The 72,089-nt window shown below is 39.8% G+C and overlaps 1 protein-coding gene and 1 non-coding gene across 2 annotated transcripts; one reads left to right on the top strand and one right to left on the bottom strand.

The window, feature by feature from the left end:
* The first annotated feature begins 18,699 nt into the window (after window positions 1-18,699).
* TRNAS-GGA lies at window positions 18,700-18,772 on the top strand. Its single transcript has one exon. It is a non-coding gene; the product is annotated as a tRNA-Ser (tRNA).
* Window positions 18,773-20,490: 1,718 nt separating this feature from the next.
* On the bottom strand, window positions 20,491-66,935 carry PRRC1 (proline rich coiled-coil 1). Its single transcript, XM_040241756.1, has 9 exons — window positions 66,756-66,935; window positions 56,764-56,884; window positions 55,286-55,675; window positions 52,635-52,795; window positions 49,759-49,861; window positions 47,412-47,575; window positions 39,524-39,627; window positions 34,077-34,179; window positions 20,491-23,900 (listed from the first exon to the last, which is right to left on the bottom strand). Exons 2-9 carry the CDS (start codon window positions 56,864-56,866, stop codon window positions 23,691-23,693), a joined length of 1,338 nt encoding a protein of 445 aa, XP_040097690.1. The 5' UTR covers window positions 56,867-56,884; window positions 66,756-66,935; the 3' UTR covers window positions 20,491-23,690.
* Between the last annotated feature and the right edge of the window lie 5,154 nt (window positions 66,936-72,089).

Raw genomic sequence — 72,089 nt, 5'->3', positions numbered from 1 at the left:
CCTCTGGGAAGAACGTGTGGTGTAAGCAGCCTTGACAGAAGAAGCCTGTCTGTCCTTCCGAATAACATTCTCTGACTTTCCCCAGCCTTCCGTTCCTCTGCCCGTACCTTGCCTCACCCTCAGTCAGCTTTCCCTGGCTCAGCGCCTGCAAACCCACGTGCTCCATCTTACAAGGGGTGGAGCCAAGCGTGGAAGGAAGGATCTCTGATCCTCTGTAATTTTCCAGAGAAATACCTACTATTCCTTCCGATTAGACATCTATGGAATGAGACAGTTACTCACATGGAAACAGGTTGTGTTTATTTAAAGGATTATGTGGAATCATGAGAGGTGAATGGACAGTGTCCCTTGTAGGCACCCACGTTCACCTTGCCTCCCCTGCCTGCACTCGGCCGTGCCCCTGCACACCTTCCTGAGCTACCTCCCTGCAGATGAGGTCTGAGACCACTTCTCAGACTCTCTTTGGCAAAGGGGAGAGACTGGTCTGCAGCCTTTCCCAGGGGTTTCCTTCACTCTTCTCCAAACGTTTTTCCATTCCGTGAATTCTTTCTTTTACTGCCACTTCATCAGACTTTCTCTCTAGAAGGAATGAGATTAACCTTCAAATATTCTTTGGGCCAAATAAATGTTAAAATGAAGAACTTTTCCCATTTCTCACAGTGGCATCTAAGCTGTACCTGGAGAAGTTCAGTTTCTCCTGGGTTGCATCGGAGCCTCGAGTTTGACAAGTGTGGTCCCTTGACCTCCTAATGATAACAACCCACACCTGTTGAGCTCTTTGCTTCCTTAATCTCCACAAAAAGTAGGAGGAAGAGACTATTTATTCTTCATCTTATGACACAGACACAGAGAGGGTGAGCAGAGTGCCAGCCGTGACTGTCTGATTGAAAATCCCAACCTTTCCCCAAGCAGCTTTTCGCTTGTGTCAAGGGTGCCCTGGAGGATGGGCCCACACCTTTGATGAGACCACCAATGCATCCGCCATATGCTCCAGGAGCCTTGTTTCCGGTGAAGATGATGGCAGCAATAATCGCCCTGCTTATACAGAACTTGCTCTCTGTGCTCTTCTGTGTATTAGTTCATTCCACAGGGAGGAGGCTGAGGTTCAAAGTCATGTGGTTGAAGCACAGGGGCTTTGTGCAAATGAAAAGAACTTTCTTGTCCTCAGTTAAGAACATTTCTTTCATTTTCCCAGATCTCATGTGGTAGGTGAGTTTAGGAGCCTCTCAGAAAGAAGGTAAAGCATGTTGTGTCCTAAGTATGTTGGCCATGGAACCCTTGGAATGGCCAGAAGCACAGGGCTGGATACCTGGGAGATGCTGGTCTTGGTGACCTGATTTTAATTATATTTCCAGGGCATGCATATAAATTCACTGATCAGGATTTTTTTTTTTTAAATTCTAGAATGAAGCAGTACATCTGCACACATGGTGTAGCTGAGGATACCTGAAGAGTGATGACAGGGCTGAGAGAGTCGGAAGGAGGTGAAGGTGGGGATGCACACAGGTAAGTGATTTAAGCTCTTGCAGCCTTGGGTTTCTCATGTACAAAATGGTTGTGATGCCTTTGTTGAAATGTCATAAGGGTCAGCGCAGAGAATGCCATTGGTACGGAGTATGTATGTGGTCAATGGTGGTTATTTATTCTCCTGTGACATCTTATAATGAGCACTGTCATCTTGGGTAAGTTTTTAAAATAAGTGTAAGCCCCATTTCTTCTTCTATAAGGCTGAAACAAATGTCATTAAGACTGAACAGGTATAAAGCCTAGCCCGGAACCAGGTACTCAGTGGCTTCTCAGTATATGACCGAACTTGACCTCCAGCCAGCCCTGCCTTCACACAGGGTGACCCCCCACAACCCACTTGCCTCAGTCCTGGAGAATATGTGGATTTCCCAAGGGCATGGATGCCTCTCGGTTCTTCACCTTTTTTCTACATTCTACTTGGTCTAATTCCTTTATCCTGGGTTCATTAAGCTCATCCATCAAGCCTCACAGTCTGGTGAGGATCTGGTGGTTTAATTTCCATTTTTAGAGCGCACAGCACAAAGCACGCTGTGATTGAAGCTCCTGCCCGACAGCACTCAGAAAATGCACGGCAACTGCTGTCACAGGGCCCCTAATGCGCTTGCGCCCACAGCCTGAGTTTCGTGACCTCTCACCAGGTGCCAATTATAGCTGACCTGATACTGGGTCTGCCTGGGGTAGGCAGAGTCCCTGTAATTCTACCCAGTACAGAGTACCTGTCAGCACACCACAAAATCAAATAGCTCCGTGGTGAATACTCACTTTCCCTTTTTTTGTTGTTTGAAGCACAAGATTATGGATTAGGAAACACACAGCAGATAAGGGAGGATCAGCCCAGTTTTGCTTGTACAAACATCAGCCAGGTCTTGGCACAGGGGGTCGGGCTCCTAAGCAAAGCAGTGGACACTGGACAGTTGGCACGTTCTTTGTGGTTCTGTTTCTGTGCACCATGCAGGGTTACAGCGTCTGCGCAGTTTGTCTTAATTTTCAACAGAACTTAACAAGTAGGTCTTATGGAAAAACTATATGCTTCAGGGTATAATTTTATCTTGCAGTTATACTGTCTGGGGTGGCCAATCCGCCCATACCAACCATTTCACCCCTTTGCAGAATCAAAAATTCAATCCTGTGCAAAGTTCATATCAGGTTTTACACACAAACCAACACGTGATAAGAGCTAGAAAAGTGGCAGCAAAGATGATGCAGTCATGTAACTGTGTCTCCAACTCACTAGATCGATTACAGAATCAAAGTTAGCGTGTTTGTTTTACTCAGTAGCAGAAATGGAGTTAATAAGGATGAAGTAGTGGGGAAGTTACCTTATTGCAATCCATATCGGTGAGATTTTGCTATATTTGAAGTTTATGGGTGGGCATGTCTAGACATTTTATGTTCAACTGGTGCCCTCTAGTGACGGGGGAGCAGCCTCTGGCTATGTGTTGTCTCATTTGAAAGTCAAAGAATTCCACTCTTGGTAAGGTATCCTTAGCCAGATTTACAGGGAAGAGAGAAAGGAGAAGCTAGGAAGCAAGGTGCTTGGGAGGCAAGTCCAGCAGCCATCTGTGGTTCACAAAATAGGGGTCTTACATGCCTGGAGATAACACGTTTCTTTCACAGGTGAGAACATTCTTTAATCAGGTATCTCTGAGAACTTCCCTAATATGGGACCTGAGTTTTTCCAGACTGCCTCAGATAATTCTGGTATGATCCAAAAATTACACAATTCCTCTTGGCTCTGAAATTGTGGAATAATGAAGGCAGAACACAAATATTCCACAGTCCATAGCCAGAACGGAACATGGACCTCTCGTGCACTGAAATCCTTTAGAACCAGTGAGGCCCATAAATACATCCTACATATGTATCCACTGTCAGAAGCCCTTCTTGCAGTCACAACAGATTCTTGGCCTGGAAAACCATCTTCAGGGATGGTACTGACATAATCTGGAGGCAGACGACACTTTTTCTGAGCTGGCATTATCACCCAGCTGTGAGACATCTTGCTTTCATCTGTCCTGGACACCACTGCCTTAATCCAGGTCCTGATCTATTCCCATTGAAACTGTTTTTATATCTTCCAGGTTGGTTTCTCTCTCCCTTGCTAATTAATACATATTTTACACTGCTACTAGCTGTTTCTGTAAAAATATACATATATATATATGTATGTATTATACACATGTATATTTATGATCTGGTGGTCTTATGGGAAAATACAATAACATAAAACGACCACAGCCCACTTCTCCAGCCCCTTCTTCCATTTCCCCTGCCACAGGACATGCTGTCCTTCACTCTACACACCGCATGCTCATGTTCTTGCTTTGCCCTCTATGTAGAATATTCTACTCCCTGGCCATCCATCCTTACCTGTAAGTGTCATCTCCCCTAGGAAGCCTCCCCCAAATCTGCTTTGACAGAAGTGCCGCTCCTGGAGTCTTGGTATCATTATTTATGCCTTTGTCTCTACTTTGACCTCCCCTGGAACAAAACTCGAGGCTTATTCTTTTATTTCATTTAAAAAAATATATTTTATTCTCTTTTATACTATACAGGAAAATTTGCTAAAACTAGAGTGATAACCTAAATGCATGTTTATATTTTTATTGGGGTGTAATTGACAAATAGCACTAGTTTCCAATACATAACATAATGACTGGGTATTTGTATATCTTGCAAAGTAATCAAAATTAAGTCTAGTTAAATCTCTGTGAACATTTTTCACATATACAAGCACATGGTTATATAATATATGTATTGGGTTGGCCAAGAGTTTTGTTCAGGTTTTTCCTTAACACCTTACAGAAAAACCCAAACAAATTTTTTTGCCAACCCAGTATGTTACATATATATAAGTATACAATTAAGAACTACAGCAATCTGCTGTACATTATATTCTCAAGGCTCATTTTATAGCAGAAAGTTTGTACATTTTGATAACCTTGACCCATTTCATCCACTTCCCCACCTACCAATCTGTTTTCTGTATCTATGAATTCTTTTTTCTAAAGATTCCACATATAAGTGAAATTATATGGTACTTGTCTTTCTCTGACTTATCACTTGGCATAATCAGGAGGATTTATTTCATATGCCCCCATAGTTGCCTGGCATATAGCAGCATGCACACAAGACAGATCCAATTTTATAAAACTTTGAAAGTCAGCTTCATTTTATCTATATCTCACCAGTTACAATGAAAAGAACATGAAATTCAGCCCTGACAGGACAGGGTTTAAGTCTTCCTGCCACCTCTTACTAGCTGTGTGGCCTTAGGCAAGTAATGAGCCTTACTTACAGGATGGAGATAATTGTGCCTTCCATGCAAGTGAATGCTAAATTAGGTAATGCGTGTGCGCTTAGGAGACCTGGAAATAGGCACTCATTGGACGAAACTTAATCTGTTACACAATATACATGTGTATATGATTACGTGGATTTGTTCTTCCTGCAACAACAGCCGAAACTCAGAAAATCTACTTAATTGTCTCTCTGATTTCATACTGAACATTTCTATTCTTTCCACCGTGAGTCCATGCACATTTTCACTCGAACTTGAATTTGGCATAGACTGTCTTTTTTTTTTTTTTTTAATATATACTAATGGAAGCTTGTTCAAGGGGACGTTATTACTTCATGGAAATATTTATCTACTGTTCCTTAGTTTCACACTAAGAAGCAGGGAAAGATATGTTTTTACTTCTAGGCAGTTTAATCATTTTTTCTCTCACCTCCTATATATCCAGTAGGGCCAAGTCAGCTGAAAAAACAAAATCATATAAGCAAACCTCTACTTCATCATCTTGATTCAGAAACTCCTGCTGGCAACACACATTTCACATACCCAAAGTGGGGTGCTCTGAAAGAGACAGACAGACTCCAGGTCCCTAATTTACTGCCCTCTTTTTCATAGCATCAGATTCCTAAAACCTTGCCTGGGTGGCTGGCTGTCTCACTGTCAGGAGGCTGAAGAAAGGACTGGGGGGTGTGCAGGAAGGAGACATTAATGCCAGGTACTAATGCCAGGTTCCTGCTGACAAGAACACTTGACGACACCCTTTTAAAGCATTAGACAGAGGCAAAGAAACCGGGGAAAAACACCCAGCCTGCCAAAAAGCCATTACGCAAACCTCAAAGTGTGGTACTGAGGTTTGCTTTATAAGTACTCTTTCTATGACAAGCCCGGCTAATTGGTGCTTCAGCTTCAAAAGTATTTCAGGTTGTTTTTTTTTTTTTTATGTTACAGAAGAGATTTCAGAATCTAATTAGGTATGTTTGTTAGACACACTTGATTTTTTTTTCTCCCTTTTGTTTCCATATTAAATAAAGAAGTGAAAATTTAAAAAAATTGGAGGAAGAGTTTTAGGCTAATGCATTAGGCCCTAATTTTTCACAAAGTGTTGGGATTTATCCTGGATACGGCAACTCTGCAAAGGCGGGAAAGAAAGAATCTCATCTTGACACTATTTGGAGGAAAGCGTGGATGAAACAGCCCAATAAAAGAGGATAGGTGATCTAAGTGAGAGATAACTGAACGTAACTCTGATCTCAATATCTATAATATACATGTAGCATCCCGTGCTGCTCTAGCAAAAACCAGCTCTTGAGATCAGTTGGTACAAACCCACACCTTGGGGGCCCACCAGTCACACACCAGTCACAGAACTCTCCCCATTTAAAACATCTCAGGGGAATTGACATGTAGATTTGTACAGTTAGATTCCAACAGGTCACAACTGGGAGCCCAAAGACTGGGTTTCAATCCTTTGTCATAAATTCTTTGGTCAGGGTTTTAAGAACTGGGCAAATTTGTATAAAAGTCCTGACATCTGGATCCTTTTGCGGGGGAAAAGTCAAATCTTGGCACACCAAGGCCCATAGTCCCCCAGGGCAGCAATTGTCTGAAGCTGAGAACTCCTGTCCCTGATGCATGGGTTATGCGTTTGCCAGGGCAGCCCCTTCAAATTTCCCACCTCTGTTGCCTCCCTGAGCGCTCCTGGCATTTGACTTTGCCTGAGACAGTTTTTTAAGTGCTTCTCAATATAGTGGTGATTCATGTCTCACAGTTCTTTGGGCTCGAAGTTCAAGGGGCCAGCAGGGTATGCTGTCTTCTGAAGCCTCTCTCCTCGGCTTGGAAATGGCTTTCTTCACGCTGAGTCTTCACATGGTCTTTTCTCCACTGACCTGTATCCTAGTCCCTTCTTTTAGGTCACCAGTCATACTGGCTTAGGATCCACCCTACAGGTCCAGTCTTACCGTAGTTACCTTTACAGATCTTATTTCCAAGTTTCTCAGCTTCTAAAATACCGGGTTTAGGAATTCAACGTAAGAATTTTGGAAGGGCACAATTAATTCAGCCCATAAAATTTCTAAAGATAACAAAGCAAATAACAAGTTTAGTTTATTCTGCTACAATCCACATTTCAGTAGCAATTAGCTTAAACAAAAATGGTAACTGGGTAGATATTGTCTGTGTAAACTAGAAGTCGTATCGGTTTGTCTAACTTATCGATAGCAACCAAATGCAAAATCACAAATACAGATGAGAACAGCAATCTCTGGAGTATACCACACTGGTTTCCAGTTCAGCAAATGTTTTTCTCTTCGGCTTGAATGAGCCCCCTGCTCTGCCTTGGAAGAGCTCATTGTAACATTCTCCCTGACCATTCTGAGTTTTGTTCTTTATCCGAACTCAGCCTCCTCAACTCTTCATTAGCCCTCTCCCTGTCCATAAAGCTATCTCCACCATTTTTAAAATTAGGATAAAATTGACATATATATAAAATATATAATTGACACTAAAATAAACATTACATTGTTTCAAGTGTACAACATAATGATATAGAACTTGTGTATACTGTGAAATGATTACCACAATAAGTCTAGTTAATATACATCACCACACAGTTAAATTTTTTCTTAGAGAACAAAAAAATCTGTTCTCTGAGTAATTTTAGCACGTGCAATATAGTGTTAAGAACTAAGTCATATGACTAAGAACACTGTCATCATGCTACATATTACCTACATAATAAAGGTGCCCATTACTCGCCTATTTAATAACTGTAAGTTTTAATTTTTGAATGTTCAGTTCAGTTCAGTCGCTCAGTCATGTCCGACTCTTTGCGACCCCATGAATCAATCGCAGCACACCAGGCCTCCCTGTCCATCACCAACTCCCGAAGTTCACTCAGAGTCGTGTCCATCGAGTCAGTGATGCCATCCAGCCATCTCATCCTCATTATCATCTGCTTACCACATTCCAACACTGGAAACCACTAATAGGTTCTCTACAAGTTTGATTTTCTTAGCATTTTTCTTTTAATCATATTCCACACGTAAATGAGATCTCAATATATTTGTCTTTCTCTGTATTTGTCTTCCACTTAGCATAATACCCTCAAGGTCCATTCATGTTGTTGTAAGAGAAAATATTTCATTTTTATGACTGAATAATACTCCATTATGTATATATACCACTTCTTCTTAATCAGTGAGGCCTTAGTTTACTTTACTTTACTTACTTTACTTCTTGGCAATTGTAAATAATTAGGCAAAGAATATGAAGGTGCAGATAACTTTTTAAGTAAGTGTTTTTGTTTCGTTTGGATAAATGCCCAGAAGTAGAACTGAGGGATCCATGAAATAGTTCAATTTTAAATTTTGGGGGGAACCGCCATACTGTTTGCCACAATGGCTACAGAAATTTGCATTCTTATCTACAGGAGACAAGTGTTCCCTTCTCTCCATGTCCTTGCCAACACTTGATAATTATTTTCCAGTTGTATTGAGGTATCATTAACATACAACACTGTACACATTTAAGGTATAAACCATTACAATGGTTTGACTTATCTGTATTGTGAAATGAACACTACGTTTAGTTAGCACCCCTCATATCACTAAGAAAATAATAAAAAGAGGAAGCCAGAGAGAAAAAAAAAAAACAGCTCCTTTTGTTTCTTTTTTTTTTTTTAACTCTTTAGGATATACTTTCTTAACCTTTATCATACATTAGTGTTAGTTATAGTCACCCCCCTGTACATTTTTTCCCTAGTACATATATCTTACAAGTAGAAGTTTGTCCCTTTTGACACTTGATTGAATTCCTCCTTCCCCCCATGCCCTGTCTTTGGTAACCACAAATCTGATCTCTATGTCTATGAAAAGTTTGGTGGTTACTATTGTTGTGGTGGTGATGGTGGTTTTGCAGCTCCATATATGGTATTTGTCTTTTTCTGACTTTTATTATTTAGCTTAATGCCTTCAAGCTCCATCCATGTTGTTGTAAATGCCAAGATTTTCCTTCTTTTTAAATGGAATAATATTCCATTGCATATATGCATCACGTCTTCTTTATCCATTCATCCAGCAGTGGATGCTTAGATACTTCCATGTTTTGGCTATTATAAATAATACTGCTATGAACATGGTGAGTGAGTAAAGTTACTCAGTCGTGTCCGACTCTTTGCGACCCTGTGGGCTGTAGCCTACCAGGCTCTTCCATCCATGGGATTTTCCAGGCAAGTGTACTGGAGTGGGTTGCCATTGCCTTCTCCAGGGGATCTTCCCGACCCAGGGATCACACCTGGGTCTCCCACATTACAGCAGACGCTTTACCCTCTAAGCCACCAGAGGGTATGTGAACATGCTTCAGTTCAGTTCAGTTCAGTCGCTCAGTCGTGTCCGACTCTTTGCAACCCCATGAATCACAGCACGCCAGACCTCCCTGTCCATCACCAGCTCCTGGATACACTCAGACTCACGTCCATCGAGTCCGTGATGCCATCCAGCCATCTCATCCTGGGTCGTCCCCTTCTCCTCCTGCCCCCAATCCCTCCCAGCATCAGAGTCTTTTCCAATAAGTCAACTCTTCGCATGAGGTGAACATGGTAGTCCTGCTATAAATGGCATCATTTTCTTCTTTTTCAGATAGTCATCATTAATGCGTGGGTGCATTACTGATTTTTGTATGTTAATTTTTTGTCCTGCAACTTTATTCATGTGGATGATTAGATCAAGATTTTTTTTGGATTTTCCATATATAAAATGTCATCTGCAAATAGAGACAGTTGTCCTCCTTCTTTTTCAGTCCTGAGGACTTTTATTTCTTCCTGTAGCCTGTATTATTTGGTAGGACTTCCAATACTATGTTAAATACAAATGCTGAGGGAGCATCCTTTTCTTGTTCCTGATTTTAAAGGAAAGCTTTCAATCTTTCACCACTGAGTATCATGTTACATGTGGACTTGTTATGACCTTTATGTTGAGGTCTGTTCCTTCTATATTTAATTTGTTCAGTCTTTACCTTGAGCAGATGTTGAATTTCATCAGTTTTTTAGATGTTCATATGTTCCTCCAACCCTACCATTCTATCAATGACATATATCACGTTGATTTTTGTGTATGCTGAATCATCCTTGCATCCCAGGGATAAATCACAATGGATCAAGGTGAATGATCCTTTTAATGTGCTGCCAAATTCAGTTAGCTAGTATTTAAGTAAGCATCTTTGTGTCTGTATTCATCAGGGATATCAGCCTGTACATTTCTGGTAGCATCCTTTTCTTGCTTTGGTGTCAGGGTAACAGAGTCTCACAACATGAATTGGTAGTGTTCCTTCTAAGAATTTTTGAAACAATTTGAGAATTGGGACTGAGTCTTCTTTAAATGTTAGCTAACATTCACCCATGAGGACATCTGGTCCTGGGTTTTTCTTCACTGGGAGGTTTTCAGGTGCTTGATTCAGCCTCCTTACAGGTCTTTACCAATGTTCTGCTCTTTCTGATTCCATCGTGGTATGCTGTATGTGTCTATGAACTTCTCCTCTTTAAGACTGCCAGCTTGTTGGCATATAGTGGCTGTTACAATCCTTTTATTTTTGTGGTATCAATTATGATGCCTCATTTCTCACTTATAATTTCATTGATTTGGATCCTCTTTTTCTTGTTTAGTCTAGCTAATGGCTTATTAATTTTACTTATCTTTTCAATGATCCAGCTCTTAGATTTATCTTTTCTATTGTTTTCTTGTTCTCTTATTCTTATTATTTCACTTATTTCTGCCCTAATCTTTTCTTATTTCCTACCTTGTACCAATTTTGGATTCAGTTTGTACTACTTTTTATAGTTCCTTAATGCATTAAGTTAGGTTGGTTTTTTTAAATAACTTTTGTGTTTAAAGTAGGCATATATTGCTATGGACTTTTCAATTAGAACTGCTTTTGCTTTATCTCAGTTTTGGTATGTTGTGTTTCTATTTCCATTGTCTCTAGGAATTTCTTTATATCTCCTTTAATTTCTTCTTTGATCCACTGGTTGCTCGGAAGAGTCTTCATATCCATGCATTTATGAATTTTCCCATTTTTCTCCAGCTATTGATCTCTAGTTTCATGCTATGGTGGTCAGAGAGGATACCTCACCCTTCTTGAGTTTGCTAAGGCTTGTTTTGTGGCCTAACACATGAGGTAGCCTAAAAAATGGCTCATGAGCACTTGAGAAGAATGTGTAAACTGATGGTGTCAGATAGAATGTTCTATACACGTCTCTTAGATTTCTTTGGTCTCTAGTGTTGTTCAAATCCTTTGTTTATGAATTCTCTGTCTGAATGACCTAAATATTGTTGAGAATGGGGTATTAATGTTCCATTTATGATTTTTAATTGGCATATAGTTAATTTATAATGTGTGTTAGTTTCTGCTGCACAGCAAAGTGATTCAGTTCAGGTCAGTTCAGTCACTCAGTCGTGTCCGACTCTTTGCGACCCCATGAATCGCACCACGCCAGGCCTCCTTGTCCATCACCAACTCCCGGAGTTCACTCAGACTTACATCGAGTCAGTGATGCCATCCAGCCATCTCATCCTCTGTCGTCCCCTTTTCCTCCTGCCCCCAATCCCTCGCAGCATCAGGGTCTTTTGCAATGAGTCAACTCTTCGCATGAGGTGGCCAAAGTACTGGAGTTTCAGCTTTAGCATCAGTCCTTCCAAAGAAATCCCAGGGCTGATCTCCTTCAGAATGGACTGGCTGGATCTCCTTGCAGTCCAAGGGACTCTCAAGAGTCCTCTCCAACACCACAGTTCAAAAGCATCAATTCTTCGGCACTCAGCCTTCTTCACAGTCCAACTCTCACATCCATACATGACTGCTGGAAAAACCATAGCCTTGACTAGATGGACCTTAGTTGGCAAAGTAATGTCTCTGCTTTTGAATATGCTCTCTAGGTTGGTCATAACCTTTCTTCCAAGGAGTAACTGTCTTTTAATTTCATGGCTGCAATTACCATCTGCAGTGATTTTGGAGCGCCCCCCCCAAAAGTCTGACACTGTTTCCACTGTTTCCCCATCTATTTCCCATGAAGTGATGGGACCAGATGCCATGATCGTAGTTTTCTGAATGTTGAGCTTTAAGCCAACTTTTTCACTCTCCTCTTTCACTTTCATCAAGAGGCTTTTTAGTTCCTCTTCACTTTCTGCCATAAGGGTGGTATCATCTGCATATCTGAGGTTATTGATATTTCTCCCAGCAATCTTGATTCCACCCTGTGCTTCTTCCAGTCCAGCGTTTCTCATGATGTACTCTGCACAGAAGTAAAATAAGCAGGGTGACAATATACAGCCTTGACGTACTCCTTTTCCTATTTGGAACCAGTCTGTTGTTCCATGTCCAGTTCTAACGGTTGCTTCCTGACCTGCATACAAATTTCTCAAGAGGCAGGTCAGGCGGTCTGGTATTCCCATCTCTTTCAGAATTTTCCACAGTTTATTGTGATCCACACAGTCAAAGGCTTTGGCATAGTCAATAAAGCAGAAATAGATGTTTTTCTGGAACTCTCTTGCTTTTTCCATGATCCAGTGGGTGTTGGCAATTTGATCTCTGGTTCCTCTGCCTTTTATAAAACCAGCTTGAACATCAGGAAGTTCATGGTTCATATATTGCTGAAGCCTGGCTTGGAGAATTGTGAGCATGACTTTACTAGCATGTGAGATGAGTGCAATTGTGTGGTAGTTTAAGCATTCTTTGGCATTGCCTTTCTTTGGGATTGGAATGAAAACTGACCTTTTCCAGTCCTGTGGCCACTGCTGAGTTTTCCAAATTTGCTGGCATATTGAGTGATTCAATGGTGCATATGTATGCATTCTTTTTACATATTTTTCCATTTTGGTTTGTCACAGGACATTGAATGCAGCTCCCTGTTCCTTACAGGAGGACCTTGTTGTCTATCCATTCTGTGTACAATAGCTGCATCTACTAACCTCAAATTCCCATTCCATCTTTCCTCCCCTACTCGGTTCATCACAGATCTGTTCTCTGTGTCTGTGAGTTTGTTTCTGTTTTGTAGATAGGCTCATTTGTGGCATCATTTAGAATCCACGTGTAAGTGATGTCATATGGTGTTTGTCTTCTTTGACTTACTTCACTTAGTATGATCATCACTAAGTCCATCCTTGTTGCTGCAAATGTTATTTCAGGCTTTTAAATTGCTGCATAGTATTCCATTGTATATATGCACCACAGTTTCTTTAAAATAAATTTTTTTTTTTTTTTGGCTGTGCTGGGTCTTCATTGCTGCATGGCTTTTCTCTAGCTGCGGTGAGCAGCAGCTACTCTTTAGCTGAGGTGTGCAGGCTTCTCATTTTGGTGGCTACTCTTGTTGTGGAGCAAGGGCTCTAGGCACATGGACCTCAGCAGTTGTGATATGTGGGCTCAGTAGTTGCAATTCCCAGGCTTAGAGCACAGGTTCAGCAGTCATGGGGCCTGTGCCTAGTTGTTTCAAGGCATGTGGAATGTTCCCAGATCAGGGATTGAACCTGTGTCTCCTGCATTAGCAGATGGATTCTTTACCACTGAGCCACCAGGGAAACCCAGTGCTACAACTTCTTTATCCGTTCGTCTGTCAAATCAAATGGACATGCAGGTTGTTCCCATGTCTTGGGTACTCTGAGCCAGGCTGCAATGAACATGAGGGTGCAGATAGCTTTTCAAGTTATTGTTGTTATTTACTTTGGATAAATGCCCAGAAGTAGAACTGAGGGATCCATGCAACAGTTCTATTTTTAACTTTGGGGGGAACCTCCATACTGTTTAATAGCAATTTGCATTCCCATCAACAGTACACAAGTATTCCCTTCTCTCCACATCCTTGCCAACACTTGTTAATTTTTTTCCCAGTTTTATTGAGGTGTAATTGGCATACACCACTGTATACATCTAAGATATAAACCATTACAATGGTTTGACTTACTGTGAAATGAACCCTGCAGTAAGTTTACTAAGCATCCCTCATCTCACCAACGAAACATTAAAAAGAGGAAGCCAAAAAGAAAAAAAAAAATTTTTTTTAATGATAGCTCTTTAGGATGTACTTTCTTTACAACTTTTATATATATCATACTGCAGTATTAAGTACAGTCACTCTCTTATACAATATCCCTAGTACATATTTATAACTAGAAGTTTGTCCCTTTTGATCATCTTGATTCAGCTGTCCCTTCCCCCAACCCCCTGTCTTTGGTAACCGCAGATCTGATCTCTTTGTCTATGAGGAGTTTGTGGTTGCTATTATTGTGGTGGTGGTTGTTTTGTGGTTCCACATACAGGCGACATGGTTTAGTATTTGTCTTTCTGTGGCCTGTATTGTTTAGCCTGATGCCCTCAAGGTCCATCCATGTTGTTGTAAATGGCAGGATTCTCCTTCTTTTTAAATGGAATAATATTCTATTTCCTATATGCATCACATCTTCTATCATTCATGCATCAGGGATACTTAGGTAGTCCCACGTTTTGGCTATTATAAATAATGTTGCGAGGAATACGAGGGTACAGATAACTTTTTGAGTTAGTGTTTTCTTTCTTTCTTTTTTCATTTGGATAAATACCCAGAGTGGAACAGGTAGATCATGAAGTATTCTATTTTTAATTTTGGGAGGAAACTCCATACTGCTGTCTGGTGGCCATGTGTGTGTCTTATTTGGAAAAATGTCTACTTAGGTCTTTTGCCTGTTTTGTTTATGGTTTCCTTTGCTGTACAGAAGCTTATAAGTTTGACTAGCTCCCTTTTTTTTCCCCTACTCCCTTGGGAGACTGACCTAAGAACTGTTACAGTTGTTACAATGTCAGTTGTTACAATTGACATAAATTGTTACAATCTATGTCGGAGAGTGTTTTACCTATTTTTTTTCCTAGAGATTTATGGTTTCATCTTATATTTGAATCTAAATGACTTTGATTTAATCTTTGGGTATGGTCTTAGAGTGTGTTCTGTCTTCACTGATTTTCATGGGGCTCTCCAGCTTTTCCAGCACCATTTGTTGAAGAGATTGTCTTTTTCACATTGTCTATTCTTGCTACATTGGTCAAAGACAGATTCTAGGTGTTTGTGTTTATTTCAGGGCTCTCTATTCTGTTCCATTAATCCACATGCCTGTTTTTGTGCCAACACCATGCTAGTTTCCCTGGTGGTTCAGACGGTAAAGCATCTGCTTACAATGCAGGAGACCCGGGTTCAATCCCTGGGTCGGGAAGATCCTCTGGAGAAGGAAATGGCAACCCACTCCAGTACTGTTGCCTGGAAAATCCCACGGATGGAGAAGTGCGGTAGGCTACAGTCCATGGGGTCACAAAGAGTCGGACACGACTGAGTGACTTCACTTCACTTCACTTCACATGCTAGTTTGACTTCGCAGTATTTTCTGAAGTCTAGGAGCCTTTTGCCTTCCGCTTTGACTTTTTCCTTCTGTATTGCTTTGGCATTTGAGTCTTTCATGGTTCTATATAAACTGGGGGGTTGCTATTTGTTCTAGTTCTATGAGTAAGTGCCATGGGTAATTTAATTGAAATCACATTAAATCTGTACATTGCTTTGGGGACTAGGGCCATTTTGTAAGAACACTAATCCTTCCAACCCATGAGAACAGGATGTATTTCCATTATTATTACGTTGCTATTTATTTCTTCTTTTAACTCTGTTAGCAGTCTCTGTCTTAAAAAAAAAAATCTTATAGGCAACAAATCATTGGATCTTATTTTTTAATGCACTCATTTAATGCCTTTTGATCAGAGAATTTAATCCATGTATGTTTGAAGTCATTGTTGATAGGTAAGGACTTACTTATTGTCATTTCCTTAATTTTTTATGGCTGTGTGTAGAATCATTCCTGGTTTCTTATCCTGCTGACTTCATTTTGGTTTTTTTTTGGTATCTATATGCTTGATCTCTTTATCATGTGGTTTTGTGTAATTACTGTAGGTTTCTCCCTTTTGGTTACAGTGAGACTTACAAAAAATATTTTAAAATTATAACACCTTATTTGAAACTGATAACTTTCAATAGCATTCCTAAACTCGACCCCTTCTCCTTCCCTGCACACTTTAGATTACTGATGTTACCAATAACACCATTATTAGTGTTATTTTATTAATAATAAAATATTATTAACAGCCATTAATATTTTATTTTATATAAATAACAAATTATTATAGTAATCATTATTTGAGTTATGGTTACTCTATTTTTTAAACTTTTATACTAGAATTTAAGTGCATTAAGCACCACCTTTTCCACATTACAAAATCTAACTCTGACAATATACTTACCATTACCAGTTAGTTTTACACTACCTCCTTATATTTTTTAAACATATTAATTGGCATCTATACTTCCATCCACAGAACTCCCTTTAGCATTTCTTGTAAGCAGGTCTAATGGTGATGAACTCCTTCCACTTATGTTTATTTGGGAAAGTCTTTTACCTTCTTCATTTCTGAAAAACAGTTTTATCAGATAAAGAATTCTAGGTTGACCAAGTTTTTTATTTCAGTATTTTGAACATAACATCCCATTCTGTCTTGGCCTGAGATTTTTCTGTTGAGAAATCTGCCTGTAACCTTATGGGGATTCCCGTGTATGTAACGTCTCTCTCACTTACTGTTCTCAAAATTTCCTTCAACTTCTAACAATTTAATGATAATGTGCCACAGTCGAGCCCTATTCAGGTTCAGCCTCTTTGGGGTCCTTTGTGGCTCACGGATTTGGATGTCCATTTCTCTCCCCAGGTTTGGGAAGTTTTCAACCACTGCAACTTTAAATGTAATTCCTGTCCTTTATCTTTTCCTTCTGAAATCGTCATAATGCAGATATTGTTTCTTTTGATGGCATCCCATAATTCCTGAAGGTTTTTTCATTCCGTTTCCTCCCTCTGACTCAATAATTTCAGATTTCCATTTTTTTTGAACTTCTCATTTGTTCAAGCTTTGTTTTCCTAACTTGGTTGTCATTGTGTTTCTACAGTTCACTGAACTTCTTCGAGGATTATTCGTAATTATTTGTCTGACGGTTCATAATCTCCATTTCTTTAAGGTTACCATTTAGATATGTATGTTTCCTTTGGTGGTATTACATTTACCTCCATTTATGTGATCCTTGATTCCTTACATTGGAATCTGTGCCTTTGAGTAAGCCGTCTTCTTTTCCAGAATTTACAGGTCCACACTGGCAGAGAAAGTTAATCACTGGTCAGCTCAGTTTGAGTGTCTGGCCATGTCTGCTGGTAACATCCTTGGGCAGGTGGTACTTGCTATCAAGGTATATTTTGGGGTGAAGTCACTGCCAAGCTGTGAGGCTCAGAATGAGGGTGCCACTGGCTGAAAACAGCTGGATAAAACTGCTGATTTGATATTCTGCCCAAGTGAGGCTACAGGATGGGCTCTGCAGCTATCTGGATTCTTTGCTCAGGTTTACTAGGCAGTCAGGGTAGGATATATACTCAGCAAAGGTGGAGCAATGAGTTAGCTTCCTTGCTATGGCAGGACAGCAGAACAGACCCCAGGGCCTGTACAGCTTGTTTTCTGGAAACCCAAATCAAGCAAGACTAAATGAATTCCCTGGTCAGGTGGGGCCAGTGGCTTTGCTTACAGATGGGGAAAACCATGGGCTGTGTTCTGTGTGTCAAGTTCCACTGTAAGCAGGGCTGTTGGATGGACTACACAGCCTCCTGTGTGTTCTAGTTAGGGTCCCTTTGAGTAGGCTGATGGTTGTATCTAGGAATTGGCGGTGCTTCAAATTTGTGTCCCTGTCGGGACACAGTGGGAGACCAAACCTCAAGGCCAGTAAGGCTCTTAGTTTGTGATCATGACTCAGGCCGTCCTGTGTCCAAAATCCTCTGGCTGAAGAGAACCACTTGGCTTGCTCTACACTCTAAGCTCTGCCTGCCAATCCTCTGCTCAGGTATTGCTGGGCTGTGCAGTTTCTAGGCATTCATGCCAGCCGTTCTGGTCAGGCAGGCCTTGTCTCCTGGCCTGTGGCTAAACCCCTTTGTCTGGACTGGGGCAGAGCAAGTTCCACAACTGTTTAGGCTTTTCATGTGAGGACCTAAATTGCACTTGCGGCTCCCTGGTCAGATTGCTCCACTGACTTGGTTCTGTAGATAAGCAAAGCTGCTCTTAGCACTTGAGTACTATAGGTATGAACTCCCATCTCCCAAGATCCAAGATCTGGTTCTTGCTTCTCTCTTCTCCATCACAATCAGATTCCCAGTGGGTCACGCCCTTAAGATTCTCCTGCACCCTCCAGTGGAGACCAGAGTAGCAGCTTCCGCAAAACCACCACGATACTGGGTGTCACTCCTAGGCATTTTCCCTACCACCGGCTCACAGCATGGTGCTGTTCCAGCCTAGGAGAGGAGCGGTGCAGTTGCTGTGTAGCCGTTCCTTTTTACCATCTAATGTGGTGTTTTGGTCTCTGTGGCACTGGGAAATGCTCAAGCCTCATCTCCACGACTTGGGATTCTCTTAATGGTAGCTTGTCCATGAATAATTCTTAGCTGGTCTTCTTGTGAGAGGAGGCAAAGTCAAGAACAACCTGTGCCGCCATCTTGGTGACATGGCTCTCTGAAATATCTTAGCACCTGTAAGTCTTTTTATAATGTTTAATAATATATGTGGTCATTATCTTTCTTGAAAACTAGTTTAACAATGACATTTCTGGCATTTATCCTAAAAATGACACTCAAAGGTAAACCTAGTTTACGGTTTCCTAATTTGGGGAGTTAGAATAATCAGATATCAGAAATATATTTTCCTACCAGCAGCAAAGCCCAAAATAGCCCTCTCAAACTAAAAATAAAGGCATAGTTTTCCTTAAACATAATATTGTAAAATTAAAAGTACACTACCACTCCCTGGTGGCTCAGAGGTTAAAGCATCTGCCTGGAATGCAGGAGACCCAGGTTCGATCCCTGGGTCAGGAAGATCCCCTGGAGAAGGACATGGCAACCCACTCCAGTACTGTTGCCTGGAGAATCCCATGGAGGGAGGAGCCTGGTAGGCTCCAGTCCATGGGGTCGCAAAGAGTCAGACAGGACTGAACGACTTCCCTTTATCACTTTACTTTATCAAAAGTACACTAGGGCAAAGTCCTCATGCCACTATTTGAATTCAGTTAGATTCAACAAGTAATTGTGATTTACCTGTTAATTTCCTGAAGCAAATATTCAGGCTGTCTTGGAAGAAAATGTTTTAGCAAGTCACACCCTCCATTTGACTTCTATCTTTGTAACTTGTTTGTTGTGATGATATTGGAAAAGCAGCTTAGTACGATTCGATTTTGTCATCTATAAAAGTTAAGTGTCTACTCCAATGTAGGTACTTATCTCATAAACGTTAGCTCCTCTTTCCTTTCTGACTGTTTTAAATCCTTAAAATGAGTTCACTTTATGGATTGTTCCAAAGATTTCCTTCATCCTTAAATTATTAAATTTCCTTAATAATGACTTTGCCAATTTTGTTTCTGCTGCCAAATATTTTTTCCCCTCTTCCAGTTCCAAAGTATGAATTTAACAGGGCTTTTCCTGGGCTCTAAACTGCTTTTTTCTTGTCTACTGAAAACAATACTTTGTTGTTATTCAGTCCCTAAGTGTGTTAGAACTCTGACACCCCATGGACTGCAGCACACCAGGCTGCACCAGAGTTTGAAAGTAAAAATCACTCAGTTGTGTTTGACTCTTTGCAACCCCATGGACTAGTCCATGGAATTCTCCAGGCCAGAATACTGGAGTGTGTAGCCATTCTCTTCTCCAGGAGATCTTCCCACCCCAGGAATTGAACCCAAGTCTCCCACACTGCAGGTGGATTCTTTACCAGCTGAGCCACCAGGGAAGCCCAAGAATACTGGAGTGGGTAGCTGTTCCCTTCTCCAGGGGATCTTCCCAACCCAGGAATTGAACTGGGGTCTCCTGCACTGCAGGCAGATTCTTTACCAGCTGAGCTACCAGGGAAACCCCAGAGTTTGCCTTTTGGCAAATAAACAAAAGCCTTCAAATCAATATCCTATCGTGTTTGGCATGTACCCCCTCCCCACCAAAACAAAAGAAAAATCTCTTATCTTGGGATCACAGACTCAGAATAGCAAACAGAGTAAGAAATAAACTTTTTTTTTTTTTTTTTTAAGGAGGATACTCCTGGAGGTCACTGGTAAATTAAACATGACCAGAGAGGGTTCCTCATGAAAACAGCCTTAACTTCTTGCCTTCTACCTCCAATGTATCCTTTTCCCCCAAATATCCTGATTTCTTTAACCTTGAAGTTAGAAACTCTGGCACACAGTTGTCCCTTGAACAACATGGGTTTGTACTGTGCAGGTCCACTTATACACAGTTTTTTCAATAAATATGCAGAACAGTACTACACAATCAGTGGTTGGTTGATCTCTGATGTGGAATTATGGCTATGGAGAGCTAACTATAAAGCTCTATGTGGACTTGATGTGGACTTATATGTTTAGGGGTCAGCTCCCCAAAGCCTTCATTGTTCAAGGGTCAGTTGTATTTGAATGTTACCGTTCCACTTGAAAGATGGGCAAAGTTGCTATTCCATAATCCTTGGCAGCCAGTAGCAAGTTGAGACAAAAAGGAAAATGGGCCCTTCTAATATAACATGAATATGATTAACATTTGAAAAATCACTTGGGATATAAGTTGAGGTATTATTTATTTACGACATATTTACATATGTACAAAATTGGCTTTATCCAATACATCATCCTGCATCAGTTCAGTTCAGTTCAGTCGCTCAGTCATGTCTGACTCTTTGCGACCTCATGGACTGCAGCATGCCAGGCTTCCCTGTCCATCACCAACTCCCAGAGCTTATTCTCCGTATTCTGGGAGTAAAAATCCAAGTTTCTTAATTTATGTATAACCCAACATCTTTTAGAACATAGAATGTTACCAGTTTGGCTTCACAGAACACAAATTCCTGTTTAAAAATTTTTCTAGCTAAGGAACAAAGTAAATTTCAGCAGCATCTTAAACTAATTTAGCTGGCCCTAAGTGTATTAGTAATTTGCATGATTTTGAATTAATGTATACAATACACTTTCATCTGTTATCTACTTATATTTACTATCATACTACCATTTTGTCTATATCCATTCATCTCAATTTTCTACCTCATTAATCTTTGAGAGAAAGCACATAGAAAGGGGAAGTAAAATAAGAGACTCAAAGGAGAAAACTACTGATACTGGCTCAATCTTTTCTACTCAGTATCTGGGGTCCAGCTCTAGGTTACCCAATACACTTAGTAACAAGATGATATTAATATGAGTAATCTGAGTACCTTCTGTCAATTGAGGTTGATGTAAAATTACTCGTCCTGCATTTTTTTCCTATTCTCTTTCACACTTCTTAACTAAAAAGTATACAAACTTCTCAAATTCAGTAAGTAGTTCTGGGAGCACTACAAAAGAAAAAAACAACACACACACACACACAAACATGACCAAAACAGTAGTGGCAAAGAACCGTGTTAAAGATAAGTAGTCCCAAGATGCCTGAGGGTAAAATGAAAGAAACAGTCTCAGCTCAACTCACCCTGAAAAGTGCTAGTGGGGGAGTTATGAGGAAGCAAGCAGGAACAGAACAGGACGGCTGGATGACCGGTGAAGGGAGCTGGGGCCTTAGGCTGATGAGCAGCACGTCTCGTGCCACAACACCAACAGTAAAAGACTGCCTGGCCCAGGATGCCGTGGTGTGTGAGAGATTACTTTTCTTGTACCCTGTACGCCAAGGAAATCCAAGCATGAAAAAATAAACAAGAAGCTGGGAAAGTTGACTGTGTGGAATCAGTCATGAGCATCAGCCTTTCAAAGGTAACTCTGGGCCAAAAAAGGAATAAGAGGCGAGAATGAGATCATGTATTCATCTTTTCCATCTGCCCTTCCCTAGTCCTTACCCACTCACAAAGAGCAGAAGGTGCAAATTACCATCTACCGGGAATCAGCTGCACCCAAACCACAGGATAACTCTCATTGCTATCTGATGACCTGAAGACTGTCCTATAATGGGATGTCAATGTTAGTTATTTTAGGAAAACAATCCCCAAAAACATCAATTAAGGTCTCTGAGAGTTGGTAAAACCAAAAGAAAACTCGGATTATTTTTAGGATCTGTAAAATTTCCCTATAATAGAAGGGAAAAAAGCAGAAATATGAAGTATGGGCATATGTTCCTTCATGCCTAACAGTGATGTGTCATTAGTCTGACACCATGATAAAGGGCAGCTTTTTAAAATAAAAGAAATGTTAGAGAAAAGATTCCCTTAATCATGGAGGAGGGAGAAAACACAGATGAAGTGTTCCATAAATACCAGTAAAAAGGGAAAATAAGTATTCTGTTCCTGTTATGCTATAGCAACTGGCCACATCTTTCTTCTCTCTCTAATTTTAATGACACAGATATCTGAATTGCACTCAACAGTCATTATACAGGGCATGGAAATTAACACATAACATAGGTGGGAAATTAATATGTAATCTTATCACCCTCAGGTTAAAAAAAACAGAAGTCAAATAAGTACTTGAAATGATATTAAAGCAGACATGACGCATAAGGACAGTACAGGATAACAGCTTCAACACCTTAAGAGATTTTATAAGATTGTGCTATTTTTTTTTTACCTCTAAAGAATTATATAGAAGAGTAAATAAAAATTAAATTACATTTATATAAGAAACAATCTTCAAAAGTTATTTAAACTTTCACATATAGAGTTCAAATGTATATGACAAAGTATTTATTTTTGATTTGTATAAATCCAAAATTGGTAAAATATATTATTTGGGGGAAAAAAAGAAGCTTTCATTAAATACAAACATAATGCACTGAATAAACCAGGTTCACTATAAAATCGTTTCTTTGAAAACTTGCATAAAAAGTAAAGGCAGAAGGGCACAAAGTTAGAAAAGCAGTGTTTAAGGCAAACTAAATAAGAAGTATCCTTAAAGTAAGTCGTATAATATCATAAACAATAACTTCCTCTCAAAAATTTATCCATGACAGCTGGAGAAATAAGTTAAAGCAGAAATAATGGCTGCTGTCAAGGGTTTACTTGGAAGTGCTGGAGAGTATTATGCAAAAAATACCCAATGCTTCTAATTTAAATAGACTGGAATCCTTTGCCACTTAGTTGTCACAGAGCAATGAAAAAATAAAATGTATCATCCCAATGTTTAGCATATAGTATGAAAGTGAAATGCTGAAACTTACTTAAAAAAAGAAAAAATTTTTCAGACCATATGTGTATAATATGATAACCAAAAAGAAAGTATCAATTCTGCTATTCTGGCCCATGTTAAAAATATGCATAGAAAAGTGCACCATCTCCCTACAAGTAGGTGTCTTACAGTCTGTTGGTGAGCCCACAGCTTAGCATCAGACCTGATCACAGGCACACACAAAAAGCTTCAAAGACTGGCAGGGAAGATATTAATCATGAATTAAAAGAAACAATGCCTTTAAACAATATTCAGTAAACATGTTCTTTAGTCAACTATTTCTTAAAAAACAAAATAATAATCAAGTACACATCATTAAGTTAAATACCTCAGCACATGAATTTGCACCTTATAAATCTGGTATATCAAACTGTCCTATAAAAATATTTATGCATTTTTTGAGAACTATGGTATGTGAAATTATATAATCATAAAAAGGACCTGTTTCTTTTCATCTACTGGAATGATACCACACCTTTCTAGAAAAGAAAAACTGCAGCCTACAGGAAATGATCAGAACAGTTGGACTGACTAAAGTTGTCCAGTTTAAGGGTCTGTCTCTTCTCTACCAGTAGCTCCAAGTGAGCAAATGTCAGCAGCCCAGGGCCAGGCTTCTCACACGGTCCTGGGGGGCAGGCGCTGTTTATACATGCCCGCTATCGCTTTGGCCGCGCTGTAGATCATCTGCCGACGAGACATGCCAGTGAAAGCCATATGCCAATCAGTCCGGCTGACATTAAGTAAACTCTTCTCCAGGACCTCACCCACTGTCACCAAAAGGCCAGACCACCTCAGATTGTAGTCCTGGGGAGTCAGACTTTGAGCCTCAAGAAAAAAGAAATTGAGATTTTGTTAATACATTAAAAATAAAATCACTGGAACGAGCTGTAAGTGACATTTCAAAGTCCCTCAAGTTACTTTTAGTAGAGATTATGACAAACCATGAGAAACACAGCTATGCTGCCTAAATGTATGAAATTATAAGGCGGCAAAAAAAAAAAAAAATTGCACACATGTACTTGATTTAAAATGCCCACACTAACACACTAAACTCGTGGTTAAAATACAATCTAAATCTTTTAAAATTTTTTAAAGATGTTTCTTTTGGGCTGTGCTGGGCCTTCATTGGTGCGGAGGCTTTTCTGCAGTTGCATGTGCAGGCTTCTCTTTGCAGTGACTTCTCTTGCTGTGCAGCACGGGCTCTAGGGTGTGCGGGCTTCAGCAGCCACGGCACACCTGCAGTTCCCGGGCTCTAGAGCACAGGCTCAACAGTTGTGGTGCCTGTTGGCCACCTGTACTTCTTTGGAGAAATGTCTATTTAGGTCTTCTGTCCCTTTTTGATTGGGTTGTTTTCTTTGATACTGAGCTTCAAGAGCTGTTTGTTTATTTTGGAGATTAATCCCTTGTCAGTCAGTGTGTCATTTGTAAATATTTTCTCCTATTCTGAGGATTGTTTTTTCATCCTATTTATGATTTCCTTTGCAGTGCAAAAGCTTTTAAGTTTCATTAGGTTCCATTTGTTTATTTTCATTACTCTAGAAGGTGGATCCAAAAAGATACTGCTACGATTTATGTCAAAGACTCTTCTGCCTATGTTTTCCTCTAAGAGTTTTACGGTGTCCAGTCTCACACTTAGGTCTTTAATCCATTCGGAGCTGACTTTTGTGTAAGGTGTCAGGGCGTATTCTAACTTCATGCTTTCACATGCCATTGTCCAGTTTTCCCACCACCACTTACTGAAGAGACTGTCCTTTCTCCATTTTATATTCTTGCCTCCTTTGTCATAGCTTAGGTAACCATAGGTGTGTGTGTGTATCTCTGGACTGTCTATCCTGTTCCACTGACCTATGTGTCTGTTTTTGTGCCAATACCATACTGTTTTGATTACTATGAAGTCAGGGAGCCCAATTCCTCCAGTTGATTTTATTTTCTCAAGATTGCTTTGGCTATTTGTGGTCTTTTGTGTTTCTACACAAATTGTAAAATTCTTTGTTCTAATTCTGTGAAAAATGCCATTGATAATCTGATATGTATTGCACTGACTCTGTAGATTGTTTGGGGTACTACAGCCATTTTCACAACATTGATTCTTCCGAGCTAAGAACATGGTATATCTCTGCATCTGTTTGTGTTGTCTTTGAGAACTGTAAGATACTGACTGAAGAACAGAGTATAAGTCTTCTGTCTCCTTAGGCAGGTTTATTCCTAGGTATTCTTTTTGATTAGATGGCAACTGGGATTGTTTCCTTGATTTCTCTGATATTGCATTGCTAATGTATAGGAATGCAACAGATTTCTATGTATTAATTTTGTATCCTATATTTTGACTGAATTCATAGATAAGCTCTAGTAGTTTTCTGATAGTATCTTTAGGATATTCTATCATCTGCAAACTGTGACAGTTTTACTCTTTTCCAATTTGGATTTATTTCTTTTATCTTCTCTGGTTTCAGTGGCTAGGAATTCCAAAATGTAGTTGACTAAAAGTGCTGAGTGGACATACTTGTCTCATTCCTGACTTTAGAGGAAATGCTTTCCATTTTTCACCACTGAGAATGACTGCTGTGGTTTTATCATATATAGCCTTCATTATGTTGGCGTAGGTGCTCTCTGTGCTCACTTTCTGGAGAGTTTCTATCATAAATGAGTATTGAACTTTGTCAAAAGCTTTTTCTGCATCTACTGACATGATCGTATGGTTTTTACTCTTCAATTTGTTAATATAGTGTATCACACTGGTTAGTTTGCATATATTGAACAATTCTTGCATCCCTGGGATAAATCCCACTTGATCATGGTCTATGATCCTGTTAAGGTATTGCTGGATTCAGTTTGCTAGTATTTTGTCGAGGAGTTTTGTGTGTATGTTCATCAGTGATACTGGTTTGTAATTTTCTTTTTTGTGATATTTTTGTCTGGTTTTGCTATCAGGGTAATGGTGGCCTCACAGAACATGCCTGAGTGTTCCCTCCCCTGGGATTTTTTGGAAGATTTTAAGAAAGATGAGTGATAACTCTTCTCTAAATGTTTGATAGAATTTGCCTGTGAAGCCATCTGATTCTGGAGGAGTTGTTTTTTTATTATTATTATTGGAAAATTTAAAATCATAGTTTCAATTTTAGTACTTGTGACTGAACTGGTCGTATCTTCTACTTCTTCCTGGTGCAGTCTATAAAGGTTGTACCTTTCTAAGAATTTATCTGCTTCTTCTGGGTTATCCATTTTATTGGCATACAGTGGCTTATAGCAGTCTCTCATGATCTTTTTATTTCTGCTGTGTCAGTTGTAAACTTCCCCTTTTTCATTTATAATTTTATGGATTTGAGTCCTTTTTCTTCACGGCTAAAGCTTTGTCAGTTTTATCTTTTCAAAGAACTGGCTTATGGCTTCATTGATCTTTCCTATTGCTTTCTTTGTCTCTATTTCATTTATTTCTGCTCTGATCCTTATGATTTCTTTTGTCTGCTAACTTCGTGTTTTGTTTCTCCTTCTTTATCTAGCCCCTTTAGGTGTAAGGTTAGGTTGTTTATCTGAGGTTTTTCTTATTTCTTGAGGTAAGACTGTATTGCTATAAACTTCTTACAACTGTTTTTGCTGAATCCCACAGGCTTTGGATTGTGGTTTTGCTGTCAGTTCTCTAGTATTTTTGATTTCCTCAGTGATACACTGGTTATTTAGTAACACTGTAACACTGTTAATCCTTCTGTGTTTGTGCTTTTTTATAGTTTTTTCCCCCTTAACTAATTTCTAACCTCATAGTGTTGTGATTAGAAAAGATGTTTGCTATGGTTTCAATTTCCTTAAATTTACAGATGCTTGATTTGTGACCCAAGATGTGATCTATCCTGGAGAAATGTCCCGTTTGCACTTTGAGAGGAAAGTATATTCTGCTACTTTCAGATGGAATGGCCTATAAATATCAATTAAGTTTATCTGGTCTAATGGGTCAACCAAGGCATGTGTTTATTAATTTTCTATCTGGATGATCTAACCAGTAGTGGGCTGTTAAAAATTCCCCCTACTATTTTCAATTTCTCTTTCTATGGCTGTTAACATTTACATTATATATTGAGGTGCTCCTATGCTATGTGTATATGTTTACAACTCTTGTATCTTTTTCTTGGACTGATCCCTTGACCATTATATAGCTCCTTCCTTGTCTCTTGTAACAGTTTTTATTTTAAAGTCTATTGTGTCTGATAGGAGTACTGCTACTCCAGCTTTCTTTTGATTTCCAAGCATGGTTGTTACTTCTAGCAAATTCCAACTAATGAAATCCTTTTTCTCCCTTATCTGTTCATATGTTCACCTCCATAAATTGATTCACTGGCATTTGAGCCAACTGGCCAATTTGGGACAAATCCTTGGTCAGAATATAATGTTTGGGATTCTATGACTTATAATTTAAGAAATGCATATTTGGTCTTTGTCCCCAGTTTCTGACAACAAGCTGCCTCGGACTTTCTAAGCAATAAGGGCCATACAAAGGTTATCTTTTGTTGTGTTGAGGGGATATTTGAAAAGCTCTCAGGTAACCTAAGGACAGAAGTTTGTAGCCAAGGGAACCAACCCTGTGACAAGAGTTGGAACTTTCATTCCTGTTCACAACCCGCATCCCACCCAACCTCTGGGGAAGGGACAGAGGCTTGAGGTTCAATCAGTCATACTGTGTAATAAAGCCTCCATAAAAACTCAAAAGCAGAGGATTTGCTCATTCCAGGTTGGTGAACATGTAAAGATTTGAAAAGAATGGGGGTCAGAGACGGCTAAGAAACTATATGTCTTTATCCCATACCTTGTCCTGGCCATCTCTTCCATCTGGCTGCTCCTGAGTTATATTCTTTTGAAGAAATTGGTGATTTAGTGAGTAAATGGACTTCCTAAGGAGGAGGTTGGAGAAGGAAATGGCAACCCACTCCAGTGTTCTTGCCTGTAGAATCCCAGGGACGGGGACCCTGGTGGGCTGCCATCTATGGGGTCGCACAGAGTCGAACACAACTCAAGTGACTTAGCAAGGAGGAGGTAACTGCAACCCTCAGTCTATATACAGTATGCCAGTGAGAATTCCAGGTGATAGCCTAGGCTTGCTACTGGCATCTGGGAACTGGGGACAGTCTTATGAGACAGAACCGTCGGCTTCTGGTGCTGTCTCTTGGTAGACAATGTCAATACTGAACTACAGTACACTTAGCTGTGTCCTAGAATGGCTTGGTAGTGTGGGGGATAAAACCCTCCCAAACATTAGAATTGGATTTAAAACCTACATAACTGCTATCAGAAGTAGTATTTTCAAGAATGATCCTTGCTCACAGAATTGTGTGGTTTGAGAAGAAAGGATGAAAGACTGGGGGATGAGGAACCTCATTTCTGGGTGGTATGGAGCAGCAGTGGTGCAGCAATCAATTATTCAAGGTAAAAATGTTGACAATGGAGTGTAGAGATGCATCCAACTCCTGGGGAGCGGGCTCACTGAATGCATAAAGAAATGAGAACTGATTTTTTTAAAAAGGTAACTATTCAATCCTTGGTTACTATTATGTACAACAGCTAAACTAAAAGAAAAAATGCTGGTTTGGGCCTTGGGAAACAGACCAAGCTCAGATTTTGATTAGTCTGAGCTTTGGTCACTTGTCTAAAAGTCATCTCCTCCCCAGGGAAAAGTTGCACAGGGACAACAGAAAGATCTCTAAGACCTCTGGTCACTAAACAGATAGTCACTAGGGAGGGGAGTCAAAATCAGGAAACTTGTGAAACCAGGGATACAGTGTGGAGAAGCCAGCTCATTTTGTGGATCAGTAATAGTTAACCTTTGCTAAAATAGATCATGAAAATAACTAATTTAGGGGCTAGTCTTTGGTTTTTAATGCTGCAGAACAGAATAGCATGTTTGCAGTGATGCAGGACCCACAGTTTGTTGTGGAACCATTAGAGACAATTATATATGATCCAGACACACAGGAGACTACTTCTGAAGGAAAAGCCAGTCTGGTCAACTAGATAAAAGCACTGTAAGGTTTATTTACCCTGAGAGGGGTCTGTCCATCATGCCATTATAAAAGTCAAACAGAACACCCAGATGAAGCAGCCAATATACCTCCTATGCAGGCCATGTGCGACCAGCTCTGTGATGACCGAGCTATTCACCTGCTCAATATGCCTGTTACTCAGGTCATGGTGGCACATCCCTGGTGGCAAAGATGGTAAAGAATCTGCTTGCAATGCAGGAGACCCGGGTTCAATAATCCCTGGGTCAGGAATGGCAACCACTCCAGTATTCTTGCCTGGAGAATTTCATGGACAGAGGAGCCTGGCGGGCTACAGTCACTGGGGTTGCAAAGAGTCAGACACAATTGAGTGACTAACACTTTCACTTTCATAATGTGCTTATATGTGAAAGAGCTAAATCGTGCAGGATAACTAAGTAGGAAATCAGTATGTACAAGAGTGGAGAACATAAGTTTCCAGGACTTGACACGAGAGTCCCTTGAGTTGTGTTACCAAAGTCCACTGGTGAAGGTCTGAAATGTGCTACAATTAGACTGAAAATTAAAATGTAATTGTTGACGTGATTATGAAGTTGAATATTTAAGCAGGTATAACAAAGTTGGGTCTCTTTTACATAGCTGGACGGATATCGTGTCTGGCTGGGGAACACGTCCCCTATCTAGTATTACAAAACCAAACCTGTTGATGAAGTCTCAGTGGTCAGTACAGTGAGGAACATAAGTGATGATGGAATCATAATATGTGTAAGTTTGTAGAATTGGTGTTTGAGCAGGTTCTGTTAAGTGACTGTGTTTTGTCTCTTTTTAACCTGATTGTATTTTGAGAACGGAGACTCTCTCTCATTGGAGAATGGTTCCTCGCTAGCTATTGTTGTAAAACAGAAGGGATGGAAAGCCACGCTTCAGGCATTTTTAACTGAACATGCTATTCGGAACCAGGGATACTGTCTGAGCCCGCAGCGTAGAATAGAAGCTGCAGTGCTGGTAAGGACAAAATTCTCTGTGCCATAGTCCTATGTGAAGGGCAGACTGAGGCTTATGGCAAAAATCTGAGTGCCTCCCAGCAAAGACGTCTTGGGCTTCAAACGAGAGAGTTTCCACTTAAAGGGTGTTCACTGCTAGTCTAGGACATTATTAATTAAAGCTACTCATAAACTAAAGGACATAAAGTGATCTTGAAATCTGAAATACCCATAACATCTGGGACGATGGAGAAACACCCAAATAGGGAAGGCAGTGCCTAGAAGTGTTCCGTAATAACATGGAAATGGCTTATAAAGAACCATGCTCTCTGGGGAATATTAGGAAATACAGCTCCAGTGTCGGGGTTCCTCTAGGACAGACTTTGGAATCAACAGAGGAACTGCTGGAACCAACTGCCAGGTGGACAGCACACTATGAACAGCTCTAAAGTGAACCACCAAGAGCTGCTGGGATTATGGATCGCAGTTCCAGGGTGAATAGATAACATCCTATTTGGAAGTCCACCACTCTGACTGAGGAAGTTAAAAACAAATCAGTTGGATCAGTAAGGTTGAAATGCATGCTGTTTTCCCAGCAGTGATGAAAGAACTGAATGGTGATAAACATCCCTTATCTTTGACTTTTACTGACTCATGGGCAGTGGCCAATGGCCTGGCCATATGGTCAGGCAGAAGGGCAGTGGCAACCTGGCCTACAAAAGGGATGTCCATATGGGACACACAGCCCTGTGGAAATCTGTGGGAATTAGAGGGATGCATTAAAGTAGGACATGTTGATGCCCATCAGAACAACTCCTTTCCAGGCTTGGAAGGTGAATGGAATCACAGGCAGATATCCCCCTGTGCTCTCCTGAGACAGCCACCTGCATCCAAGAAGTAAGTGGATACGGGGTAAGTGCAGCAATGTGAGACTGGCTTAACCTAGACACACTCTTCTTGTACACTCTGATGCACAAAATGCCAAGAAGAACTGTTCTGTCTGCCAGCAAAAAAAAAGACAGAGACTGCAGATAGCTATGTGGCAGCTTCCTGGGAACATATTCCCAGATATGTTCCCAGCCCTGAACATATCTGGCAAGTTATCGGGTAGCCCTGGGTGACTTTGCTGACTCCAGGCCAGGCTTTTCTCACCCAGTGGTAGAGGCAAGTGCTCAGAGTGTTGTAAGAGAACTGGAACAGAAGACAGTGCACCAATTTGGATGGCTGAGCTCCATTTCTTCAGAATAAGGAAAACACTTGTACAGCCCATAATGTCCAGTGGGTAAAGGCAGCCCCTCAGAGAGAGTCTGATAGAGAACTGAACAGGTAACCGAAACCCTGGTTGTCTAAATGGGGAGAGAAAGGTGTGAGAGGCTAGCCTGCAGGACAAGAAGAGCTAGAGGAGGGTCTGCACAGGGTAGAGTCCAGCATTGTTCTGGGAGGGAGGAGGTGGTGGAAGGTGCTAGTGTGATCAGGCAGTTCTTACCAAGGGCAGAGGACACTGGGATAAGAACTTTTTTTTTCTTTCTCAGATCACCTCAACCTTTTTCTCCCTCTGAGGTAGCAGTGAGATGACCAAAGTGGCAAGTGCAAGAAACAGAGATGATTTCTAAGCCAGAAACTGTAAATATGTGTCTTAATCTTTGTTACAATTCCTGAGGGCCTGGATGAACCTTCACTCCATTGAGGAAAACCGGGGCTGACAGTGATTGCCACTATATGGCCTGGTGGTAAAGACAGCCCACCCACTCTGCACCCCTGTAACTTTACTTTGTTTGAGAAGTGGATGAAGGGGAGGCACTTGCCAGACTAAGTACTGCTGTCTGTAATCTAGACTGGCCCAGGGGCTGAACCTAAGTCACTTCGAAAGGTAGAAAAATTTGAGTATGAATGAAGGAAAAAAGGAGGGAAAAAAAAAAAGAGCATTATACCGTATGTTTGAAAGGGTGAAGCCATATCTTACTTCTGAAAGCACTCCTGCTTGTTTTCTAATTGAGGCGTTGTTGATTTACAGTGTTGTATTAGTTTCAGGTATACAGTGAAGTAGTCCAATTATATGCACATATGTATATATGTTATTTTCCGGATTCATTTTCACTATAGGTTACTACAAGACACTGAGTAGTTTCCTGTACTGTAGTCTATATTGTTATCTATTTTATACACAGTAGTGTACAGCTACTAACCCCAAACTCCTAGTTTATCCCTGCCCCCAACTCCTTCCCCTGTGGCAACCATAAATTTATTTTTCATGTCTGTGAGTCTACTTCTGTTTTCTAAATAAGTTCATTTGTATCTTTTTCTTTTTTTAACATGTACGTGAGATCATATGATACCACTTATGAGAATCTGATTTCCTTCCTTTCTCTGTCAGAAGTTCATGTAGCAATCTGGACTTATACTGACCCCTTAATCTGTGGGATCCAACACTCTTTATAGGTAGAAAGTGTCAGAATTGGGTTGGATTATAGGATATCCAGCAGGTACTGGATAACAGCTTGGTGGTGTGGGAAGAACTACCTCACCTCCTCACACACACAGAGGAACTGGTTTCAGAACCCTTTTTACTGTTCTATTTCTAAATTTTATCAATTTTACCAATTAGTTCTTAAGTGATACTGTATTACTGTTTTTGGTTAGGTTACAAGCCAGACTCACAGAATAAACTGGGAAACTTCTACCTCTGTGCATTAGATGCATCAGTCATCTGTTCTTTGACTATCTTTTATACCTCACTTATACCACCACTGTGCGTGTGTGTGTGCTAAATTGCTTCAGTTGTGTCCAACTCTGTGCAATGCCATAAACCGTAGCCTGCTAGGCTAATCTTAGAACTCAATTTTGGGGGAGCTAGGTGAAATTCTTGCATTAAAAGGCTTCACTAAGATAGTTAACTTAAATCACATCAAACTGCCAACATGTGGCTGTTAACTTCAAAAAGCAATTTTGTACGGTTCAACCTGATACTTATAAACTGCCATCGTTAATTCAAGAATATTTTCCTAGAAAATCAACAACAGTATGTAATTTTTCTAAATTATTGGTATAGCATTTGTTTACAGTATTTTAACCACCCTCATATTGAAGTGAATTTAACATTACCGTGTATATAAAAATGCTTTCTTCAACTTCTGAAAAGAAATTGTGGTAAAAATTATGATATCAGTGGTATGGTATTATGGAAACAAAACTTTAAGCATCAATTCTTACTCCGCATCTAAAATGTAAAGCCCTAAGAAGGTCAGAGGTTGCTTTAAGGGGCTCCATAAACACATAAGCCAAATTTATATGTGAGTGCATACATCATACATACTTTCTCTTGGGGGAGAATCCCAAGAGAATTCTCAAAAACCTAAGGTCCCAAATAACTTGAGAGTTTTGAAATGACATTTATGAGTATAAAGAGTCCAATGTAAATAAACTCTTTTATTCCATTTTGTTCAAGAAAGGATTAAAAGTAACAAAAATGTAGAAGGAATGAAACTCATTATAGATTAATGCTTACATTCTTCTGGAAACTATGTGGATAAGTAAACATTTTTCAGCAGACTGAAAAGACATTTACCTTTCATCCAAGGTTTGTAAACTTGCTTCTAAATATGTTTCCATATGTTTTTAACGATGAACAAATTAAAGAGGAAGATGAGGACAAAGAAAAAGGAAGTAGAGTAACCAGGAAAAAGGAAAATGTGAGATAAATGAGACAATATATGAAAGGTTAACCTAAAATCAGAATAGGTAAATTTTTTTCTAACCCAAAGGTAATGAACACAATCATAAAAACAAACAAGCAAAACAATGAAGAAAAGAGCAACTAACCATGTAATAGATTTACCTTTGCAAAGACCGCTGGAAAATAAAAGTAGGGAGGTACTGAAACAACGTGAAAGGGACAGAAAATTGAAAAAGAGAAAAGATTAAAAGGAAAAAGAGGGAAGAAAAATCAAGAATATACCATATTTTCAATAAAAATCTTATTTTGAGGACAATATTTCAAGCTTTTCTGGAACATAACAAAAAAGGATAAAACCAACCTGTTGTACAAACTCCAAGGGTACTGGTGTGGCTTGTGTAAATGCTTCCAGATGAATGCCATGCACAGGGTCTTCAACTATCAGGCAGCCAATGTCAAACCATCTGCAACAGAATGTATGAGTTTCAAGTTGTATATGTACTAAGTAAGTTCTATGAACTGATAAAGTACTGTCCTTCGGATAAAACACTAGCAGACTGATTAAAAGATAAATCATAAAAGCAACATATAAAATTGCCCTGTTAGCTTAATTTCAAGAGGAGGAGGGAAAATGGGGAAGAACAACAAAAATAACTGAAAACCTTGCATCATGGAACATTCCTTTTCTTGCTAAGATTTAGGGAGAAGAATGTCAATTAGAGGTGCTCAAATATGCAACAGATAAATTTATTCATCTGAAAATGCAAATAGCTTATCATAATTAAAAACATCATTTGCTAATATATGGGAAATTTTATACTACCAACTCTAAGATTCATATATAGCCAAGCTGCGAAGTTACTAGCTGACTTAAAAAATAAGCTCATTCAGGAAATAACAAATCCTCTCCTCATTCCTGATAAGTTTTTCTAATCACAGTTTCTGAATTGTTCACAAGGAATCAGACTTTGAGGACAGCTTCATGAAATCAAGAAAAATTTCTTCCATTTTAAGATACACATTAAAAAGTGAAAAATTTTAAAACTGACTTAGGTGAGATTATCAGTATATCATCAGCATTTTAATTAACCAGAAGCAGGAAATCATGGTTTTAAATAAGATACAGAGCAAGAAAATTTTAAAATATGCAGATTAAAGTGCTATGAAATATAGTACAGATTAGGAAACTTTTTTTTAATATATTCAAAGAAAGAACAAAACAGTGAACAGAATAACAACTTTGCTTGAGTGGTAAATGGCAGTTCATTATGTCTACAGTATTCATATCCCAAAACTTTGCTTCAAATAGAGAGCCTTAAAAAATTTATCTTACATGAATCATTATTTTAAGTATTTTATCTGGAATATGAATCATTACTTTATTTGGGATATGACTCAGTATCTGATTGTACACAATTGTGTATCGTGCAGACAGCAGAGGACTGCAGTGACTCAGCTCCCAGGCACAGCACGGACTTCCTGGAAAGCAGCGCCCCTGAAGGTGCAAGCAGTCTTCGCACGATGCCTGTGAGCACACACTAGAACTCCCCGTCTCCACACTGCTCTCTTGCCCCCGTGTGTCAACCTGAGCATCCCATTCTGCTCCAACTCAAATTAAAGTGCCATCACCGTCATGGTCACGGAGACCTCTTCAGCACCTCTCCCTGGTGCTGCTGGCCGAGTAACTCTGCCTTCTCCCTCCGCCCTCCTGTCCTTCTACTCAATCTCCACTCTCCACCCAGAGGAGGAAGAGTGGCAGTCTCCACTGTTCATGCTCAAGGACAGCCACCAAGGAACTCTCTCCTCCTCCTCACCCTCTCTTTGTGGCTGGTGAAATAAGGCAGACTTGGCCAAATCCTATAAGGAAGTCACCTGGACTTAAGAAGAATGGTAGTTCCAAGACTTTGGATTTTATGTAACAGAAAAAAATTGAAAGAGAACCTGAGAAGCTGATACAGGTATACCAGTTAGTATTTTACCAAAGGAAGACTATTCACTATCACCGGTTACTTCCCAAAAGGATATTTTAATCCATTTCACACATAACCCAAATATTTTTAAAATTGATAGGTTAATTTCAGAATAAGGACAGTTCATGCTTACATAGGTATTTTTCCATTTTGGTACACAAGATGCTCATTTTCCTCATGGAGCATGAACTGATGCAAAGGTCATCACAGATAGCTAGGTCTTGACTCTGTTAGGCTCTGCTCTGTTAGGGGCCAAACAACATTGGTCTTTTCTTGCCTTTGTTATAAGCATGCACTTCTCTATCTTCTGTGCATTTATTTCCTATGGGACCATCACAAAGATTAGTAGCCAATGCAAACTATCAAGTGTTGTGGGTTTGCTGTTTGCTCTCATGTTCTTCCTCTATCCCCCTTCTGTATCTTAATATCACAACCTTTCCATCCTCTCTCATCCTTGACCATACTGGAAACCATCAACAGAATTCCTACTACTACTTATTTGCTACTTTTCTGCTCAAAAAAGCATTAATATTTGGCCAGAAAAATACCATGTCTAAGTATGATGGCGCAGTTGATGGTGGACCAATGAAAAGCTGGATGAGGTTATAAACTATAACCAAAGGTATCTGAGAGCTGCAGGAGCAAGGAAGATAAAATGGAGTAACGTTCTCGACAGAGACAACTTTATAAAGGTACCCTTTAAGGCCTTCAGCTGATGCTGAGCACTGCCCAGCCTGGACTCAGGTCGGTCGTGACTGCAGTGCACCAAACCACCCCCTTCACACACCTCACTACTGTTTACTACAGCAAACAGTGAACCTTCTCAGGGCTACCTGAAGACTCTCGAGTTTCTTATAAACAATACCTGGCTTTAAAAGACTGTGAGGTGAGGCATCGACAAAGACAGCGCCTTATCGTTACACCAAAAGGAGGCCAAATGAGGCCCACACACTGGATTCAGTAGACAAGGGTCTTTAATGACTCACACTAAAGAAAACAGAGGTAAAGGTAGTCACAACAGAAAAAAAGATATATTCAACAGATAAACTGAATCTATTTTAAAAAAGTGTATAGGCTACACAGCAGCAGACAGGTAAATAGAAGATCCTCAACTAAAGAACAGAGAGGAAAACTAGAGTGGGCAAGTAGAGGGAAGTGGAGACTGACCACCTGAGAAATTAGCGTACAGTCAGAAGGTGAACGATGTGTCACTGGAGTCTGAGAAAGAGAAAATGGGCCAGAAGCCAATGCTGATGTAAAATGGCTAAGAACTTTCCGAAACGGACAAAAGACATCAAACTAGTGAAAGACAGACAGAATCAAGCTCGGTGAATCCACAGAGGTTTAATACATAAGCAAACACAGCACACCTTTACATACCATAGTAAAACTGCAAAACCATAGTGACAAAAAACATCGGAAATGCAGCAGAACACCACATTCTCTTCACAGAAACAACAAGCTGGACAGCTGGTGCAACAGAAATGGTGGAAGCCAGCCAACAGTACAATGGCAACTTTAGAGTATTACATAAGAAGAGTCTGCCCACCTTTTCCAGAGAAAACACCCTACGGAAACAAACGTACGTAAAGGCATTTTCGGACAGAAGCTAAGAGAACTCGTGGCTAAAGCCTAATGTAGCACAAAGAATGTTTTTAGGCACAGTGAGAGTGATCCCAGACTTATAACCAAAAATGAAGGACGGTCTTCAAAGAATAAATGTAAGTGAACAGAATGCACAGAATACTAACAATATCTTGAGTTTAAAATATATGCACAATTAAGATAACTTACAATACTGCACAAGATGTAGGGGGTAAATCATATTATCAACAGTCATAATTTGTACTATAATGTAACACATGGAAAAGGCATGATGGAATCTCTAAGGTAACCCTTACATCAATATTAAAAGGTTAATAGAGGGGAAAAAATGAAATAATAATGATCAGTGGATTGTTGCTTGGTGCTTATACAGAAAGTTCAAACTTCCCAACCGAATAGTCAAAGCTTTCTAATCTGTCCCCAAACTACTCCTGACTTTCTGTCCAACAATGTTCAGCCAACCTGATATAATCCCTGACACCTAAATGTATCTTAATCATCTTTACAATCTTCCTCCATATAGCATGTCCTACCTATTCTTTTTCACTTATCCAAATTTTAACTACTCTTCAAACTTCAGTTCAAGTACCAATCATTCATGACTCTTATCTGACACTATTCCACATCAAATTATTTCCAGTGAAAATGTATGTAACATTTCCTGTAAGTAAAGATTTACACACCTACAGAGTCATTTAAAACTGTTTATCTGTGTATATATTTTCTCTCCCACCTGGTCTATAATAGACCCTCAAAGTTGTACTACATTTTTGTATACTATAGCTACAAAGTACTAAGCACAGTGTTACTCAATACTAAAACAAAAATTAATGTGTCAAAGTCAAAGTCGCTCAGTCATGTCCACCTCTTTGCGACCCCATGGACTGCACAGTCCATGAATTCTCCAGGCCAAAGTACTCGAGTGGGTAGCCCTTCCCTTCTCCAGGGGCTCTTCCCAACCCAGGGATACAACCTAGGTCTTACGCATTGCAGGCTGATTCTTTACCAGCTGAGCCACAGGGGAAGCCCCAAAGCAACAAAATCACACGGTAAATAGGAAGAAGGTAGCTCTCAACAGTTGGGAAGTTATTTTAATATAAGGCAATTCTGCAAATTAAAAAAAATTCTCCGAACAAAAAATCCATCTATTAAAAGTTTAATGCCCTCAAAAACAATGGCAAATTATGCTGTTAGAGGTTTTTTCCCAACCTACATAGATGAGAGGTAGTGCTCAACAGAACTCTAACCTGGTGACGGCCTCTAGGCCATCTTGCCAGACCTCCCATTACCCTGACAGCTATGCAAGATGATTGTGTTTATTACTGAAGTCAGCATCTAAGTCAAAGCTACACCACTGTATCTTATTTAATTGATAATTAACACAGTCGTAGAATTCAGGCAACACAATGTAAATTTTATAATTAAAAAGGAGAAAACAAGAGTAGAAATGTGAGCTAGGCTACACAGGTGACATAATGAGATGATACAGCTAGACCATAACATATTTTCTGTCTGGTTCTAAAATAAGATACATTTTTTACTAGACATTCAGTGTGAGCAATTCTATTTTTGCTCCTAAGAGAAATGTGATAAGCCACTCACTGAACCCATTATACACCAACAAACTGGACAACCTAGAAGAAATGCATAAATTCCTAAAAACACACCATCTACTAAGACCGAAGCACTGCAGCATTATTTTCAACAGCCGAGGCATGGCAGCAACCTGTGTTTGTCCATGAAAAACAAAATGTGATTTACATATATACATTCAAACACACACACATATATATATACATGTGGTGTGGTATATATATTTATATGCATGTGCATATAAAATAGTATCTTATTCCCTTAAAAAGGAAGGAAAACCTTGCCATTTGCAATAATATGGATGGAATTAAGGTAATTAAAGTAAGTCAGAGAAAGATAAATACCATATGCTCTCCCTTACCTGTGGAGAGGGGTGAGGAGTAAATTCACAGATACAAAGGACAGATTGGTGGATGTAGAGGCAGGAGTGGGAGACAGGGTAAAATGGATAAAGGGGATTAAAAGGTACAAACTTCCAGTTATAAAATAAGTCATGAAGATGTAATGTACAGCGTGGGATTAATAATGAATTTTGCATATTTGAAAGTTGCTAAGAGAAAAGATGAAAAGATCCTGTTGTGAAAGTTCTCTTTATAAGAAAAAAAACAATTATAACTATGCTTTTTTTTTTTTTACTTACTTGTCAGGAAGCAATTCTGCAATGAAGTTTTCCACTGACACAGCAGTCTGTTTTTCATGAATCACTCCAGTCCGACGCAAGCTATCTATCCGTTCCTGGGCACCCTGAATAGAAACAGCGTATATTAGAAACTATTTTAAGTTAATCAGTATTAAATATGCTAATTGATTATATAAGTAATATGTGTATACATTTATACCCAAATACATATATACTCATTACAAACATGAAAATATACACAACAACAGAGAGTAAATAGTGAAGAAGCTTGCTCATATTCCCCTTAGTACTGATAGTCTGCAACACATCCTCCAAGTTATTCTTATACGCATTATTATTTTGGTTGCTATTGTGAAATGAATAATTTTATATTCCATGTTCTAATTGGTTATTACTAATGTAAGACATCTATGTGCTTTTTAATGTTTATCTGGCAAGAGGCCATCTTAAATGTTTCAATCCTAGTAGTTCTTTGGTTGATTCCCTCAAATTTTTCTAGGTAAGCAATCTTATCAATAGTAAATATGTTTTTTTCTCTTCTGAGTCCTTTTATATATATGGCCATGGATAGAGGAACGTGGTAGGCTACAGTCCATGGGGTTGCAAAGAGTCAGACACGAGTAAGCGATTTCACTTTTAAAATATGCACCAAAATGACAGTCTTTTTAACTGTAGTGTATTCATTACACCAAAGCTTATTCAAGAAAATAATTGCCATTTATGAAATAAAACTGAGGGGCTGAGAATACTATACAGATAACTCAAAAATCGTGAATGAATTATATATCTATAGTAGGAAACTAAAAGCTGGATTAATGAGGACAAGGCTGCCATTTACTACTTTCATTTTAATCACTTCATACAAGTACTCATGAATGATGTTATGAGAATGAGTTCAAAAAGCTAGATAAAACACTTCTGAGTAAAACTAGTCATGGATAATACACCTATTTTTATCATGAACAGCAGGACTAAGCAGTGAATGAGATTATGAGGTCAATTCTTCTTCAAAAACAAAAATTAAGAAAGCCAAGGCACTTTTAAAAACAACATAATCTACTTCAGAGACAAATAAAAAAAAAAAAGAAGTGACAACTGTGTGAGAACATGTAAACCAACTTAGATAGTTGCTAAACATGAAAGATGAAAGAAGATGTGACTTAAACTAGAACGGAATCCAGCTGTATTTCTGCTTACTCTTGTATCTCGGCTACCTAGCACAGCATCTAACTTAACAGGTACTAAGTAAGAACTTACAACATGAAAACGTGAACAAGAGAAACATCAAGGGCTTCTCAAGGCCTACAGAGCTAACATTAGGAATCTAAGTATGTAAATATGGCATCACCAAATGGAATAAGGACGTCACTACTGAATTTGGAAGAAAATACAACAGCTAAGATGAACTTAATTCTTTGTATGGGATAAAGTAAATCTGCCTAATTCACTCCTCCCAAAAGGTAGTTATGGCTAATTTTTATTACAAAAATGTTTAAATAAATGTTAATTCAGTAAAAACTATTAGGGGATTAGTGGGCTGTTTAATTCATTCACAACTTTTTAAAGATGGTATCTCAACTATGTACCATAAAAAAATAGTCCTAGATTTCATGCTCCCAGGAAACAGAAACTCAGTCGGTTCATTTTTAACTACTCTATAGCACAGGGCTTATATTGCATAAGGTTCACAAAATATTTACCTGAAATGAACTAGCACCTATGAAAGATAGGATGGTGAGTTGGGAAGACAAGTTTACTTCTTGTTTCTATTCATGGAATCCAGAAAATGCAGAGTGGGTAAATCAGCCTCTCCCCTCCTCTGACCACAGCATTTACTTAAATGCACATCTTTTAGAATCACAAGTAGAGACACTTTAATATTCATCCCATCTTTTGAGAAGGGAATTTAAAATTTATTTTTCGGCAGTGAAAGTGAAGTCGCTCAGTCATGTCCGACTCTTTGTGAGCCCATGGACTGTAGCCTACCAGGCTCCTCCATCCATGGGATTTTCCAGGCAAGAGTACTAGAGTGGGTTGCCATTTCCTTCTCCAGAGGATTTTCCTGACCCAGGGATCGAACCTGGTCTCCCACATTGTAGGCAGACGCTTTACTGTCTGAGCTACCAGGGAACTTAGCAGTGAACTAGAATAAAAAACTAGGTAGTTTAAAGGCTTGGATAATTTGAAGTAATTATCTCAGAACTAAAATAAGATGCAGAAAGGCCTCTAGAGCTTACACTGTGCTCTGAGAGCTTAAACTAAACAACTTGGTCCAAATAACCAAAATTCCACACTTCTTCATAATCTCTAATGGATAGTAACAACATGTCTGTTGAACATAACCTAAAAGACAGTGGTCATAAATATACCTGGTTTTTCAGTAAAAGTTAATACTTAGCATTAGAGAAGTCTCGGGAGCTCCCTAACTTTAATTATGGCTGATTGATTTCCTTACATCAAGAAAGCAAAAGAGTTCCAGAACAACATCTACTTCTGCTTTACTGACTATGCCACAGCCTTAGACTGTGTGGATCACAATAAACTGTGGAAAATTCTTCGAGAGATGGGAATACCAGACCACCTGATCTGCCTCCTGAGAAATGTGTATGCAGCTCAGGAAGCAACAGTTAGAACTGGACATGGAACAACAGACTGGTTCCAAATAGGAAAAGGAGTACGTCAAGGCTGTATGTTGTCACCCTGCTTATTTAACTTATATGCAGAGTATATCATGCAAAATGCCGGGCTGGATGAAGAACAAGCTGGAATCAAGATTGCCGGGAGAAATATCAATAACCTCAGATATGCAGATGACACCACCCTTATGGCAGAAAGCAAAGAAGAACTAAAGAGCCTCTTGATGAAAGTTGAAAAAGAGAGTGAAAAAGTTGGCTAAAAACTCAGCATTCAGAAAACTAAGATCATGGCATCTGATCCCATCACTTCATGGCAAATACATGGGGAAACAATAGAAATAGTATCAGACTTTATTTTGGGGGGCTCCAAAATCACTGCAGATGGTGACTCCAGCCATGAAATTTAAAGACGCTTGTTCCTTGGAAGAAAAGTTATGACCAACCTAGACAACATATTAAAAAGCAGAGACATTACTTTGCCAACAAAGGTCCATCTAGTCAAACCTATGGTCTATCCAGTAGTCATCTGGATGTGAGAGTTGGACTATAAAAAGCTGAGTGCTGAAGAATTGATGCTTTTGATCTGTGGTGTTGGAGAAGACTCTTGAGAGTCCCTTGGACAGCAAGGAGATCTAACCGGACCATCCTAAGGGAAATCAGTCCTGGGTATTCATTGGAAGGACTGATGCTGAAGCTGAAATACCAATAGTTTGGCCATCTGATGCAAACTGACTCATTTGAAAAGACCCTGATGATGGCAAGGATTGAAGGCGGGAGGAGAAGGGGACGACAGAGGATGAGATGGTTGGATGGCATCATCTACTCAATGGACATGAGTTTGAGCAGGCTCTGGGAGTTGGTGATGGACAGGCAGGCCTGGCATGCTGCAGTCCATGGGGTTGCGAAGAGTCAGACACGACTGAGCAACTGAACTAAACTGAAACAATTTCATATGAGTAAAGAAAAACTTAGGTTTAGTTCAAAAAAACACTCACTTCAAATAAAAGCAGATGGATAGAAAAAAAAAAATCTGGTTTGAAATTTTGATATTCCGCTTTATTTTCTTCTCATTAGCTCCCTCTAGTGTACCCAAAATAAACAACTGATAAAATTACAAATCAGTTTGATATTTATATCAGTTTCAATGAATTTGAGGCTTGTATTAAAGATTGTGGAAAAGGAAACCATGTCTAAATTTGAAGGGCAAAAACCAATACTAAAATCTGTCAAATAATAACAAAATCACAACATAAACTAAACTATGTTCATAAAATAAGGTTTTTACATAAAAAAATCTCCATCAGCCTTTCAAGTTACCTACTCATCTGAAGTATCTTTGATGTAATGATATTTAGCACAACAAAATATTGAAGACTTAAGCCTAAAAAACCATGAAATTCTGAGTTATATTCCAAAAATCATGTAGTGATCTATCATTAGAAAGTATTAACGACTTATCAGCTGACAACTTTATCTGGTCCTTATTCTGTTTTTTTTTTTTTTTTTCCAGAACAATCAGAAACCACATGACTCGCCAGGAGATTTTCCTGAGTCACTGTGTCATTTGCGTCCATAACATCCAAAACGTTATTTGGAGTTGTCCCTTTGGATGATGCTCGGGAGGATTTCACATTCTGAGGTAATCTGGGGACATGAGGTACGTCTTTATTTTCTACTGGGAGAGGGCAGAGCTTATAAAGAGGAGATGAGAAAGGAGATTCCATTCCAAGTATGTATTCAGTCAGAACGTTTTAGGAAAGAACGCAGGTGGAAACTGAGGGAGGAGCAGCAGAGTTCCTGAAAACTCTCTGGGTCTACCTCGACCTTGCACCGTTTTCGGGTCTCACCAGAAGCGCACAGACAAGTGTGAAGACAGTGCGCTGTCTGATGGCAAAGGCACTATCACCGTATGGCAGCGGATGGGCAGCCAGAGCTCTCTTAAGGAAAAGATCTCTGCTGGTAAGGTCTGTTTACCCCAAACTTTGAAACAGCTCCCAGAGTGAAAACGTCTTTTGCATTAGACTGTTTAGTTGAGAAAATTACTTTGAAAAGTTTACCCTAGCACTTTGAATTGTAGTCTTTGTGGTTTGATACCAAATTACCTCAATAAGGCTGCTAGACATTCATTTAAAAAAAAAAGGCACTATTCTAAGAGTTCATATCTGTAAGCAAAACAAAGGTCTATGCTCCCGAAGAACAAATTCTAGTGGGAAAAAAGCATTAAAAATAAAAATAATATAGTAGATCAGAAAATGCTGAATGCTATAGGAGAAAAAAAAAGGAGGGTTAGCGGGATCAGGAGTGCAGGATCAGTGGGTGCAGCCTGCAGTACTGAACCAGGCAGTGAGGACAGGCCTCGCTGCACAGGGGAGACTCGAGGACTTGAAGGAGGTTAGGGAGCCAACCAAGTAGGTGTGTGAGAAACGTCTCACAGAGAGCTAGTGCAAACGCTGTAAGAGAGCAGCCTGATAGGCAAGGATGAAGACCTGCAAGGAGGCCAATACAGCTGGCATGGAGCGAGCAAGGGGGAAGACTAGAGGGGACGAAGCAAGAGGAAAAACAGAAGGCCGCTGGTGTTGCCGCTGTGGAGAACAGTATGGAGGTTTCCTTAAAAAACTACAAACAGCATTACCATATGATTCAGCAACCCCACTCCTGGGCATATATCTAGAAAAGACAAAAACTCTATCTCAAAAAGATACATACACCCCAATGTTCATCAATAGATGAATGGATAAATAAGATGTGGAATGGCCATTTGCAGCAAAATGATGGACCTAAAAGATTATCACACTAAGTGAAGTAAATCAGAGAAAGACAAACATGATATTGCTTATGTGAAATTAAAAAAAAAAAAAAAAACAGTACAAATGAACTACGTACAAGACAGAAACAGATTCACAGACACAGAAAACAAACTTATGGTTATCAAAGAAGAAAGGGGATGTGGAATAAATTAGGAGTTTGGGATTAGGCTTCCCTGGTGGCTCAGATGGTAAAGAGTCTGTATGCAATGCAGGAGACCCAGGTTCAATCCCTGGGTTGGGAAGATCCCCTAGAGAAAGAAATGGCAGCCCACTCCAGTACTCTTGCCTGGAAAATCCCATGGACTGAGGAGCCTGGCAGGCTACAGTCCATGGGGTGGCAAAGAGCCAGACACAACTGAGCAGCTTCACTTTCACTTTCATTCTGGGATTAGCAGATACACACTACTATATATACAAAACAAACAATAAGAACCTACGGTATAGCACAGGGAACTATACTCAATATCTTCTAATAATCTATAATGGAAAAGAATCTAAAAAAGAATACACACACACACACATATATATGGTATAACTGAATTATTTTGCTATACACCTGGAACACTGAAAATCAACTATACTTCAACTGGGAAAAAAAAAAAAAATAGGCCAGTTCAGCCAGGTCATATGGTGCTATGGAAACCATGGTAAGAAATTTGGATTTTTATGCTAAGGGAAACATAAAGTTCTGAAAAGAACAGTGACATGGGTTGACCTAGTGTGCTGAAAGAATTATCCTGGCTCCTCTGTTGAAGATATACAGGGCTACACGGGTAGAAAGTGATGACCTGTTAGAAGGTGAATGCAAGGTTTCAGCAAGACCTTGTGATGGCTTCACCCAGGGTGGGAGCAATGAGGACACCGACAAGCAGTCAGACGCTGGATGTACTCTGAACATATAGAGAACAAGATTTCTTGATGAGTTGGACATGGGTAATGAGAGAAGTCAGGGATGACTCCAGGTTTCTCACCTGAGAGAATGGAAGGACACAGATGTCATTGATTGAGATGGAGAAATCTTGGGGAAACAGATCAGAAGGAAAGAAAAGTAGCTGAGGACTAGACATATTGAGACATTCAGGTGAAGGTGTCAAAAAGGCAACTTTTATATAAACCTAGTTTACATGAGAGGTCTATGCTGGAGATATAAACTCAAATCTGTGAGCACACAGCAGCTATTCAAAGCCATGGGGCTGGATGAGATCACCAGCACAGTGAACACAGATGAAGGGACAGAGATCATCAAGAGGCTGGGGAGAAAAGGAGGCGCCAACAAAGAAAGCATAAAGGAATTAGAGAGGCAGGGAAGAAACTAAGTGTGGCACCCGTGAGCATAAAAGCCATTAGAGAGGAGGCTTAAAGCCCGTGCTAGAGCAAAGAAGATGGAACTATACTCGCGACCTTGAGAGCACATCCTCAGTGGAGTGGTAGCAGGTGGCCCCCTGACTGAGGTGAGTGTTAAGCCAGTATGAAGACAAGAACTAGAGATAAAAGGGTTGGTAACTCTGGAAGTTTTGCTGCAAAATGAAGCAAAAAGCTAAGGTAGGAGGTGATGGTGAAAGAGGGGTAAAAAGCTAAGGTTTTCTTTGGTTTATTTTTCCTTTTTAAGGTGGGAGCAGGGTTTGTATGCTGATGAACTGTTCATTTGCTCTTGCATGTCTGTATACTGATGGTGACGATAAAACAAGTATGAGAGGGACGGCAGAACTCTTAGAACTTAGCACCTAGAAGGCTAGAGGGGACTACGTCTAGTATGGCAATAGGATTGGTTTGGATAACTGGCAGTTTTTTGTTTGTTTGTTTTTAACGATTATAGGCCAGAAGACAAAGTATGTGAGATTCAAGTGGAGGTATGAGTATGCAAGTGTATGAAATCTGTCTTCAAAATAAGCCATTCTATCATCTGCCACTGTTATGTAAGGATTATAGACACCTACAGATGCAATCACAAGGTTGTCTACCTTTACCAAAAAGTACAGCAGTGTCTTACTTTTGGTGAATGCATTATAAGATTTAACAGGTTTCTACATGCTGGTGAGACCCTGGCAAACTCTGGTTATACACAGGCATTGTGCCTATAACTTGCCAGGTAGTTGGGTCTCTAAGGTAAATTGGTTCAAAGGACAAGGAAAGAGAAGAATCAAAGTAAGCAAGCTAAGAAAGATTTTTCGGTGAGTGGCTGAGTCCCCTTACCAAGTACAAGAGAAAAGGGGGACTCGCCAGGTAAATTTAAAACCCTGCTCCCAATAATCAAAACATATTTTTAGGTTTCTTTAAAATTCCACTGTTTCATCGTAACACTAGAGAGCTGTCCAATTAAAATCCAAATCAGTATTTCAGCATGTAAAAACCCAACAGCTCCACAGAGACCATCAAATTATCATCAGAATTATGAAAAAATAAACCAGCAGTTTCTATATCCTAAAAAGATGTTCTATTACTCACTTTTAATCCTGCTGCATAGCCCACCGGTTGTGGGGCAATGTTGGACTGTCCGGCTTCCCCTATAACCACAGCTAGGCCAAAGACCTCTTGGAAGGCGTCTCGGACGGCAGCAACTTTTACTTCTTTATTCGAGGTCACTACAATATCCAGTTCACCTCCAGATTCTAAAAAGACCAGAAGATAAATTCAAATTAATGAAATTATCATAATTACTACATGCACTAACATTTTATGACATAATTAGTACCAACCTGGCACAACGACACAAGATATAGATTAACCTTTTAATTGGCTGAGGGAACTGAGGCCAACAAGGTCTTGCCTAAGGTAACACAGCTACTTAGCAGTGATATCAGGACTCAACACTAGGCCTGTACATTTTGACTCTACCATGTGAGGTAAGCACACACACTTCACCCTGTCATCTAACATCTTGTTCTGAGATTTCTCAAAAAAGCTGTGAAACATTTTGCTCTTGAAACAACACTATGCTGTTCCTTAGTAAGTGTCTTCTGGAGCAGTTGAAAGTATTTTCCAAATATCTGAGCTTTTTATTATGGACTTTTTCCTGATTGAAATAATGTTCCACAGATCCCATCTTTACTGGAATTTCTTAAGTCATCAAAACCTAAAAGCAAGGGGTTACATAGGCAAGAAAAAGAATATGTCTTTTTTTCCCCTCCATGTGGGACATAGCTCTTGACCCAAGCAAAGTACTGTTCCATTAGGCTTCAGCTCAAAAAGCTGTTCAGTTTGTGATGACTCATGTCACTTTTAATGATTATAAAGACAGCTCATAAAAAAAAATGTAGAAACTTAAACTGTGTTAAAATCCATTTCTAATAGTTCCTATGCTTCTTGATACATATGAAATTGTTATAGTGATTTCTAAAATATTTGTATAAAAATATGGTTAAGTTCCACTAGAGTTTTGTTAGATCCAAATGGTCTAGTTTTTGCTGTCAATAGCTTTTTCACACTCAAGTCTTACTGCTTTTTATCAGCTAATAATAGAAATTTCATTTTGTATCTTTCTCTCCCTTTTTTTTTTTCCCTTTTCCTAGATGTCATACAGAGTACTAGCCTGAGGAAAGTCTTGGGTTTGAGCCCCAATTTTATCATTTACTAGCTCCATTACCTTGGGGAAGTCACGGAGCTTGTTTCCTTATAGAAAAATTCCTGCCACCTCACAGACCTTGCTCTAAGGATTAATAAGGTAAATTCTTCAAATAGGTAATGGGTCTAACACAATACCCATTCAAACAACAAGAGCTCCAAAAATACTAATTCTCTTTTTCTCATTAAAAATAAGATCCTATAAAAAGAATATATATACTACAAATTATATCAAACTTGATTACTATGAATATATAAAATCAATATACATGGTAGGGTCCAATTCTAAATAGTGACAATTAGAAACACAGAGACCAATTCAGCTGAATTAATTCTTTGATTCAATTTGCTACTTAAAGGGAAGCAAAGTGGCTGTTAGTTCCACCAAGTTGTATGACAGAGAATAATAATAAATTTCTCTGAACACAAGTTCTTCATCTAAAACTTGGGGAAAATAACACCTAGCTTGCAGATCTCTTATGAGAATTAGTATCTGGCAGATCATAAATGGTACTTACCGTTGGTAGGTCTTATCTTTTGACATTTACTAGACAGTCAATTATCAAGAGACTCAAAACTTGAGAAAGTTATTAACTTTTTATTGCTACTGAAAACCTCTGTTCAAGCACCTGGTGCATAGCTTTGGCCACTAATTATTATCTTCAATAGATTTACTAATAATTGGTCATAAATCCTGCTGAGAGATTATGTTATTTCACTTAATGGATATGTACATTAACCATCTGGAGAATTCTTGGTAATGAGGGTTCCAAGGTGGTTAAAATTAAAATAGCTTTCCTAGCAAACCCAGTAATAAGATATTAGTAAACAGACTAACAGCCTCTAAAAATTTTATTCCTGAATTACACATAACCACATGTAATTAAAATAGTAACTGGAGAAATGTCAAAAGCCAAATATGAACAAAGCAACACTTCAAATGTCAATAGTGATAGTAAAATTCATATAAAGCAACACTAACCATATTTATAATTAAAATCAGCAAGTATACCAATAATTCAAATAATTTTTACTCCTGCAAAGTTCGTGCTGTGAAGTTTTCAAAAATTTTAATGATGACTAAGGAAAACATGAATTAAAAGCACCAAGACCAACAATCAACATAAGAACATAGGATTGCCACTGATTACAAGACCTGTAGGATTACACTCAGTGGCTGACATGAGCACATACTTTACATGGCAGATGGTGCTCTAGTTTAAGTACATACTGATATACGGAGCCATGCCAGGGTCCAGCGTCGTAATCATGCTTTCTACTGAATGTTTTGTTTTATCAAGCACGGATTTCACCATAGGGTTCCCAGCCACACCCTGCACAGAACAAATTCACATATGAATACTCATTCTAAGCAAAAATCACTGTGATGGTGAAAAAAATTTTAAGTTTCCAATGCATTGCAGACCTATGCTTCTCTAAAGTGTATGAAAAATAAGGTTATGGCAAAGTCAAATTGCTATGAAATTTCAAAACGCTTCCTCTCAACTTCTCTTTACCTCATTGTGGATTGACAGCAACCTACAGACCCCATTTCAAGCAGCACTGACCTGGAAAGTATGTTTATTGTATATATGCATATGTGTATGCATATATATTAATTTCATTTCTATGTATATACATATATTTTTACTTCATTTCAGTATTAGTTATCTATTTAAAAGACTAGGCAAAACTTGTCCATTAGGGTCCCAAATAAAGACTGTAATCAAGTGTTTCTCCAAAGACTCATATTTTGTTCCCTAACAGTAAAAACAATTTATCTTTACTTCCCAGAAAAATTACTTATTATAATATTTAATACTTTATATGCTATGAAAGTTTTCTTTTTTCCTACTTCCTATTTGTTTTGTTCCTAAACTCTCACTTTTAAAAAAGTCAGACCTATCCCTCTGAATTCTTAAAACCACACTATTAGAAAGAACCAGATCTGAGGAGTTCCTTCCATGTATGCTTCTCCCACAGTCGCAGAGACTTAGAGGAAGCAATGCCTCCTGAGATGGCATCTGGCTAACAGGCCATGATTCCACCTGTCTCAACCTACTATTAAACTAAGGTGATTCAAAACAAAAAATGACTTCATAACATTGATATTTAAGACTGTCAACCCATCTTATGCTGAATATTAGAAGAGTTATTTACAAAATCTGTACAGCTGAACTATTACAACTGTTAATTGACATGCTAACACAGGCTCTTAACAAGAAGTGATAGTTCCTACATAAGCACAAAGTGATAAAAAGAAGCAAGCTTAGAAAAAAATGCCACCTTTCTAATACATAAAGCTCAAATGCTGTAAATCAGTTTAACTACCTAACAATTAAAAAATATGTTTAACATATAATCAAATTGCAACCAAACCCTCAGAATACTGAAGAGAACTTGACAAAGTGACTTTGGAATCATTTAAGAAAGTGGTTAAGAAAAATAAATGGAAAATACCAGTAGAGAAAAATTTTGAAGAAAAAAACAGAAAATTTATACAACCAAGTGCTGATCTGTCTTTAAGAATGCAAAGACTGCAAACTTACCTTTCTATCTGACTCAACAGATACTCCGATCCCCACCTCAGCACAGAGTAGGCTTTCAATAAATATTAGTGTAACAAACATACAATTATTAAAACAGTGTGGTACTGCTGCAAGGACAGGCAGAGCAGGGAATAAAATACAGAGCCCACTAACTGACATTATCACACAATTTAGTAACTAAGATGAAGGTGACATCAAATCACTGGGATCTGATTGTAGAATACTCGATTAACATATTAAAGTATCAGCTATATCAAATGGTATGGTAAAAAAAAAACTGCCATAAGAAAATTAAAAGAAATCATAAAAAAACAATTACCACAATGTAGTAGGTAAAGGTCATTTTTATCATTTAAAAACAAACTCCCAGAAATGACTCCCAAAAATTTAGAAGATTTTGTCAATAAAGCATAATGAAGTTGAAATGTAAGATAAAAATAGAGAATATGGCAATGTATGACAGCATAAAATAAAATATTAAGAGTTCTTATGAAGTCACTAAAGAAAGTAATCCCAATTCAAAACTGGGCAAAGAATATGAATACAGACTTCACAAAAGAAAAATACAAACGGTCAAAAATAAAAACTCAAATTCAGTAACAAAGTAATGTAAATTTAAACAAGGTATTATTTTCTTTGCCTATCAAATTAGAAAATACTATATTTCAATTAATAATCACTTCTCACAAGTGAAAGATCTTACAGTGGGGTGTTCTGGTATAATTTACCTGGAGAGCAATATATATCTGTAGTTTTTAAAATGTTCACACTGACATTTATTAGGAATTAACTCTGATAAAGCAAAGGTACACAAAGATTTGCATACAAGAGGCTCATCATAATTTTATTAATAAGAATTACAACCAGAAAATGCCAATAACAGGTTAGTGAAATACAACATGGGAAATCAATGAGTAACATATTGGGCAAAGTATACTGAAGAATATTTTATGGCTGGGAAGATGTCCATGATCGCTAAGTAAAGATAAACGAAAGACACAAAACTGTGTCCACATGTCACTACTCCACTTTGCTTTTAATTAAAGAGATACATCTACCTAGATATGCACATCCAGAAGACTAAGAGGAACTATAGAAAAAGTATAGTGAAAGTGAAAGGTACTCAGTTATGTTCGACTCTTTGCAACCCCATGGACTATATATACAGTCCATGGAATTCTCCAGGCCAAAATATTGGAGTGGGTAGCCTTTCCCTTCTCCAGGCGATCTTCCCAACCCAGGGGTCGAACCCAGGTCTCCCGCATGGCAGGTGGAATCTTTACCAGCTGAGCCACAAGGGAAGCCCAAGAATACTGGAGTGAGTAGCCTATCCCTTCTCTAGCGGATCTTCTGGACCAAGGAATCAAACCGGGGTCTCCTGCACGGCAGGCAGATTCTTTGCCAAATGAGCTATCAGAGAAGCCCAGAAGAAGTGTAATAAGACTAAAAAGATACTTTACAATGATTTTTCCTTCTACTATTCTTTTTTATTTTCAAAATTCTCTTAAGTTTTATAATTAAAAACTTACACACAGTTTTTAAAGTAAATACCCCTTACCTTAATAAAACCCCAGAGTCCACCAGCTGAAGCTTCATCCTGACTTCTACCAATTCTAGGGTCTTCCTGCTCCTCTGGGAAAGTGATGGCTGATGTGGTTCCAGTTCCCTGTGCCACCGATGTCAAACCGGCTTGCTGAGTAATAGGAGTTGGCAAAATACCTAGTTAATGGCAAAAATGTTAACACATGTAATTTATTCCATAAAATATCTCCTATAAAAAAGATGATACAACATACGAAATGAATAGTTCAAAACAGCTTTAATCATGTTACTATATACTCAAGCATTTCAACACTGAGATATGAATTCAAAGAATCACCTAAATTATACAAACTCCAAAAAAGAAATTTCTTTCCCTCTTCTTAGGCTTATTATCTAGTGCCCTGAAAATGGACAAAAAAAATACCCAAAGTACTTCATGTTTGCCCAATGTAGCACATGGACGCAAACAGCTATAGCCTGAGTCTCCTTAAAGCATAAAAATAGCTGATTTAAGCACTCAAGCTCATCATACAAAATGCAAATAAAAATTAGTAAACATATCCATATACAATATTTTAACTCAAAAAGAAAATCCACATATACATACACATGGGTGTCATACCTGCACTCTGCAAAAGTTTTGTTAAAGTAGATAATCCAAACTGGATTAAAAAAAAAAATCACAACAAAGCTGTTTCTTTTCCTAAAATTAGAGAAACAATAGGAAGAATATAACAGAATGTAGTTTTAATACTGATTTCCAACAACCATTCCAGGGAAGCCAAAAAAAAGTAGATGTTCTTGACCTAGAAAATAAAATAGTCCGATACCACCAACTTACAGTACATACACTTACTTGATTTTGATCTTTTACATGGCTAAATAAAACTACTCCCTGGATCGTTCAGTCCTGATAATTTTTAGGTAAAGCTATACTCAGACTTCACCTTGGTGTTTCTCTATAACCGCACAAAATGTTAGGACAAAATTTTGTAATTTTGTCTTACATTTCACTTCCTTCGTGGCTCAGCTGGTAAAGAATCTGCCTGCAATGCAGGAGGCCTGGGTTGGATCCCTGCACTGGGAAGATTCTCCTGGAGAAGGGAAAGGCTACCCACTTCAGTATTCTGCCCTGGAGAATTCCATGGACTGTATAGTCCATGGGGGGTCACAGAGTCAGACATGACTGAGCGACTTTTGCTTTCACATACTAACCGTGTTCTAAGTTTTATATCATATAAAAATCATATATGAAGTAATATCAGTTTTATTTCAATACTTTAAATGAAAATAGGAAGCTCTGAAAATCAAGGAAAAGGGAATAAAACATTCATGCAGAGTAACAAGAACCCTCCTTTACTGCTGCTAAGAAAATGAATGGTGCAGCTGCTTTAGACAACAGTCTGACAGTTGTACTAAATTCAGCAATTCTGACATGCACCCCAAAGCAGCACTATTTACAAGAGCCAAGACATGGAAGCCACCTAAATGTCTATCAACAGATGATTCAATAGATGTGGTACACGTATACACAATGGGATATTACTCAGCCATAAAGAAAGAATGACATAATGCCATTTGCAGCAACATGGATGGACCTAGAAATTATCATACTAAGTGAAGTAAATTAGACAGAGACAAATATCACATTATTACTTATATGTGGAATTTAAAAACATGATGCAAATGAACTTATTCACAACACAAACTCAGACATACCAAAAAAAAATTTTTTTTAATTGATGGTTACCAAAGGCGAAGAGGAGGGGATAAATTAGGAGTTTGGGATTAACAGAAAAACATTACTATATATATATATATAAATAACAAGGACCTACTGTATAGCACAGGGAACTCTACTCAATATCTTGTAATAACCTATAATGGAAAAGAATCTGAAAAAGAATAGATATAGATATATGTATAACTGAGTAACTATGCTGTATACCTGAAACTCACACAATGTTATAAAGCAACTTTACTTCAATTTATTTAGAAAAAAAATTTAAAAAAATAAAAATGAAGCCCTTCAGGAAAAAAAAAAAAAAAAAAAAACCTCAGCAATTCTGAACCTAGGTACATACTCAAGAGGAATGAAAACATTTCCACTTAAAACTTGCACACCAAGGTTCATAAAATCAGTACTCACCATAGCCAAAAAGTGGAAACAACCCAACAGTTTATCAACTGATGAATAAATAAAACATGGTATATCCATACAATGGAATATAATTCAGTCCTAGAAAGGAAGAACGCTCTGACACCTGTTACAACATGGATGAATCTTGAAAACATCACACTAAGTGAAAGTGGCCTGTCACAAAAGACTACATACTAATACAAGTCCATTTATACGAAATGTCCAAAACAAGCAAACCTACAGAGACAGAAAGTAGATTAGTGGTTCTGAGAACCGTGAGGAGATTGGGAGAAGTATGGAGTGACTGCTAACAGGTATGCAGTTTCTTTAGGGGTGATTAAAAGCTTCTAAAATTGACTGTGGTGATGGCTGCACAACTTGGTAAATACAGTAACAACTATCAAACGGTACATGTGAAAGTGAACTGTATGGGAATTACACCTCGATAAAGCTGTTTAAAAAAACAAAACAAAACAGATAAAACATTCCCTATAGCCACCTGTTTCAAAGTGTCAATGAGAGAATACCTGTCACTGGAGGTGCAGAAAACGATGGCATCAGGGGTGTCTGTGGAGCTCTTCCTGCATGTCCCCTCGTAATGTCGTAAGTTGAGCCAACAGAGAATCCCGAAGTGGGAGGACCCGAAGGGGGTGCAGATAAGAGAGTGTTTGGGGCAGAGGTGGAAGGCGGGAAGTGGGATAAAGGAGGATGACTGAAGGCAGCAGCAGTCGGTGGAGAAACGGGAGGTGGCAGAGAGGTAACGAGTGGAGGGACAGAAGGAACTGGTGAAGACGGCACAAAGGGCAAGGGTGCCGCAGGCTGCACAGGAGGCAGGGACGGCTGGGGGGTGGAGTACACCTGTGGCGGCAGGCTCTGCACAGAGGACCCGCTTGGAGAAGAGAAGGTGCTGGCTGCGGCTAGGAAAAAGGGGAGGAAAAATCACGCTTCAGTGACATGCTTTTCACTTAAGTTTTAAAAGTATCTCATTATCATCTTGGAAAATTTTTAAATTTAACAGATCCTATTCCCAAGAGTTATCTCTAAATACGTAATTTAAAATACATGAGTATGACTGAGTGCAAATGACTTTCAATTCCCATCAGTAAAAACAGCAGGTATATAAAACTAGGTTATGGTATTGCAGATCTTTGTGTTTCCGTTTGTTTTGTTGTGCTTTTAATAAAATAGACCTGCTTTTCATCTCTGCTAATACGAGCATAAAACCTCACAATTTAGGGCTCAAAAACTTTGGTCAGAAGGTTAATCTCCACCAAGTCACAGAACATTAGACAAAGCTAACGTGCTTTTTAGGATATTTCTGTCATAACAAAGATGATTTCTAGTTAATATGAAAACAAATAATAAAAATTAAAGCAAAACAAAGATGTTTTCTGCCTTTGGGCTTAAACAAACAAGGCTATTTACCTTCATCCTGGCAAAGATTACAAAAGTTTTAATATATAGGCACACCTCAATTTATTTTGCTTCATTTTACAAATTGAAGGTTTGTGGCAACCCTTATGTCAGGCAAGTCTATCAGTGTCATTTTACCCGGCAGCATTTGTTCTTCATGTCTCTGTGTGACATTCTGGTACCTCTCAAGATATTTCAAACTTTACATTATTATTGTATTCGTTATGGTGATGCATGATCACTGATCTTTGGCACTGCAAAAAGATTACAACTCGCTGAAGGCCCAGATGATAGTCAGCATTTTAAAGCAATGCTTTAGCAGAGTATTTAATTGAAGTGGGTACATTGTGTTTTTTTTAGACATAGACATAATCTATTACACACTTAACAGACGACAGTATAGTGCAATCGTCATTTCTATATACACTAGGAAATAAAAAAATTCATGTGACTTGCTTTATTGCAGTGGTCTGGAACTGAACTCACAGTATCTCTGAGGTATGTCTTTAGGCTTTTGTTAAATGACTCTGAGAAAAGATGACAGTATCCTGACTCTCCTCAAAACCCACTGATGCTAGACAACTGCACATACCTAAAGGAGCCGGGGAGGAGGACAGTGCAGCAGAAGCCAGGCCCCCAGAATTCGGTGGAGGGGTCCCAGGTGGCGTTGTCTCTATTCCACTTTCTTCCATCATTTTTCAATTTCAGTAAAACTGTAAAAATATAAAATGTAATAAAGATTACACAGCAATAAAAAGTATACTTTTAAACCTTGTTATCAGTTCAGTTCACTCACTCAGTCGTGTCCGACTCTTTGCAACCCCATGAATCGTAGCACACCAGGCCTCCCTGTCCATCATCAATTCCCGGCGTTTACTCAGACTCATGTCCATCGAGTCAGTGATGCCATCTAGCCATCTCATCCTGTGTTGTCCCCTTCTCCTCCTGCCCCCCAATCCCTCCCAGCATCAGAGTCTTTTCCAGTGAGTCAACTCTTCACATGAGGTGGCCAAAGTACTGGAGTTTCAGCTTTAGCTTGTATAGTTAGCGAATAAAGCATTTAGAGAAGAGCTAACACCTATCCTTCTCAAACTCTTCAAGAAAAAAAAATTGTAGAGGGAGGAACACTCCCAAACTCATTCTATGAGGCCACCATCACTGATACCAAAACCAAAGACATCACACAAAAAGGAAAATCACGGGCCAACATCACTGATGAACATGGACATGAAAATCCTCAACAGAATACTTGCAAACAGAATCCAACCACACATTAAAAGGATCACACACCATGATCAAGTGGGGTTTAATCCCAGGGATGGAAGAATTCTTCAATATATGCAAATCAATCAATGTGATACACAATATTAACAAATGAAGGGGTAAATCATAGGAAAATCTCAATAGATGTAGAAAAAGCTTCCAACAAATTTCAGTACCCATTTATTACAAAAACGCTTCAGAAAACGGGCACAGAGCAAACCTACCTTAACACAGTAAATGCCATATATGACAAATCCACAGCAAACACTATTCTCAGTAGTGAAAACTGAAAGCATTTCCTCTAGAACAAGACAGGGGTGCCCACTCTGGCCAATATCATTCAACATAGTTAGTTCTAGATATCCTAGCCACAGAAATCAGAAAAGAAAAACAAACAAAAGGAATACAAATTGGAAAAGAAGAAATAACGCTCACTGTGGATGGCATGGTAGTGTACATAGAAAATCCTAAAGATGCCACCAGGAAACTACTAGAGCTAACCAATAAAGTTGCAGGGTACAAAATCAATACACAGAAATCTCCTGCATTTCCACTCACTAACAATGAAAGATCAGAAAGAGAAATTAAGAAAACAATCCCATTTACCACTGTAACAAAAAGAATAAAATAACTAGGAATAACCTACCTGCAGAGACAGAAGACCTGTATGCAGGCAACTATAAGATCCTGATGAAAGAAATCAAAGACGACACAAACACACAGAGCTATACTAAGTTCTTCATCTGAATAATCAATATTGTGAAAATGACTGCATTATCCAAAGCAATCTACAGATTCAGTGCAATCCCTCTTAAATTACCAATGCCATTTTTCACAAAACTAGAACAAAAAATTTTTACAATTTGTATGAAAACACAAAAGACCCCGAACAGCCAAAGCAATCTTGAGACAGAAAGAGCTAGAGTAATCAGGCTCCCTGCCTTCAGACTGTACTACAAAGCTGCACTAATCAAGACAATACACTACTGGCACAAAAACAGAAATACAGTTCAATATCTAGAGATAACCTGAGGCACCAATGGGCACCTAATCTTTGACAAAGGCGGCAAGACGATACAATGGAGAAAAACAGCCTCTTCAATAAGAGGTACTGGGAAAACTGGACAGCTACATGTAAAAACGAAATTAGAACATTTCCTAACAACATCACAAAAATAAACTCAAAATAGATTAAAAATCTAAATGCAAGTCTAGACATTATAAAATTCTTAAGAGGAAAACATAAAACACTCTGACATAAAATGCAGCTGGATCCTTTCTGACCCACCTCCTAGAGTAACAAAAATAAACATTAATGGGTCCTAATAAAACTTAAAAAGCTTTTACAAAGCAAAGGAAACCATAAACAAGAAGCCATTCCTTAGAATGGGAGAAAGTATTTGCAAATGAAACAACCGACAAGGGATTAATCTCCAAAATATACAGGCAAATCATGTAGATCAAAAAAATTAACAGCCCAATCAAAAAATGGATGGAAGACCTGAATAGCCACTTCTTCAAAGAAGACATACAAATGGCTAATAAACACATGAAAAAGTGTTCAACATCATTTATTACTAGAGAAACGCAAATCAAAACTACAATGAGATATTACCTCACACTGATTAGAACAGCCATCATCAAAAATCTACAAGCAATAAACGCTGGAGAGGGTGTGGAGAAAAGGGAACCTTCCTACACTGTGAGACTATGAACTGATACAGCTACTAGAACAGTGTAGAGGTTCCTTAGAAAACTAAAAATAGAACTAACATATGATCCAGCAATCCCACCATTTGAGCACATACTCTGAGAAAACCATAATTCAAAATATACACGCACCTCAATGCTCACTGCAGCACCATTTACAACACCCAGGACAAGGAAGCAACCTAGATGGCCATCAACAGATGAATAGATAAAGAAGGTGTAGGGGTACGTATACACAATGGAATATTACTCAGTCATAAAAAGGAACAAGACTGGGTCAGGGATAGACCCAAGTTTGTCATACAGAGTAAAGTAAGTTAGGAAGAGACAAATATTCTGTATTAACACATATGCATGAAATCTAGAAAGATGGTACAGACGAGTCTGTTTGCAGGGTAGGAACAGGGATGCAGACACAGAGAAGAAGCATGTGGGCGTGGTGGTGGGGTGGGGAGAGGACAAGGGGGAGATAAGCGGCAGAGCAGGACTGACCATACGCACTACCACAAGTAGGACAGATAGGGAGGAGAAGTGTGCAACAGTGTAACACAGGGAGCTCAGCTCCGGGCTCCGTGGTGACCTACGGGGGGGACCGGGGTGGTGGTGTGGGAAGGACGTTTAAGGGGGAGGGGATATATGGATTCATGTAGCTGATCCACTTTGTTGTCCAGCAGAAACTAACACAACACTGTAAAGCAACTATATGCCAATAAAATAAAATAAAAATTACACAGCTCAGATGTAAATAAATAACCAACAGATAGATGTCTGTTTTTACTGTATACAATGCTACTTATTTCCAGGTGAAGGATTTGTCAAAATTTCTAAAAAAGTAGTCTGTGAGACTATTTAATGTGCAAACAATCTGAGACATTGTCATATACCTACTTCATAATTGAGAAATAATTTTATGTTAGCTATGTAATTACCCAATATATTTCAAACAGTAAATTACTAATTTAATTTCTGCCATAGAAATGCATGTTAGATTTGTATCTAGATTCCAGTCACTATTACTTCAAAAATAAATTATGTAAAGTATTTTTGAAACACTTCCTCCCTCCTCACTAAGCAGTGTACATGGGCTACTCCTGTTAACAGGCTACTCCACTTCCCAGGTGGCTCAGAGAAAAGAATCTACGTGCCGATGCAGAAGACGTGGGTTCGAACCCCGTATGTGGGTTGGGAAGATCCCCTAGAGAAGGAAAAGGCAACCCACTCCAGTATTCTTCCCTAGTCCCAGTTTTTCTTTGTTTACATTCTAAAAGGTACCCCCATAATGGTTAACCCACCTGCCAAGCCAAGAGAAACAGGTTTGATCTCTGGGTCAGGAAGATCTCCTAGAGAAGGAAATGGCAAACCACTCCAATATTCTTGCCTAGGAAATCCCGTGGACAGGAGAGCCTGGCAGGCTAGTCTATGGCATTGCAAGAGTCAGACATGACTTAGCAACTAAACAACAACATAATGGCTAAATGATTAGGTCTCAGCTTTTAGAAAAGACAGGTTTTAGCAAAAGTGCCACAAGCATTTTTCCTAACAGACAAAAATGGATTACAAAATGTTAGAAAATGTCCTTAAAAATTACAAAACTTTCAAGCCTGCTTCAAGTATAAAATCAGAACTTCTAAATACATCAAATACGTTTTTAAAGTTTTTATTCATTTTACAAATACTCAGCAAAGGTCAACCACTTGCCAAGCACTACACTGGTGCCTCTGGAAATAAGAGTGTAAGCAAAAACAAACATGATACTTACAGTCCAGCCCAGGAGACAATCAATAACACCAACATACAGTGAACTGCAGCCTGAATGAGGTGCTCTGAGGATAAGAACAATTCTGTTTGCTAGAAAATGATTTTGACTTGGGGTCAGAAAGGGATGATCAGGATTTAATTAGGAAAGGAAAGAAGACAAGGAGGGTACATGCCAGGAAAAGTGACTGTATAGAAAGTCAGAAAGGAACAGGAATGAGGATTGGAGACCTGGATGGGAGCCCAGACTGTTCTGAGATTTACAAGCCATGTTAAAGAGTGGAATCTTCGTAGAACAGAAAGTCATTGTGGGGGCACTCAAACTAGGGATGATGTATTTGCCTTTTAACTTCTTTGAAGGAATTTTAGGCTCACAAGAAGATGCCAATATAGAGCAGAGTTCATCAGTACCCTAACCCAGCTCCTTCCAATGACAGCATCCTACATAACTAGGGTTCAACCATAAAAGTCTAGGAAATTAACTCTGGCACAATATGAGTAACTGAAGTATAAACCTTCTTTGGATTTCACCTGTTTATTTACATGTGTGAGTCTGTATGCAGTTCTATGACATTTCATCATATGCACTGACTCACGGAGCCACCACCACAATCAGGACACAGAACTGTTTCATCTCCCCAAACAAACTCCCACATGCTGTTCCTTGGTTACAACCTCTCATCTGCCATACACCCTGACAAACAACTGTTCTCTATTTTCTCATTTCATGAATGTCACAAAAATAAAACCATACTGCATATAGCCTTCTGAAATTGCCTTTCTTCATGCAAAAGAGTGCTCTCAAGATCCATCCAAGCCGTTGGATGGATCGGTGGTTGGTTCTTTTTCATTGCTGAAAACTATTCCATTTTATAGATGTACCACTGTTTGATTATCCATTTATTTGCTGAAGGACATTTAGGCTGCTTTAGGCAATTCATAGTTGTGTTTTGAAAACATTCCTCTGACCAAAGAATGCAGACTGTGCCATAGGGCATCTACACAGAGCAGACACAGGGAGACCCTTAAGAAGGATACACAAGTATTTCAAATAACATTCTAGACTAGTGATTCTCAACAGGGAGTGGAGAAGGGTGATTTTTCCCTCAGGGGTCATTTGGCAGTGTCTGAAGCTGGAAGAAGCACAAGCTGGAATCAAAATTGCCAGGAGAAATATCAATAACCTCAGATGCAGATGATACCACCCTTATGGCAGAAAGTGAAGAGAAACTAAAAAGCCTCTTGATGAAAGTGAAACAGGAGAGTGAGAAAGTTGGCTTAAAGCTCAACATTCAGAAAACGAAGATCATGGCATCTGGTCCCATCACTTCATGGGAAATAGATGGGGAAACAGTGGAAACAGTGTCAGACATTATTTTGGGGGGCTCCAAAATCACTGCAGATGGTGACTGCAGCCATGAAATTAAAAGACGCTTACTCCTTGGAAGAAAAGTTATGACCAACCTACATAGCATATTCAAAAGTAGAGACATTACTTTGCCAACAAAGGTCCGTCTAGTCAAGGCTATGATTTCTCCTGTGGTCATGTATGGATGTGAGAGTTGGACTGTGAAAAAAGCTGAGTGCTGAAAAATTGATGCTTTTGAACTGTGGTATTGGAGAAGACTCTTGAGAGTCCCTTGGACTGCAAGGAGATCCAACCAGTCCATTCTAAAGGAGATCAGCCCTGGGATTTCTTTGGAAGGAATGATGCTAAAGCTGAAACTCCAGTACTTTGGCCACCTCATGCGAAGAGTTGACTCATTGGAAAAGACTGATGTTGGGAGGGATTGGGGGCAGGAGGAGAAGGGGACAACAGAGGATGAGATGGCTGGAGGGCATCACTGACTCGATGGACATGATTTTGAGTGAACTCCGGGAGTTGGTGATGGACAGGGAGGCCTGGCGTGCTGCGATTCATGGGGTCGCAAAGAGTCGGACACAACTGAGCGACTGAACCGAACTGAAGACATTTTTGTGGTCCAGTGGTTAAGAATTTGCCTTCCAGCGCAGGGGTCATGGGTTCGAACCCTGGTTGGAGAACTAAGATCCCCACATGCTGCAGGGCAACCAAGCGTGCACACTCCAACTGCTGAGCCCGTAAGTTACAACTAGAGAAACCCATTCACTGAAAAGAACAATCTTGCATGCCACAGCTAAGACCCAGTGTAGCCAAATAAATAAATATTAAAAAAAAAAAAAACCAACTAGAGAGTATTAGGGGATTATCTAGTAGGTAAAAGCTGGGGATACAGCTAAAAATTCTACAATGCACAGGACAGTCACCACAAGAATTTTCTGGCCCCGAACACCAATAATGCCAAGGCTAAAAACTTTGGTTAGCCTAAAGTGATGACAGTGGAGATGGAGAAGAGTGGATAGACTCAGGAGATGTTTAAGTGGTAAGACCCAGCAATAGACTGGATATGCGGTCCAGAAAAGAGAGAGGCGTGACTTGCACACCTGGACAGATGGTGGTGCCATTCTATAAGATAAGGAACGCTGGAGGAGGTCAAAGTGTGCGTCTGATGTTTTGGGAAAGAAAGGATTACACAGTATTTAATATTGGACATGCTAAGTGCAAACTCCTTGAAACAACCAAGTACAGCTGACTTGGTTTGCAGCTCAGAAACCACATAAATGTGGGCTTCGTCAGTTCACTGATAGTCTCTAAAGTCATGTGCTGAAAAGAGATAATCTGAGAAGACGAACTGAAAAAAGGAAGACGGCTCAATGAATCCTTGAAGAATAGCTGAGGAGGGGAAAGAAACACCTGCAGAGAAGAATGAGAGACCACCAAAACAGGAAAGAAACCAGAAGGCAGCAGTGTCCAAAAACCAGAGAAGAGTGTTTCAAGGCAACGGTATCAAATGCTGCAGAGAAGCCAAACAGGATGATATATGAAAAAGTCAATAGTTTTGCCAAACTGGAGTTAAAACTTAGTGAGAGCTGTTTCCAAAATGGAGTGAGGATAGAAGCCAGTTTCAACTGGACTGAGGTAGGAAGTAAAGCGAATATGTACAACACTTTAAAAAGTTTTGCTGTGAGTGTAGATGAACGATCTATGAGCAGGAAGTAGAAAGCAGATATCCAGACAGGCAAAATCCTTTCATTCAACAACATCTACTTCTGCTTCATTGACTATGTTAAAGCCTTTGACTGTGTGGATCACAATAAACTGTGGAAAATTCTTAGAAACAGAAATACCAGACCACCTTACCTGCCTCCTTAAAAATCTGTATATAGGTCAAGAAGCAACAGTTAGAAGAGGATATGGAACAATGGACTGGTTCAAAATTGGGAAAGGAGTACGTCAAGGCTGTATACTGTCACCCTGTTTATTAAACTTATAAGCAGAGTGCATCATGTGAAAGGCCGGGCTGGATTAAGCAGAATTTGGAACTGAGATTGCTGAGAGAAATATCAACAACCTCAGATGTATAGATGAGACCACCCTAAAGGCAGAAAGTGAAAAAGAACTAAAGAGACTCTCAATGAGGGTGAAAGAGCAGAGTGAAAATGCTGGCTTAAAACTCAACATTCAAAAAACTAAGATCATGGCATCTGGTCCCACCACTTCATGGCAAATAGATGGGGGAAAGGTGAAAACAGTGGCAAATTTTATTTTCTTCAACTCCAAAATCACTGTGGAATAGTGACTGCAGCCATGAAATTAAAAGACATTTGCTCCTTGGAAAAAAACCTAGACAGTGTATTAAAAAACAGAGACATCACTTTGCCAACAAAAGTCCGATAGTCAAAGCTATGATTTTTCCAGTAGTCATGTACGGATGTGAGAGATGGACCATAAAGAAGGCTGAATGCTGAAGAATTGATGCTTTTGAACCATGGTACCAGAGAAGACTCTTGAGAGTCCCTTGGAGAGCAAGGAGATCCAAACAGTCAATCCTAAAGGAAGTCAACCCTGAATATCCATTGGAAAGACTGATGCTGAACCTAAAGCTCCAATACTTTGGCCACCTGATGCAAACAGATGGCTCACTGTAAAAGACCCTGAGGCTAGGAAAGATTGAAGGCAGGAGGAGAAAGGGTTGAGCACAGAGGATGAGATGGCTGGATGGCATTACTGATTCAATGGACATAGGTTTGAGTAAGCTCTGGGAGACAGTGAAGGACAGGGAAGCGTGGCATGCTGCAGTCCATGGGGTTGAAAAGAATTAGGACTCAGTGAGTTAACAACAGATGAAAGATAGATAATGAGACAGAACCACCTTCTGGGGACTTTATCACTCCCTAACAAAGCTATCTCTTTTCATCTCATTTTTCCACTGGTTACTCATCTTCCTACTACAAATACTACCAATCCTCAAAGTGATTAGTGGGAGTCAAATTTGAAGATAAACATTACTGAATGCACTTGCAAACAAACTCATACAATGAATACAACCCATAAAATGGAATATTGGTCAATCTCTTTACGTCTTTAAAAGCTAGACTGTTTGAGAACTAGCTTAATGACAATATTGGGTAAATCTTGGATTCATAAACAATGTGCTCAATCGCATCTGACTCTTTGTGACCCTTGGACTGTAGCCTACCAGGCTCCTCTGTCCACGGAATTCTGCAGGCCAGAATACTGGAGTGGCTAGCCATTTCCTCCTCCAGGGGATCTTGCCCACCCAAGGATCGAACCCAAGTCTTCTGCACTGTATGAGGATTCTTAACCGCTGAGCCAGCAGGGAATATAATAGCATCTACAAAAGAAAAGTTACTGTGATAAAAGTAACAGGGAAATGTCAGAGTTGGGAGAGGTTCTAATGCTTAGTCTCAACACAAAAAGTATATTAATGTATCAGCATTGAAGAAAAAGTGATGGAAATGGGTTGGAAAACTGGGTCCATTTCTGGATGCACTCTGCTCTTCCAATTTGCTTGTGCCTTGGATTTTCTCTTAAAAAAAAGTAGGTGGCTACTTATAAAGATGCAAGAGATGGAATAATGAACCTCTGATAAAACCTTATTAAAAAATGATTACTACTGTTAATGTAGTACCGGTTCAAAAGATGCTGTCTACTACCCTTTAGCCAGCACTGCTGCAGGAAGGTCTGAGTTTTGTCTCTGCATTCCCAGTTCTGATCCTAAAAATAACTTCTATAAATGTTCACTGACCAAATAGCGGCTGTAAAGGAAAAAGACTGGAATGTCAAAATGTGTTATGTTCGCAGAAACATACAGGCTGTCTCTCAAGAACTACTTCCAACGACACTCTCTTAAACTGGACAAATTCTGCCAATCTAGGACACAGGCTATCCCGCAAATTTGCTCGAAGCAGGCCCCAGAAATGATCAAAGAGACAGCAGAGTGCCAAAGCCCTCCAGAGCGGCGCTGGGCATCTATGGGAGAACCCACTGTTACAGAAGCTACTTTTAAGTGCCCACCTCCATTTGCTGAGCCGGGAGTCTCCTAGGCGGGAGCGGCCTCCCCCCAGGCTCTGCCACGTCTCCAGGCGGGCTGGGCTGGGCCAAGGTCGCCTGCCTCCGGTCTCTCCCCTCTGGCCAGCCAGCGCGGTGGAAGGTGGAGCCAAACAGCCCGGGGCGCCGGTGTGGGTCCGGGGACTGGACCCTAGAACCGGCCAAGACCCCCGGGCCGCACCCTCCGCAAAATCCACAGCGGGAATGCTTGCTTCATGTAGCCTACCGGTGCCTGAGCTGAAGCCTGGGCGCTCCAACAGCGGGAGCCTGGACTGTACCACTGAGGAGCTCTCGAGCGACCCTCACCTCCTGGCCCGGCCGGCCCGCCCACCTCTCAGGCAAGGCGCCTCTGGGCGCCGGTTTGGGCGCCTGAGCCCCATCCCGCCGCCCACATGCACCCGCACTGGTGCCGGACTAATGCTTACCTGCAGGCTCGAGATAGTGTCTGCGAGGCAGTGAAAAGTGGAGGCTAGACAGGCTGGGTGTAAGACTACGGCTGTGAGAAGACGAGCAAGACGCAGGTAAGACCCTGCAGCGCGCACGCCCGCCTCCAAGATGGCCACCGGAGGCGCCCGTCCCTGAGGCTGCCACGTCCCCGGCGCGCCGCCCCGCCCCGCGCTGAGTCCCGCCCACGCCCCGCCCCCCCGAGCCCCGCCCCCCAGAGCCTGGCCCAGAAGCCGCCACTTAAACCTGCTGGAGCACCTGGGTCCAAAGATCTTCGTGCCACCAAGCCGGGCGCTGCCCGCTCCAGAAACACGACTGCCCTCCTTTCCACTACGCAACCTCAGCATGCGAGAATAGAACCCTTGTTATTGGGTGTAGCCCCCAGGGTGATTACCTCCCCCCAACCCAAGGGCATGCCGCCTCTGGGCAACTTCGCTCCCGAAACAGAAGTATCCTATGTACTTTCAAAGATTTCCAGATAAGAGCGGTTGCCTCAGGAAAGAGAGAGAGCAGGGTGGCAGATATTATACTGATTTTCCCCAAGTTCATGTATATTTTTAATGGAAAATCGAAAATTATCCACTTTCTTAACCTTATGTGCTGCACTTAAAACAGGTCCTGAAAGTCGGTGCTCAATAATGTACCCTAAATAAATCAATACAGTACAATAGAGGAATATAAAGATTTGTGATCAGAAGTCCTGGTTTGAGTCCCGACTGCCCTAGTGTTGCTTGTGCAGTCTTGTTAACTTATACAGATCGCTTGTTCTCCTTGAGTCTCCATATTTCTATCTGTAAGATAAGAATACTTGCCATCTCTAATCAAGCAGGTAAGAGAATCAAAATAAGACACACAAAAGCACTTTTTAAACTGCTGAGTGTTAAATACATGAGTAACTGTTGTTGACCGTATTTCCAAATTCTTTCAGGAACACATCTGTAGAATTAGCATTAATATATTTCTCAGACTTGACAGCTAAAAGCATTTTAAAATACCTTACTAAAGAGTTAATACTGTTTAACTGTGCCCTAACGTCACACAAAATGATTTGCAGCTCCAATTGACTGGTCCCTGGGGTACTGACTCTTATCTTGTCCCCTGAGAATGTGTGTAGGTGGCTGTCTGGGTTACTCTCCATAGAATGCTGTTTGGGGTGGTGCTGAAAAGAGTTGCCATCTCCCATCCTTTTTGGTCAACACCCTTAATAACTGTAAGAACTGCTGGTTTCTCCATTCAATCAACAAATATTTATTAGTGTCTGTAATGTTCTGAGCATCAGTACTAGAAATGTAGCAATGAACAAGACAGACAAGATCCTTACACTCAAGGGAGAGGCAGGCTATGAGCAGAAAAATAAAGTGAGTGCTGTTTGTGATGGGCACTTTAAGGAAAGTCAATGGGGTGATGTGATCTTCACAATAACTGGGGGAGGCCACCTTGGATGGGCCAGAAGTGTAAGGTGTCTCTGAGTAGGTAGGATTTTAGTTGAGATCACAGGGAAGCAGCCCTGTGATTCTTTGAACAGAGGGAAGAACACCCAAAGGCTTTGAGGGAGGGTGCCTGGCATGTCTGCAGAACAAGAAGGAAATTGGGACTAAGACGGTGGTTAGAAATGAGGTGAGAGAGATAGCAGGGCCAGATGGTAGCCATCCTTGTAGTTTAAGGCCTTTGGGTTATATCTTGAGAGAAATGAGAAGCAAGTGGAAGGTTCTGAGCAGAGGACAGATAAGATTTGACTTCCATTGTAAGTCATATTCCGTTTGCTGTTTGAGAACTGTGAAGGGGGTGGTGGTGCAAAGACAAAAACAGAATGATCACAACAAGGTGATGCTGCCTTAGAGCAAAGAGCAGCCTGGCAACCTACAGTCTGCGGGGTCTCAAAGCGTCAGACATGACTGAGCACACACACATGCCTTAGTGTAGCTAATGGGCAGGCGAGGGGGGAGTGCATGGTGCGGACATCTTTTGAAGGTTAAGATGTCATGATTTCCTGATGGAGTGGATGTGCCTGTATTAATTTTCTAAGACCTCCAAAACAAATTACCATGACTGGTTGGCTAAAAGCAACAGAAATTTTTCTCTCACAGTTCTAGAGAACTGAAGAGAGGCAAGGCCTCTCTGAGAGCTCTTCCCTGTCTCATCCAGCTTGAGGGGTGCCAGCTGTTCTTTGGATCATGCCAGCCTGACTCCAGTCTCTGACTTTGTGTCCATATGGCCGTCTCTCCTGTCTGCCTTTCTCTTATAAACATGCCCGTCATTGAATGTAGTGAAAGTCGCTCAGTCATGTCCGACTCTTTATGACCCCGTGGACTATACAGTCCATGGAATTCTCCAGGCCAGAATACTGGAGTGGGTAGCTGTTCCCTTCTCCAGGGGATCTTCCCAACCCAGGGATCGAACCCAGGTCTCCTGCTTTGCAGGCAGATTCTTTACCAGCTGAGCATGTAGGACCCACCCTAAATCCACAATGAGCTCATCTAAAGATCCTTGAGGGTCCAGACCCTATTTCTAAATAAGCTCCTATTCACAAGTTCCCAGTGGACTTTTTTTTGTGAAGAGCACTGTTCTACCCACTATATGGGTTGTGGAGAGACAGGAGTTAACCAAATAAACAAGATTATAAAATGAGTTTTGACATTAACCTTGAATTGCATTTATAATATGTTTTACTCACCACTTTTCACTTGAATTTCAAAAGAACTTGTATGTCAGGTATTATTACTATTATTCCAATATTAGAAATAAGAAAACTAAGGCTCTGAGAATTGTGTGTAGACCTGAAATTAGAACCCAGAATTCTTTATCTCTACCCCCAAATCCTTGCCTAATTTTGAGGTGATGGGTTAGAAGGTATGCTCTTACACAAAGGGCAGTGAGGGGAGTCAAGGGAAAAATACAGCTTAATGACAACAAACAAACTACTTAGGTCTTTTGGCTTTAGCTAGTAGTCTTGTCTTGTGTTCAGTCATGTCCAACTCATTGCGGCCCCATGGACTGTAGTCTGCCAGGCTCCTCTTTTCCTGGAATTTTCCAGGCAAGAATACTGGATTGGGTTGCCATTTCCTCCTCCAGGGAATCTTCCCGACCCAGGGATCCAATGTGTGTCTCTGGCGTCTTCTGCCCTGGCAGGTGGATTCTTTACCAAAAGCGCCACCTGGGTTACTAGCGTAACTCATCAAATTTCTTCTTAGAGGAAGTCTCTAATACATAATAGAGTTCATTTCTGAGCCACTATGAGATATACAGTGCTATAGTAGGATTTTGTTTTTATAGCTCAAAAACAAAAGCAAACCAAACTATTTCCCATTTGAGTTGAGGCTTTTTCCTAGCTCAGTTCAGAGCTAACAGATCTATATATAGTCTTAAAACAGTCCATAAAGTTTGTACTGTTCATGTGAATATTGATGTGTGTTTCTCCAGGTGGAAAGGAGACCAGGCTGAGGTTCTGAGCATCTACAGCACAATCAGGACTAGAGACAGAGTTGAGTCTGTTTGAGAGATCATGGGCTCTACTGAGAGAGCAGTCTGTGAGTTGTATAGCCCTGAAGGACATATCAGTGGATGTGTCGAGGGTACTGGCCCAGGCATAGAGCTCAAGGTCTCATGCCCACACCCAGCTCCTACAAAACAGGATATGAAGCGCCTTTGGCAACTAGGAATGAGGAGGGTTGTCCCAAACACTGCATGGAACATATGTGTTAGTCAGTCATGTCTGCCTCTTTGCGACCCCATGGACTGTAGCTCACCAGGGTCCTCTGTCCATGGATCTCTCCAGGCAAGAATACTGGAGTGAGTTGCCATTCCCTTCTCCAGGGGAATTTCTCAACCCAGGGATCGAACTTGGGTCTCCTGCATTGCAAGCAGAATTCTTTACCATCTCAGCCACCAGGAGCACCATACCCTATACCAAAAAATTATTCTTTGTTTATCCAGAATTCAAATTTTGGAGGCAAGCAAGCCATGACCAAGAGTCTGAGAGGCAGTATGAGGAAGATTGGGACACAGATGTTGGTACCAGATGCCCTGGGCTTGAATCCTACCGCCAATAAGTCAACAGCTGGCCTTTGGCATATTCACTTAAAATCACTGTGTCTGGATTTTTTTCACCTATAAACTGAGAACTTATATTAATACTTTCCTCAGTCTTTTACTTGTGGATTGAATAACTAAATATGTGGCAAGTGCTTAGAACAGTGCCAGACTCACAGTAATCTCTGTGTAAGTGTTACTCTTTGACTTTTAAATTGTCTAAATATTCATCCGACAATGACTATTTTAAACCGAAAAGATTTTTTATTTAGGTGAGTCTGAGTTGTAATTTCCAAATAAAGGTTTGATGTGCTTGTTTGTTTTCAACTAAAGAAAACTTCATCTAGTTACAAAGTAACTCAACCTCTCAATTTCCCAAGGACACTCCCAATTTACGACTGTATTCCCAGTGTAACTAGTAAAAGCAACCACTAGTGTTCCACTTTGCACAATAAATTTTGTGTTTAGGCTAGTTACAGAGCTATTAAAGAGTTACTCTCCGCACATGTGAGTTACAGTGTGGAAATTTCAGTAACTGCCCCTTGCCTGCACAAACACAATCATCACCAGAGTCCACTGCAGTTTGCTTCAGCAAACTAACTTACCTTCCTAAAATAAGCATTTATAGGAACTTCCCTGGTGGTCCAGTGCTTAAGAATCCACCTTGCAATGCAGGGGACACTGGTTCAATCCCTGGTCTGGGCAGAGCAACTAAGGCCATGAGCCACAATTACTGAATCAGTGATCTAGAGTGTGCAAGTTGCAACTACTGAGCCTGTGCTTCATACCAAGAGAATCCACTGTAATTATAAACCTACATGCTGCATCAAAAAGTAACCCCTATTCACCACAACTAGAGAAGGCTTGCATGTGGCTACGAAGATCTACCACAGCCAAAAAAGAAAATAAAAGAATCTTTTAAAAAAATATGCAATTATAAAAGCACACTGTCTCCTTATTGCTCGCATGGTAAAATATTAAAAACTCAACTTATCAGGCCTTTCCTGATGGTCCAGTGGTTAAGAATCCACCTGCCAGAAGACCTAAACAGAAACTTCTCAAAAGAAGACACACGATGGCTAATAAATATGTGAAAAGATGCCCAACATCACTCATTATTAGAGAAAAGCAAATCAAAACCACAGTGAGATAGCACCTCACACCAGTCAGAATGGCCATCATCAAAAAAATCCACAAACAATACACATTGGAGAGGGTGTGGAAAAAAGGGAACCTTCTTGCACTGTTGGTGGAAATGTAAATTGATACTGCCATTACTGAAGACA

This window comes from Oryx dammah, unplaced genomic scaffold, assembly GCF_014754425.2.
Source record: "Oryx dammah isolate SB20612 unplaced genomic scaffold, SCBI_Odam_1.1 HiC_scaffold_5, whole genome shotgun sequence".
In the NCBI taxonomy this organism is placed as follows: Eukaryota; Metazoa; Chordata; class Mammalia; order Artiodactyla; family Bovidae; genus Oryx; species Oryx dammah.
This window is presented reverse-complemented; position numbering and strand designations above follow the sequence as displayed.

Excerpts from the sequence above, each read along its gene's own strand:
- PRRC1 (XM_040241756.1), bottom strand. The coding sequence starts at position 56,866 with ATGATGGAAGAAAGTGGAATAGAGACAACGCCACCTGGGACCCCTCCA. Across the intron at positions 52,796-55,285 it reads TTCTGCACCTCCAGTGACAG|GTATTTTGCCAACTCCTATT; the intron begins GTATTCTCTCAT and ends GCCATTAACTAG. Across the intron at positions 34,180-39,523 it reads GCAGAATTGCTTCCTGACAA|ATGGTTTGACATTGGCTGCC; the intron begins GTAAGTAAAAAA and ends ATTCTGTTGCAG.